The sequence below is a fragment of the Astatotilapia calliptera genome, chromosome 3, assembly GCF_964374335.1.
Source record: "Astatotilapia calliptera chromosome 3, fAstCal68.1, whole genome shotgun sequence".
Classification (NCBI taxonomy): Eukaryota; Metazoa; Chordata; class Actinopteri; order Cichliformes; family Cichlidae; genus Astatotilapia; species Astatotilapia calliptera.
The window spans coordinates 44,948,769-45,019,280 of NC_137424.1; the positions used below are offsets into that span (position 1 = coordinate 44,948,769).

The 70,512-nt window shown below is 41.8% G+C and overlaps 4 protein-coding genes, 1 long non-coding RNA gene and 1 other non-coding gene across 7 annotated transcripts; 2 read left to right on the top strand and 4 right to left on the bottom strand.

Annotated features, from left to right (window-relative positions):
- Nucleotides 1-28,143: 28,143 nt before the first annotated feature.
- Nucleotides 28,144-31,416, top strand: cxcl19 (chemokine (C-X-C motif) ligand 19). The gene is made up of 3 exons (XM_026162324.2): nt 28,144-28,376; nt 29,499-29,634; nt 30,880-31,416. Exons 1-3 carry the CDS (start codon nt 28,325-28,327, stop codon nt 30,998-31,000), a joined length of 309 nt encoding a protein of 102 aa, XP_026018109.2. The 5' UTR covers nt 28,144-28,324; the 3' UTR covers nt 31,001-31,416.
- Nucleotides 31,417-33,030: 1,614 nt separating this feature from the next.
- trmt10b (tRNA methyltransferase 10B) lies at nt 33,031-37,471 on the bottom strand. 2 transcript variants are annotated; one of them, XM_026162313.2, is made up of 9 exons: nt 37,338-37,471; nt 36,903-37,049; nt 35,714-35,822; nt 35,484-35,614; nt 35,221-35,373; nt 34,922-35,000; nt 33,904-33,971; nt 33,689-33,812; nt 33,031-33,603 (listed from the first exon to the last, which is right to left on the bottom strand). In XM_026162313.2, exons 2-9 carry the CDS (start codon nt 37,044-37,046, stop codon nt 33,479-33,481), a joined length of 933 nt encoding a protein of 310 aa, XP_026018098.2. In that variant the 5' UTR covers nt 37,047-37,049; nt 37,338-37,471; the 3' UTR covers nt 33,031-33,478. The 2 variants fall into 2 exon arrangements, with proteins under 2 accessions (XP_026018098.2, XP_080147387.1); XM_080291261.1 differs by having other exon boundaries at nt 37,285-37,351.
- An 814-nt stretch (nt 37,472-38,285) lies between these two features.
- Nucleotides 38,286-38,501, top strand: LOC113019795 (small nucleolar RNA U3). The gene has a single exon (XR_003272102.2). It is a non-coding gene; the product is annotated as a small nucleolar RNA U3 (small nucleolar RNA).
- A 2,837-nt stretch (nt 38,502-41,338) lies between these two features.
- LOC113013603 (Fc receptor-like protein 5) lies at nt 41,339-52,250 on the bottom strand. Its single transcript, XM_080295359.1, has 12 exons — nt 52,244-52,250; nt 49,811-50,059; nt 48,681-48,951; nt 45,200-45,459; nt 44,477-44,776; nt 44,062-44,322; nt 43,581-43,833; nt 43,303-43,400; nt 43,140-43,202; nt 42,930-42,980; nt 42,792-42,857; nt 41,339-42,661 (listed from the first exon to the last, which is right to left on the bottom strand). The coding sequence occupies exons 1-12, from the start codon at nt 52,248-52,250 to the stop codon at nt 42,612-42,614; spliced, it is 1,929 nt and encodes a 642-aa protein (XP_080151485.1). The 3' UTR covers nt 41,339-42,611.
- A 2,216-nt stretch (nt 52,251-54,466) lies between these two features.
- LOC145421245 (uncharacterized) lies at nt 54,467-58,227 on the bottom strand. The gene is made up of 5 exons (XR_013902573.1): nt 58,124-58,227; nt 57,958-58,023; nt 57,748-57,798; nt 57,610-57,675; nt 54,467-54,860 (listed from the first exon to the last, which is right to left on the bottom strand). It is a non-coding gene; the product is annotated as an uncharacterized LOC145421245 (long non-coding RNA).
- A 155-nt stretch (nt 58,228-58,382) lies between these two features.
- LOC113018902 (low affinity immunoglobulin gamma Fc region receptor II-like) lies at nt 58,383-60,224 on the bottom strand. The gene is made up of 4 exons (XM_080295363.1): nt 60,203-60,224; nt 59,959-60,123; nt 58,909-59,166; nt 58,383-58,654 (listed from the first exon to the last, which is right to left on the bottom strand). The coding sequence occupies exons 1-4, from the start codon at nt 60,222-60,224 to the stop codon at nt 58,383-58,385; spliced, it is 717 nt and encodes a 238-aa protein (XP_080151489.1).
- Nucleotides 60,225-70,512: the final 10,288 nt, after the last annotated feature.

Consider the following 70,512-nt stretch of genomic DNA (forward strand, 5'->3'; position numbering starts at 1 on the left):
AAAACTATACTGGGAGCAACTAAAGCTGAGGCGCTGGGAAGACACGGTAAATGCACACAACCTAGAGGGACGACGCAACACAGAACAAAGGGACACTCTGACATAAATACACAGAAGGTAACGAGGGAAGTGGGAACACACGGGGAACACAGCTGAAGACAATTACTCATGACCGGGCAGGGAGGACACGAAACTGAAAATACTGACACCAAGATGTGGACCTTAAACACAACACAGTACATAGAGAAGAGCACAGAGAGAGAGGCAGAGAACAAGGATGAATACACGAGGGGATGAGGAGAACACAGAACACAAAGGACGGGAACACGGTACCAGAACAAACACCAAAATAACAGCATGGATAAAGGGGGGATCCAAATACCAAACCAAACAATCCAATGAACATAAGGAACGAAATACAAAACCACAGGAAAACTAAGAACACTGGGTCAAAATGACCCAGGACCATGACACACAGCTGCGCTTCAAAAAGAAAAGGTTTCTTTCCAGTGTTTTATAAAAATCATTGTCAGCCCACATTTGTACAAATTACAGATCAAGATCAGCTTTATGTAGGACAGCGGTCCCCAACCCCCGGACCTCGGACCGGTACTGGTCCGTGAGTCGTTTGGTACCGGGCCGCGAGAATTGAGGCTCAGGTGTGAAATGTATGGTTTTCAGGGTTTTTATCGGTTTTCAGCGTTATTTTGTTATCGTTTTTATCGTTAACTCTGTTTTCCTTTTTCACGTGTGTTATGAATAAATCTTCTTTTTTTCGGTACCGGTACTAGTTTTATTTTTGTTGTATTTATCCGCGACACCTTAAAGGCCGGTCCGTGAAAATATTGTCGGGCATAAAGCGGTCCGTGGCGCAAAAAAGGTTGGAGACCGCTTATGTAGGACACTCACTGGCCATTTTATTAGGTACACCTCTCTAATACTGAGCTGCGCCCACTCTTGCTTTGGACTTCCTGTTTCCTTCATATCAGCTTGTAGCACTCTGGTCGTTTTCTGGCATCAGAACTCCCGCTCACTGGAAATGTATTATTTTTCTGACCATTCCCTGTTAACCATAGAGGTGGTTGCGCGGGAAAATCCCAGTAAATAAATGGTTTCTAAAATTCTCAGACCAGTCTGGGACCAACAACCATCCCACATTCAAAGTAACTTAAATCATATTTTCGTCTCTATTCTGATCCTTATTATGATGATAATTCTTTTCATTTCTGCAGTAACGTTTTCTTTCTCTTCTTTTCTCTTTCCATTAAAGTCAGTTTCTTGTTTTGCACCACACTCAGTTTTCTCTTGTCAACACAAATCTGTAAATAGGTTTATAAAGAAATCCTTCCCCACCTCTCTGGTGGGGAAGGAGCCTGAGTTAGTGCGTGAGGTTGAGAGGTACCGGCTAGATATAGTCGGGCTCACCTCCACACATGGCTTGGGCTCTGGAACCAGTCTCCTGGAGAGGGGCTGGACTCTGTCTCAGTCTGGAGTTGCCCCTGGTGAGAGGCGGCGGGCTGGGGTGGGTATTCTAATATCCCCTCGGCTTGCTGCCGGTACGTTGGGGTTTTTCCCAGTGGACGAGAGGGTTTGTTCCCTGCGCCTTAGGGTCGGGGAACGGGTCCTGACTGTCATCTGCGCTTATGCGCCGAGTGGCAGTTCAGAGTACCCAGCCTTCTTAGAGTCCCTGGGGGGGGGGGGGTGCTGGAGGGTGCTCCACCTGGAGACTCTGTTGTCCTGCTGGGAGACTTCAATGCTCACGTGGGTAACGACAGCGAGACCTGGAGGGGCGTGATTGGGAGGAACGGCCTCCCTGATCTGAACCCGAGCAGTGCTTTGTTATTGGACTTCTGTGCTAATCACAGTTTGGCCATAACGAACACCCTGTTCGAACATAAGAGTGTCCATAAGTGCACGTGGCACCAGGACGCTCTAGGCCGTAGGTCGATGATCGATTTTGTAATCGTATCAGCAGACCTGCAACCATATGTTCTGGACACTCGGGTAAAGAGAGGGGCTGAGCTGTCAACTGATCACCACCTGGTGGTGAGTTGGATCAGGTGGCGGGGGAGGACGCTGGACAGACCTGGTGCACCTAAACGCGTAGTGAGGGTGTGCTGGGAACGTCTAGCAGAGGCCCCAGTCCGCGAGATCTTCAACGCACACCTCCGGCAGAGCTTCAACAGCATTCCGAGGGAGACTGGGGACATTGAGTCCGAATGGACCATGTTCAGCGTCTCCATTGCCGAAGCTGCTGCATTGAGCTGCGGCCGCAAGGTGGTTGGTGCCTGCCGTGGTGGTAATCCCCGAACCAAATGGTGGACACCAGAGGTGAAGGGAGCCACCAGGCTGAAGAAGGAGTCCTATCGGGCTTGGTTAGCCTGTGGGACTCCGGAGGCAGTGGACAGGTATCGACAGGCCAAGCGGAATGCGGCTCGGGCAGTGGCTGAAGCAAAAACTCGGGTGTGGGAGGAGTTCGGAGAGGCCATGGAAAAAGACTTTCGGACTGCCTCGAAGAGATTCTGGCAAACCGTCAGGCGTCTCAGGAGGGGAAAGCGGTGCTCTACCTGCACTGTGTATAGTGCTGGTGGAGCGCTGCTGACGTCGACTGAGAAAATTGTCAGGCGGTGGAAGGAATACTTCGAGGACCTCCTTAATCCTACTGACACGTCTTCCGAGGAGGAAGCAGAGTCTGGGGATGAGGGGAATGACTCGCCAATTTCCGGGGGCGAGGTCACTGAGGCAGTTAAACAACTCCTTGGTGGCAGAGCCCCTGGTGTTGATGAGGTCCGCCCCGAGTTCCTGAAGGCTCTGGACGTTGTAGGGCTGTCCTGGTTGACACGCCTCTGCAATGTTGCGTGGAGATCAGGGGCAGTACCTGTGGACTGGCAGACCGGGGTGGTGGTCCCCATCTTTAAGAAGGGGGACCGGAGGGTGTGTTCCAACTACAGGGGGATCACACTCCTCAGCCTCCCTGGGAAAGTCTATGCCAGGGTGCTGGAAAGGAGAGTTCGTCCGCTAGTCGAACCTCGGATACAGGAGGAACAATGCGGTTTTCGTCCTGGTCGCGGAACACTGGACCAGCTCTTTATCCTCTCCAGGATACTTGAGGGTGCATGGGAGTTTGCCCAACCAGTCTACATGTGTTTTGTGGACTTGGAGAAGGCATTCGACCGTGTCCCTCGGGGTGTCCTGTGGGAGGTGTTGCGGGAGTATGGGGTGTTTGGCCCATTGCTACGGGCCATTCGATCCCTATACAACCGTTGCAAGAGCTTGGTTCGCATTGCCGGCAATAAGTCGGACTCGTTCCCGGTGGGTGATGGGCTTCGCCAGGGCTGCCCTTTGTCTCCGGTTCTGTTCATAATTTTTATGGACAGGATTTCTAGGCGCAGCCAAGTGCCGGAGGGCTTTCGCTTCGGTGGCCTCAGAATCTCATCTCTGATTTTTGCAGATGATGTGGTTCTGTTGGCTTCATCGGGTGAGGGCCTCCAGCTCGCACTGGAACGGTTCGCAGCCGAGTGTGAAGCAGCGGGAATGAGGATCAGCACCTCCAAATCTGAGGCCATGGTTCTCAGCCGGAAAAGGGTGGAGTGCCCACTCCGGGTCGGGGATGAGTTCCTGCCCCAAGTGGAGGAGTTCAAGTATCTCGGGGTCTTGTTCGCAAGTGATGGGAGAAGGGAGCCGGAGATCGACAGACGGATTGGGGCTGCGGCTGCAGTAATGCGGACGCTGCACCGGTCCGTCGTGGTGAAGAGGGAGCTGAGTGTAAAAGCGAAGCTCTCAATTTACCAGTCGATCTACGTCCCTACCCTCACCTATGGCCACGAGCTGTGGGTAGTGACCAAAAGAACGAGATCGCGGATACAAGCGGCGGAAATGAGCTTCCTCCGAAGGGTGGCTGGCCTCTCCCTTAGAGATAGGGTGAGAAGTTCGGCCATCCGGTAGGGGCTCAGAGTAGAGCAGCTGCTGCTCCACATCGAAAGGAGCCAGCTGAGGTGGTTCGGGCATCTGACAAGGATGCCCCCTGGGCGCCTCCTGGGTGAGGTGTTCCAGGCATGTCCCACCGGGAGGAGGCCCCGGGGCAGACCCAGGACACGCTGGAGAGATTATATCTCTCGGCTGGCCTGGGAACGCCTTGGTGTTCCCCCGGATGAGCTGGAGGAGGTGGCTGGGGAGAGGGAGGTCTGGGCCTCTTTGCTTAGGCTGCTGCCCCCGCGACCCGGCTCCGGATAAAGCGGATGAAGATGGATGGATGGAAGAAATCCTACTTTACTGTAACTGGACTGCAACTAAAAAGATGATAAACATGCAACATATAATTCATGCAACTAATGCAACCATTTCACAGACTTTATTTTTTTATACGCTTTTTATAGTCAGCTGCATATTTCAGCTTCATTAGTAGATTTTAGGCAATTCATTGACAAAAGAAAAACTAAAACCTGAGATGAGACTTTATTAATGTTAGAAGGTGCTATAACAATCGCACCTTCTAACATCAGGGACTTTTAATGTGAAAGGTAAAGACAAGAAGGTGTTTTATTTACACACTTTGCGCAAATAAAATATGATCACGTTTAAATTGTGTAATTTCATTTGCAGTGAAGCATTTCCAGGACAGGCTCCAGCCACCCCACCCCAACTGCGACCCCGACAACATTAAGTGGAAGACACAGAATGGATGGCATTTCTGAGTGAAGTGTATTCAATTTGCTTACACATCTATTCATTAGCAGCCAACCTGTTCTGATTAAACATGCAACTCCAGAGCCAACAAACTGACAGCGATTCATCTTCTGCAGAGCATGTGTGCAAAATTTCAGTTGGCAGCAAATGTTTCAAACAATCACAAGCTTGATTTATCTTGAGAGACGAGGATTAGCGGATAAGCGACGTCGAGCATTTCTGGTGCTCAGTTTGCTTGTTCGGAGGTGCATTTTTCTTCCCTGTCCCTGCTGGATTTTGCAAGACCTGGACTTATGAGATCGTGTTACCTTAGGAGTGTTCATCCAGACTCTCCGGTTATTCGGCCCTCTGCCCCAGCAGCAAGTGGTATCTATTATCGTCACAGATCGAACCCGCAGTTTCTACATCCCCTAAAACGGGTCAGTTTCGGTAATGGTTTGACTTATTCCTCATTGAGCATGGCGCTTCTCAATGCCCGATCTATGACAAATAAAATGTTCTTGTTGAACGATCTTATTCTTTCCAAAAAGCTGGATTTTTTATTTTTAACTGAAACCTGGCAGCGTGATGGTGACTATTCTTCCCTTATCGAACTTTGCACAGGCGGGTACTCCTTCATCAGTCGGCCGCGGCATTTTGGTCGTGGAGGAGGTCTGGCTGTGGTGTGTCGAAACTGGTTTCACTGTCGCTCATTAATGGTTGAAAAATTTTCATCGTTTGAACTACAGCTGGTTAAAATTGGAATTAAAGATCCATGTTACTGTGCTGTAGTGTATCATCCACCTGGACCTAACAGTCCATTTTTAAGGGAGTTCAGTGACTTTTTGTCTTCCATCTTGAAGTTGTCCAGATTGTTAATAATTGGGGATTTTAATATACACATTGATGATGACCTCTGACCTCTTTGCCAGAAGTTTTCTTAGCATCATGGACTCGTTTTATTTCACACAGCATGTGTCTGGCCCCAGTCACACCTAGATAGATAGATAGATAGATAGATAGATAGATAGATAGATAGATAGATAGATAGATAGATAGATAGATAGATAGATAGATAGATAGATAGATAGATAGATAGATAGATAGATAGATAGATAGATAGATAGATAGATAGATAATGGATTGCATTTATATAGCGCTTTTCGAGACCCTCAAAGCGCTTTTACAATTCCACTATTCATTCACTCTCACATTCACACACTGGTGGAGACAAGTTATCGACAGACAGACGGACGGATATTTTGACCAATTTCCCTGCACTACTGCCTGCTTGGAGTCAACAGTACTACTCTGGAGTTCATGTGAGTAATATGAGTAACACCGGCAACTGGCTCAAAACCAGCATTGTGACAGTATTGGCCTGTGTTATCTCATGAGCAGAGTGAGCCGTATCCCTGCTGGCAGACACCCAGCACATTCCTCTATATTTCCCTGGCAAACCATGCAGATAGAGTCTTTATACAGTCAGCGTTTGGCAGAGGTAAGTGAAAAATATTTAAACAAAATAATAATTTTTTTCTTAATTTGGCCCTAATACTCCTTCCTAGATAATAAACAAAAACTATTCAGTCAGAAAGAAAAAAATGTACATTGCTCTTGTCGGCAGAAAACGCTGACACTCTTTTACACTTTAGTTTAAAAATATTACTTCCTTTTAGTAGGAATGGATTGTTCTGAAGACGTGTGGTGAAAGTGTTTCATCATATGCAAAGTAAACAATGACTTACAAGAGCGCCTGGAAAAGTTACCACAGAAATCAAAAATGAATACAAAATATGGTGTCACGGTGGTTAGCACTGTTGCCTCACAGCAAGAAGATCCTGAGTTCAGTTCTACCATCAGGCCGGGGTCTTTCTGTGTGGAGTTTGGATGCTTGCGTGGGTTCATTTCAGGTTCCTCCAAAAGTCCAAAGACATGCAGTTAGTGGGGCTAGGTTAATTGGAAACTCTAAATTGCCCATACGGTTGTCTATGTCGTGTGGATTTTTTTTGGTGGTGTTTTTTTTACACTTCTCCCATTCCTGGTGAACATTCGATGGATTCACAGCATCATCCAAGAAATGTACAGCTAGGATTTTGGAGCACTGCACAGGAGCGTGATTGTGAATACTGTCAAAAACAGTGGTGCCAGTGGTGGCTCCATAAGTTAAGCATACATGCTGGAAAATGATTCTTATAAACACCAGCACAAACTCCCTGACAAACCCCACTCTTTGAAACAATAAAAACAAAAGCAAATAAGAGTAAAACACTGGTGATGATGGTGAACTGACAAAGTCTCTTGTAGACTGGAAAGAACAAAGTCAGCTTTCCTGATTAACTAATGTTTAATAAGGTGAGATAAATCCCACTATGCTAGAACTTCACCAACAGACCAACAACAAAATGAGTCAGAGAAGCACACAGACCGGATGATCCATGCAGGACTGACACTGCCTCCATCTAACAACAGCCGCTCACTGCAGGTAAACAGGCTGTCTGAAGTGGCCCATGAGCTGAAAGTGCATAATCAGAATTTCCCTTTATACTATTAGCTGTCAGGTTCACTACTTATTATACTGTGGCCTGTAAGCAACAGCAGCAAGTCTGGTAATGGACGTGCAATAAAGGGGATGTATGCTGTCTAACAAGACGGCTGATCAGTTAGTTTCACTAACTTATCTACACAAGGCAAGAGATTTAATTTTGTTTTCACACATAACTAAATCTGTCTTTTAGCTAAAAATGATCATGATTCATCTTATAAGTGCTCATGGATCTAAATCAGTGGTCCCCAACCCCCGGGCCTCGGACCGGTACCAGTCCGTGAGTCGTTTGGTACCGGGCCGCGAGAGTTGAGGCTCTGGTGTGAAATGTATGGTTTTTAGGGTTTTTATCGGTTTTCAGCGTTATTTTGTTATCGTTTTTATCATTAACTCTGTTTTCCTGGGTCTTTTCACGTGTGGTATGAATAAATCTTCTTTTTTTCGGTAGTTTTATTTTGTTGTACTTATCCGCGACACCTTAAAGGCCGGTCCGTGAAAATATTGTCGGGCATAAACCGGTCCGTAGCGCAAAAAAGGTTGGAGACCGCTGATCTATATTAACTCATATTGTATTCTGTGTACTAAACTCTGTCATGGTTCAGCTGTGTGGCAGGCAGGATGTAGGACCCAAATGCAGGACTCCAAGATGGGAATTTTAACTGAAAGAGGGGCACAGAGGAAAAACACACAGCAGAGCGACCACATGAAGGTTAACAAAGCGACAACAAGCAGGGGAAGAGTGAGGATTAAAATACATAGACATAATGAGAAAAAAAAAGCTAATCTAGACATAATTCGCAGGACAGGGGCTATCAAAATAAAACTGGAAGCATGACATTCTTCAGCGCGCAGACTAGACACTAAGACTTGGAAATACAGCCCAGACCGTGACATACTCACCTGCATTTCACTTTCTCCTTATCATCTAATGGAAAATCACTTACATCTGCCAAATACTGACTGTATAAAGACTCTGCCTGCATTGTTAGCTGGATGACTGCAGAGGAATGTGCTGGGTGTCTGCCAGCAAGGAAATGACTCACTCTGCTTGCGAAAAATCACAGAGGCCAATGCTGTCAGCATAGCTGGTTTTGAGCCAGTTGCCGGTTACTCGTCATTACTCACATTAATTCCAGAGTAGTAGTGTTGGCTCCAAGCCAGCAGTAGTGTTAGGAAATTGGTCAAAATATCCAGACCTTTTATTTCAATCCCACAATCCCCCTCCAGCAGGTAATTCAGGTCCCACATATGAACCCATCAGAACCTCAGCACTGACAGGAATGAGTCTAGACGCAGGTGGTGGTGAAGGTGGAGGCTTGGATGGAGCTCTGAGTGACCAGCATGAAGTGAGAGATGGGAAGTAGGTGGGCTGAGTGAATGAGAGTCAGAAAGGCAGAATAACACAAGAGAGCTGAGATATAAAGTACGCTGAACGGGGGCTGACTGGCTCGAAGAAGTTGGTCAAGAAGATGATTGTACTAGAGCTGTGATGTCAGCAGTGTGGTAAAGTGGAAGTGTTGTAGATAGGGTTGCCAACCGTCCCTTAAAATACGGAATCGTCCCGTATTTCGAAACAAAAGTACACGTCCCGTATTGAGCTAATAAGGGACGCACTTTGTCCCATAATACAGTGAGAATCAAAAGTAGTCTATAAATGTTAATGGAATTAACGCTTTGTTTGAAAACATAATTCCCAGCCCCTCTCCTGCTTTGTGACCAATGAGCTGACAGCACACTTATGACAATTCGAGTATGACAATTCAGATTACCGCTCATCTCATTGGTCGAGGAAAGGTCGCTTGCGGAGAAAATACCGGAAGACAACAGATGACCACAACAAGAAGCATGGCCAACAGGGAAACAAACGCCGACACTGCGGTGCAAGTCTCGGACGACAGTACACCTAAAGCTGGGCAAACACTGTGCGATTTTTTCAGTCACGTTATTCAGCTCCTGCTCAAACTGCACGATTGACTCGCAGGGGTTAGAAGTTGGTAGGTCACGATGCAGGTCTCACACTATACCGCCCGATGCTCTGATGCGACCTGAGTGCTCACACTGTGCCTCCATAAAATGAAGGTTATAACAGAAAATCTGTCGCTCGCTCTCTCTGTCTTTCACTCACACAGACACACCACCACCATCAACTTTGCTAAATTGCTAATGAAAAACATTGATCAGGCAGCTGTGAATGAGCAGCAGTGTAAATCCAACTATTTTCACGGTTGTTGTGGTCGTGATCATTTTGTGATGCCACATCGAAAAGGCTCGGATGAGCTTTCCAAAGTTCTACAAGTTGTGCCTCCATCGCTTGTGTCCAGATCACACGCTGCACAGCCGTGCTGCAACGTCTTTTTCACCGACGTTTACGTGTTTGCGCGTGAGCAGTGTGAGCGGCTGTGGTGAGACCCTCACGAGCGATTGATGATCGGGAGCTGGTCGTGAGGTGTTAATCGCTTCTCGTTACCCCACGTATACTACACGACGCACGATGAAGGCCAAAATCGGGCCGATCGCCAAAACCGTCGCACGACTCAAAAATCGTCTCAAAATGGGCCAAAAATCGCACAGTGTGAGCCCAGCGTTAGAGCAGCAATGTTTGTTCCCCTCAGAGAAAGGGAAGAATGGGAAAAGGAAAACACCTGGCTGGAAAAAGTTAATATGGGCATGTGCAGTGAATATCAGCGCTATGTGGCCAGAAGTGTGATAATATAATTTATTTTGTGTAATAAACAACTGCAAGGATAGATAGTCATCTATTTGTTGTAATCAATACATAAAAGTAATACATATTTTAATAATGATGATGAGTTATGATGCGTAATCATGGGAACAAGCGGGTTTACAAACAGGAGCAGCTGATTAGCATTAGAAAAGCTGAAATAATACCTCAACTGAAGCCAATTGTACTAAATGCACTAAATGTGCACAGTTACAAGAATATTTTTCTTTCTATTGTTTTCTATTATTTTAAGTTAAGCAGGACAGAGTGCTTTTAAAGAAAGATTTACTTATATTCTCAAAAGTTAAGCATGACAGGCTTCTGTTTAAGAAAGAGACCTGTTTTACTGTGTTAATGTTGTCATTTTGAGCTAAAAATAAATGGCTAAATGATCATTTGTTTCACATGTGTTCATATCACAAAGAATAGAATATGCATCTACTTAAATTAACTTCAAGTCAAATGGTTAAAAAAAATAATTTCACACACAAAAAAAGAGCTAGAAAATTCACCACACTGGGAATGGTGAAGACAACTGGGTCGCCCGGCCCTGGCCACGAGGTGTCCCTTATTTATTTTTCAGGGAGTTGGCAACCCTAGTTGTAGAGGACAGACTAGCAGCCGAACACCTACGAAAGCAGGCAGATCACTGATTACAGATCTCCCTTAGTGAACTTGCACATGATTGATTACAACTTGCAGCCTGAGAGACTGAACTTTAGATACAAGATAAGTGACTAAGGAGGACAGGTTTATGTGCATTACTTTAAAACTGGTTGCCGTGGCCGGAGATGCTCTGAAGCCGCTGTCTAATAAAGATGCCTCCAGGGAGAGAAAACATGAGTGTGAAGCATCTTTATTGGAGGCAGCAGTATTTTTTGTTGGTTTCTCATTGCTTTTTGTGAACTGTCAATTTCTCCACTAATACCAGGATGCAGTGTTGACAGTTTTATATAACCCGGGTATACAGCCATGTAATTATTCTGTCTTTCATAAAGAGGCTTCATAAGAAAAATACACTGTTTGGTCTTTTTGTAGACCAACTCTGCATGTGAAGTACAGATTGTCCCAGAGTCCCAGAGCCCAGGTACAAGAACATCTTGACTATCTGCCCCTCCAGCCTTCAAGGTCCACTGCAACACAGCTGTATGGTCTCGCTGAAAGTCAAAGTTGAACAACTTTCCTTGGATTTGGATATTTGTAAACTCAAATGTGATGCAATGAGGAGCTGCTAACAGGAATTGAAAGTACAACACAGCCACTGGATTTCTACTGTGAGAGGACAGGAAACAGATTTTTGCAGCCACTTCTTAGGAAGACATCCTTGGCCAGAGTCCACCCAGCTGTGAGTGTATATAAGGAGTTCAGAGATGATGAACCTCACAGTCCTGCACACTCAGGCAGCTCGAGAAGTGAAGGAGACGCACAGCAGCAGAGATCCTTCATATCTGAGAAGAACAAACCAGTTGAAGACTGAGCCTTCAGTAGATCCTCCACTCAATAATTTAAAAGCTTTAAGATGAAGACAAGTGTTGCCATCCAGTGCATCGTTCTCCTGGCCTGCATGGCCCTTTGCACTTCACATTGTAAGTGTGTTTTTATGGAAAACTTTGGTGTATCTGTGCATCTTGAGTGGAGCTGAATTATGAAAACAAATCAATTTAAATATAGTTATGTTTAAGTAAAATATGAAACTGCAGCAGTTTAACCTTATTTATCACTTTCTACCTTTTCCAGTTATTCCAAGGTGCCGGTGTTTGAACACCAGTAAGTCTGTAAAGATCGCTCTCATCACTCAACTCAAGCTGGATGAGCCTCGTCCATACTGCAACAGGAGAGAAGTCATGTAAGTGCCCACAGTGACAGGAGCACATTATTAATAAGAGCTCAGTCATTAATAAGGATTGTTTATAAAGTGGTTTTAAATCAAAGCTTTCTTTACATGTTACAGAGTCACACTGAAGAATGGGAGTGAACGGTGTCTCGATCCTCAGTCTAAATTCACCATAATGCTGCTAGAAAAACTGTAAGTCACACAGATGTTTTTTCTTTCATTCACTGGTGTTCAACTTAATGTGAGTTAAATGTTATAGAGGAAGTCAGTGAAGTTAAAACAGGAACATCAACAGTCACTTTGGAGCATCGTGCGAGGCTCTGCACATCAGTGATTAAAAATACTGATGGTTTTAGAGTAATAGTTCAAAGCTCAGGATGAAAACTGCTTCTGGGTCACAGGACAAATCTGATGGATGAACAATTAACAAGCTACAATAATTGAATGTCTTTATCGTGTTTTTGCTAGTAAAATTCAGGATCGTCATTCTCATAATTTAGAAGGTGAAGAAGTTAAGAGAGAAATCACTGCTTGAGTGTTATGAGTTATGAATCTGTTCACTATCACTGGAGCTTCAAGGTCTCACGTCTGTGATTTGCTGTCTTCACAGGAGGCAGAAGAAAAGTCAGCATAAGACGACCGTCAGCCCCCAAACAACCACATCATCAGCCACAGTGTCAAACTCATTATGATGCACTTTGCATGTTTATTACTGTTACACAAAAGAAACCAGACATCATTCAATGAGAAGAAGGAGCAGCCGAGATCCGGTGCAGATTTGTCCACCACATCCCACCGTGGTTGATGGGACTGAAATCTGGTGACTCTGGAGGTCATTTACATGCAGTCATCTCACTGTCATGTTCAGGACACCAGCTTGAGTTGTGAGATATGGTTCATTGGGCGACCGTGGCTCAGGGGGTTGGGACTTGCATCTGTAACCGGAAGGTCGCCGGTTCGATCCCTGGGCTCTCTGTCCTGGTCGTTGTGTCCTTGGGCAAGACACTTTACCCTACTTGCCTACTGGTGTTGGCCAGAGGGGCCGATGGCGCGATATGGCAGCCTCGCTTCTGTCAGTCTGCCCCAGGGCAGCTGTGGCTACAACTGTAGCTTGCCTCCACCAGTGTATGAATGTGAGAGTGAATGAATAGTGGTATTGTAAAGCGCTTTGGGTGCCTTGAAAAGCGCTATATAAATCCAATCCATTATTATTATTATACTGCAGGAAGTAGCCTTCAGAAGATGTGTACACTGTGGTCATAAAGGGATGGACATGGAAACAGTAAACAGTGAACATTGTTCAGCTGTTGGACTGGATACATGTTTAAGTATTTGGGATTTTTTATTCTTTTTTTAATGCACTTATCATCAAGAGTGGCTCCTCTGATTTTAAACCAAAGCTCTCCAAACCAGCTGATATGAGAGATCCACTTGAGCTCGCTTCATAGTTCACCCCTCTGTTTTCCTTCCCTCGAGTGCAGCCTTTGTGTTTTATTTCATTTCATCGTTGGTCTGTTCTGGATTATTTTTATAACGTGTATATTTTTGGATTCTCAGTGACTGAAATAAAGGTTGTTTTCTGTTTGCTTCACTTTCTTGCCTTTGAGTCCAGTATCTGGGTTCTTAACCTTGCACATTGTGACAGAATCTCCTCTTTCATATCTAAAACAACCAATTCTGAGATTTTAAGAACACTGAACATTTTGCTCTCTAAAAATGAGGCTTGATCGTCAGTGTTCAGTGTCAACACTGTGAACTGTTTACTATGATAATTTTGCAGTTTGCTTTAAAAATTTAGCTTAAACACGATGCAAGAACATGATACACATGTGTGACTCAAACAGCTTCATCATGAACTCGAGATCACTGAATCTGAATCCTGCATGAAAAGGTGTGTCGGGTTCTGAAGACATAACCATTAATCTTGTAAGAAGTGAGGGGATAAAACATCACTCTTCCACATTTAGCTGGTGAAAACTGTTTTGTGCCAAGACTAAATTTATTAGCCTTGATTTTGTGTTTAAGTCACTGCTTCCTGTAAGGAGTTGAACATGGGAATAATAATAATAACACATTTCCAAATTCCAGATGTGAAAAAGTTATCTGAGGTTTTGGGAACTGGGAGCTGAGCCTGTTGTGGGTTTCTGCCAGGAGTGAATGAGACCTTTACAGGGGGACCCTCGGTCAAGGTTTAAATCTAAAATACAAACTCTCCAATCAGTTATGTGTTGATACATTTTATTTAAGATTATATTTCACCCAACATATATTTTAGTTAGCAATAGACAGAACTCTAGTTAGTCACATGTACAGTAAAGACATCACCAAAAGCATTAAAAACGACCAGTTTGTGGTGAAAATCTCCTGAAGTAAATGTTGACATCTGGATATTTGGTTCTGAAAACGCACAGACGCTAAACTTTAACTGGAAGCTCCACTTGGATACTTTCCAGCACCATCCTCAGTGGTCACATGTGAATATTTTGGGCAATACAATCAGGTAAAAATCTGCATTTCTCAAATGCAGAGTTGCAATGAAGGATACATATTTAGGCTAGTTAGTGCCCAGTGACAGATTAATTAATAAAATACTAAAAAAATTCATTCAGTTCAATTTTATTTACCAGCACCAAATCACAACAACATTGGCAACAAAGTGCTTTATATTGTAAGGTAAAGACAAGAATATAGAGAAAACTCCAACGGATAATCACTTATGAGCAAGTACTTGGTGACAGTGGGAAGGAAAAACTCCCTTTTAACAGAAAGAAACCTCTGACAGAACCAGGCTCAGAGGAGGAAGACAGGACAAAGACATGCTGTGTGGAAGAGAGCCACAGATTAATAATAACTACACTGTTAGCCTTTGCAGTAATTTCCATAGCTTAGTACTGCAAAATCAACAGTAAAAAACTCTAAAGGATGTTTGCAGTTTGGTACTGTGATTTGCATGTAATTGTGGGAAAATTCCCTGAGATTACATTATTTTTACGGTAACTCACTGTACTCATGGAAACAGCTGTAAAATACAGCAAATGTAACAATTGGTGATGTTACTGAGATTATACTATTACACCATCTGGATATCTGTTGTTTTCTACTGTAGATCTAAGAGTAATTACTTAAATCCTCATTCAGAGTGTATTACTATAAAATGCGATTCACTGTGAAAGTAGTATAACATATAAACTACAATATACAGCATAGATTTTAACTTAAGGAGTAAGTTGCAGCCACACTAAAATTTAATTCCTTGAACTGAATGGAACCTCATATATTAATAAATGTATTTGTTTATTCAAACAATGTGAAACATTATTAATACTATTAATTAATAGTATACTTGTAAGGTTAGTATTGTGATAGAGTCGAGTATATTTAATTATACTCTTGTAGACATTATGACATTATGCTAGTACAATTATGGTGAACAAAAAGTACATCCAAAAGTTAATTTCAAGAATACTGTTATGTACTAAAACGGGGGCCAATATAGTCCCAAGAAGCATTATTAGTATACGTACTAGGTAAGGTATACTTAGGAAATATAATTGAAGTATACTTATTTTTGTATGGCCAGCAACAAAAACGAATGGCTACATTTAGAGTAATGTTTAAAAATGGCTTCATTTAGCAGGGTGTTCCTTTTTTCTCTTCTTATTCTTTCTTATACTGGACCTTCATTTGTTTTGTATAAGGTGGTACTTTTTAAGACGCCTCTGCCTAACTACAGTGAACTAACCTAATAATATGCTCTGGTCGTCATTTTACACAAGTTAAGGTGTCACATCCATGAAACCTACACCACTAACCAGCATCAGTTCTACAACTTCACTCTCAAAATTAATAAATCCTGGGACAAGCAGAAACTGTATTTTTAGCGGTGCATTTTGTTGCAGGCCAGACTGCTATTAAATGCTCTCCTAAAGAAATAATTCCTTTGTAGCACCACTTCGTCTTGGTTCAGAAGAGATGTCCTGGATATACGTGATAATGTAACACGGGTGTTTATGTTTGTTCATGTTTAGCACGTTGGGTTGTGTTTTTAAAGCGATTGTTACGTTTTTAAAGCTTTGTAATGCGACAGGTCCGATAGCCGACACCACACCTTCACCTGACGTACAACGTGACGTATGACGCACACGTCGGGTATGCACTTTCTAAACAACAATGGGGATAGAAAATATTGCTCGAGTGGTTAATGCTCCGTTCGCTGGTTGCCAACCACTATTAAATAACAACAAGAAGAAAATATTGATCTGCTTCTCTTAGTTTTGCACGTTTAAGACGCAATTCAGACTCAAACAAAGCTGCAAAGCAGGAGAACAACATGGCCATCAACTATTCTGTGCCACAGATCCAGTTTGCTGCAGCACAGAGTGATGATGAGATCGTTAACATGTGCAACTTAGAAGTAGTCAGAAGTAACTGGATGTTCAATCGGGTTAAATGCAAGGTTGAATGGATTATATCTGAAGATCATATGCTATTCGTGATAACTCTGCTAGACTCCAAATTGCTTCTCGTCCATGCGGGAGTATCTCAAAATTAAATGAAACCACTTTTTCCCTAAAACGGACTGACATGGGACACATTAAAGTTGGATTGACACCAGCTAATCAGTCTGAAGGTAAGTGTTTTTTTCACTTATTCGAGAGAAGTCCGAAATGCGTTCTTATTACTGTTTGTTTTGACTTTCAAGTTACCCTACCAGGATATTTTCATTCAAATGCTAAGACAAAATGTCAATATCTATGAATGTGGAGACTCAAAAGACTAGTTAGGTTATGAGACTTGATAGAAAACTTGGACGTTTGCAACAGGTGAATCGGTGAACTACCGAGGTTGCGCCCAAATGCTTAAAGCTGTTAGCTGGTCAGTGTTTTCAGGTGTGCTTGTACTACCTGTACGGTGCGGAGTGCTGACTAAGTCACGTTAAACCCATTAAAGAGTCGAGCTCAAATATCTTTTCATTTTTGTGCACTGCTCTCTTGTCGGCACACATTTTCTGCCTTTTGTGAATAATTTTGATCATGTAAAAACTGGGAATTGGTCCCTATTGACAAGACTCTTATTCTTTTATTTTTTGCATTGCATATGTCATTTAGGAAAGGTAATTGGTCACTGAACTTTTTGCAACTATGTGTATTTCTAAATTTTGTGGCTTCAGTGCACGCAAATTTATATTGTTCAGTTTGCATGTTAAAAGCCTGCCAAGCACCCCAAGGCTGATTATGCTTGGTCAGAAGTCATTTATGAAATAGAGCTGATTAGACCGTATTAAAATTTCTGTTTGGCACAGGAGCTTTTCTTTGACACAGGTATCCAGTCTCTGTTTTGTTAGCTCAAATTTCTGTAATTTCCTTTATAAAGCAAGGTTTTTGGACATGTGTCTCAGTGAATCCAGCAAAGTAACAATATCAAATTTCACATTACATATTACTGATCAACATGGTAGTCTAGCTACACCAACAGCAGAAATACTGAAGTCAATACTATAAAGTTTAACAGCAGCACAAACTATAAACTCCAAAATAACCATACAGTTGATTCATCTCCGGTAATTTAATTGGGCTGACTCTTTGTTAGGTGTGTTTCATGTGCAGAATAATTCCCAATTATGTACAATTATAATATGTTAAAATGGACTTATGTACATAAGGCCATTAATAATTAACTGTACATAGCTATTTGCTTTATGACTATCTAGACAGTGTGAAGAAGTGAAGTATTGAAATTATTTTATGTTGCATAATGACAACATGTTGCCCCTATACATTTAAGGACAAAGTTCAATGACCGCCACCTGCTGGATGGTGAGTGCAGAGGGGCGTGTAATCTTCTTTGGTTCATTCTATGTATTGAACCTGGAATACCAGGAGTCAGCGTGTGCAGGTTTTTTGTAAGGATAAACCCTGAAGAGGGAACAAAATGTACCTCCAAGTGTGGGACAAGCAGAAGGACTGGGACCACTGTGAAGCGAAAGGTTGTTCACATTAACCCTCATGTCACAACTTTCCTCCAGCGGCTTACTGAATTTGAGTGGAGAACTTCAAATTAGGTAACTGTTTTTGCCATTTTTAGTGAATTTCTTGTATAATTTAAGTGACCAATGTGTTGTTATCCATGTCTCCACAGATGATCCATGGCCCATGCTTTCTGGACATTTACACAAGACGAGCAACAATGAAGACAAGCTCTCTTGCCATCTTGCAAGACGCTGTCTCTGTCCAATAGGTTTTTTGAGTGCAACAGTTTTGGGTTTTTTTTCCTTCTTTTACCCGTTTGTTAAAAATTATTTCAGCTACTTACACTTTAATTGTCACATATATTGGCTCACCCTACAAATCAATGAACTCAGTCCACAAAACAAGATCAGGGTTCAGTGCAGGTCACTCAAGTTCCTTCACACCACACACGCTCATCCATGTCCTTGTGGACCCTGTTTTGTGCATTGATTTGGTGGTATGAACCAGTATTTTGGACAAAGTGTATATAAAGGCAGATGTGTGGGGCTTGATATTATATTCATTACAATTCAGTTTATTTGTATGGTGCCAACAAAATGAATGCCAAGGCACTTCACACTGTAGGTTTAAGACCCTACAAAATATAACTAAGAAAACCCAACACCTGAGCATATGTTGTCTGCCATGATATGGATATGACATAATATCGTTATTGTTTGTACAACCATCTGAGAAAATAATGGATTACATGGTTTAGTAAAAACAAGTGCTTCCTCAATGAAAATATGTTTTCAGTTCTTTTCAGTTTTTGATTATGGAAATGTGTATTTCAGCAGGGAAAAATCAGAATTGAAATAAAGTGGTGTAAAGCACATGAATTATATTTTGTGTGTGCGTGTCTATCTATCCATCCATCCAATTTCTTTGGAACCCTCCAGTCTCTTACAGTATGTTACTGTTAACTGAAATTACGGTCAATTCCGACCTGTTAAACAGTAAATGGCCGCCTGTTGGGACACAGTATCCTCTAGCAGAGATGAATATTTTTGGTACTGATGATGCGTGATAACGGTAAGTTACTGGTTAATATATTGCAGTTTATTACCTTGCAGCGGGCTTACAGTGACATACCGTGAATAAACGGTAGTATACCAATTTCTTAATCACAGTATGATGTTACTTTGTTGATGTAATTTATGACATAGCGACATAACGGTATCTCACTGGCGTCACTGTCGCCAGTGAGATACCGTAAAAAAGGCTACGGTGCGTTACCATAATTTGTCCAAGAGTATTATACCACACCAGCAAAAAACGGTATCATCCTGCAGAACGGTAAGCTACCGTAACACGGCGTCACGGTATGACGCTAGCAACAGTGACGCCAGTATGTTACCGTAAAGTGGCGATGAAAAGTCTAACAGTGTAGTGACTACATACAGAGAGGTGTGTAGAAACACAAAAACATAGAAAGCACCCAGCAGCCAGGACCTACTGCAGCATAACCAATTGGGCTGGGATTTCTAGAACCGATTCCATTCTGATTCAATTTTGATTCAGACAGAAATATTGTAATTCTTCATTTATCAGTACTGACAGTTGTGAGACTTCATCAGAGGTGTAAACATCACAGCAGATGCCATTCTGTCAAAGTAACTGAGGATAAAACACAGAAAAACATGAAGGAGATTTTCTTGGCTTGTCTTTTTATAGCAGATAACCTAAAAAATACTCTGCAGTAGATCAAAAACAGAAGAAAACCATGAACCAACATATGAACATTACCTGATGCTGCTGAAGTGAAGCAGAGCAAAGTTACAGAGGTTTTATTAGAGACACAGCTAAGGGTTTTGCAATTTCTCATAATTTTAAAAAGTTAAAATTTCTTCGGTATTGAACAGCAGAAATTAGACTTTCTTGTAGGAAGTCATTTAAAAAAAAACAGCAGCAGACTGTGCTGTAAACAACGGTAGACTGGTGCGTAATAAGCAAACAAATAATGCAGAAAAAAAGAGATTTGAGACGGGAAACTGTTCTTGAAGTTCACTGAGAGAGAGAGAGAGAGAGAGAGCTGTGCAGGAAGTGTGGCTTTTATCGTGGTGGGAGCAAAACAGCAAAGGTCAGAGGGAATAAATGGCAATTTTTATCAAATGTGAAGCGTAGTTTTGATCTTCTTTTGTTGCTGGTTCAGTGAATTTTGATCGGAGAGAGACAAAACCTGCAGCTTCAGAATCTGTGAGCTGTCGGCTTTCAGCGCCGACAGCATGTCTGTGTACGTGCCGTCGGGTGAAAGAGGCCAACATCTCATAGATCCTGATGCGTCGGGTCTGCGCTTAGTGTTTACGTCTTTGTGTGGAATCCGTTTATCTGCTGTCATTTACTGTTTTAGCTGGGTGTTGAAATAGTTTGTGAGGTTTAACCTGAGATTCTGGCAAAATATATTTACATTTACAAATTCATTCAGGATTTAATGAATTGATATCGCTTTATTCAAGCTAAAATCGATTTTAATCAGAAAATCGATTATTGAAACCCACTCTAGTAACCAAGCGGGGATTCAGGGTCACTTCCTTATTGCCTTCATTTTCCAGCTGAAGACATCGCCACCTTGCTCACTGAAGCTTAGAAACTTCAGTGAACATCAAAAATGTGTCACAGATGTCACAAGCAGTCACCACAAGGTTGGTGACACAGACAAACTACCTCTATGGCTCGCTTGGGAGACTAAAGAGGAATGCGGCAGATGTCTATCAATAGGGAAGGTAATTACAGTTGAAACCTCCAGCTTACAGTTTTCAATCTTACTGGAACCACAATATCTGACAGCAGTTCCACAGTAGCTACTGCTGACTCCAAGTCAGCAGTAGCTACAAGTCATAATTTAAGTATTATTAGAAGTGAAGGAGACATTTTTCTTGCATTCCCTTACAGATTTACTCATTGACAGATTTACTGCATTTACTAAGTGTAGTGATACACGTGCACATCTGCAAACAATGAATAGAAAATGACCTTTTCAGCTGTGTTTAAAGGAACTTCCCATTTTCTTTCTTTTTATCATTTTATTTATTGGAAAGTGTTCAAACAATTTTATCATAAAGAGAAGTGTAAGTAAACTTTAAGCAGAGTGCACCAGAAACAGTAAAATATTAGGCATATCATATCATATCATATCTGAAATTGAGATCTCTAAATTATTCATATTACACTGATCATATAAAGACTTATGTGGTACATAATGCTTAGCCTTCAAAATAAGATGCAGTTGGTAGAAGCTATTTGACTACAGAGGACACTTGTTTGTCCAATTTGAAAGAGCTGTCCAGCAGCACACCTAGTGGAAGGCACGAGAGCCAGAGATTAATAATAACTGCTCATGCACTGCTTCCTAGAGTGCATGAGAGAAGTCAAGGAATGGCTTTTGGGCAATTCTCTTATCTTAAATGAAAAGAAAACCGAAATTGTGGTATTTGACAGTCATTTCCCCCGGGGCCAGCTAGTTGATACCTTTGGATCCCTCACCACTTTTCTGTCTGACACTGTTAGTAATCTGCACGATCTGATATCGTCATGTTGGTGTTGTTCCAGCATCAACATTGCAAGTGACCAATCAGAATGTTGTAACGTCATACTTTTGCGACTTCGGGAAAAACCGCCGTAAAACCAAAAACTGCACTTAAGCTGCGAGAAACCGTGTGTCTTTTGTCCTGTCTTCCTCCCCTCGCCCCAAGGTTGAGGCAAATTGCCGCTCCTCCCTGAGCCTGGTTCTGCGGAATAAATCTGTGATTTTCAAAGACTTTTTTTTTTCTTGCATTCTCAATGATTCATGCTTTCGTTTCCCTCTAACTGTGGTGAATTTTAAAAAACAGTTTAATGAGTCACAGGTATGCAGCTGTGAAAAGTGCCCTGTCTTTTACCTCCTTGGCCTGATCATGTTAAAAGATTATGGCATTTCACTTCTCTGGAAGTAGATCAGCAATGCAAAAGATCCTTTATCAATGAGTGAACTGTGACGTCAATTTCAACAGATACAAATGACACCTGAAGTCAGGCATGTCTCAACATAAACCAGTCGCACAGGAAATCCTTATGAGTAAATGAAGGTAGAAAGTTTAAATGCCAAAGGACTGCAACAGCAGGATTTCCACTGTGGGAGGACGGGAATAACGAAAAAAAAAATTCAGCCACTTCTTACATCCTTGACCAGGGTCAATCTAAATATATTTATGTTTAAGTAAAATATGAAACTGCAGCAGTTTAACATTAATTATATTTTTCTACCTTTTCCAGTTATTCCAAGGTGCCAGTGTTTGAAGACCAGTAAGTCAATAAGGATCGCTCTCATCGCTTAACTCAAGGTGGACAAGCCTCGTCCATACTGCGACAGGAGAGAAGTCATGTAAATAGCCACAGTGACAGGAGAACATTATTAATAAGAGCTCAGTCATTAATAGGGATTGTTCATAAAGTGGTTTTAAATTGTTAAATATAAATTTAAAGTCATATATTATAGTGCCATACTGAAGAATGGGAGTGAACGGTGCCTCGCAGGCTCCAAAGTGACTGCAGTGCGAGGCTCTGCACATCAGTAATTACACCTGCATGGAAGAAATATATTTAATGTAAATCTCCATCCAAACAAACAGCAGGTTTTAAGCTACACTCTGAGAAAATTTTTATTTCTTACAAAAATACTGATGGTTTTAGAGCAGTGGTTCAAAGCTGAGGGTGAAAACATATGACTTGTTCACTACCACTGGAGCTTTAAGGTCTCATCTCTCTGATATGTTGTTTTTACAGGAATTGGAGAGAAAATATGATCATCAGCCCCCAAACAACCACAGCATCAGGCACAGTGACAGAATCATTATGATCCACTTTGCATGTTTAGCACTGTACACTAGGGCTGCCACAAAAGATTATTTTGATAGTTGACTAGTCAGATCATGCATCCATTGGGCGTAAAACGTGCAGCTTATTGCACCAGCAGCATCTGCTCTTATATAACTATCATTAGCTTACAGCTTGAAGTGTTTAAGGTATGTGATAACTAAAAATAAAGACAAGATGATAGTTTTTTAAACTTTTAATGAAATTTGCAGATTGTTTTGGTGAAGTTTAATAAACTCAGCCGTCTGCTCCTTGCTACCTAAAATATAACAGGACACCGGAGTAAATTCTCGACGAGCTCACACTTCTGTTCAATCAGTTTTCTGTTTGACGTTTATTCAGCTGTGTGAAAACTGTAACTTTAATCTCAGCCAAACCGATTTACTCAGAAACAAATAAAACACAAAAAAAAGGCCAAACAATAACAGTTTTAAGTTATCTAAGTGACTTATATATATTTACCCTGAGTAGTGAAAGACGGCGGTGGGTTTGAAAACGATTTGCCGGGAGTCCAGTCTTCACACCGGCTCTAGTGAGCCTTGCCCCCGGCTAGCTATCGAGCTAGTGGAGCGCTTTTGAATATATGTGGTGTCTTGATAAACTGAGCAGATATTTGAGGTTTACACAGCTACAATCTCGCCTGAAAATATGTTAAATGTTTATTTTGTGACCCAGAAAGAATAATAAGAGTAATATTAAAACTAAGTAGCTGCCGCCATTGTTGGAAACTGGAATTGGCTGGGCCGCGCTATGAATTCTGGGATAGGTTGGGCCACGAAGGATACACCCGACCTGTCCTCCAAATCTGGGGAAATGAAGAACGCATTTTTCAGACGCGTTTCAGGGAGTCTTCGAATTTGTATGTCGCTTTAATGTAATCGGCCTACAAATGCGGCCTCTGAAGGATGCAGCCCCTGAATTTTTGTTCACAGCTACGATACCGGACACAGCTTCATCTTTTTCGGGGTTTAACGGCAGCTGGCATCCTTGTTCATGCAGTGCTGCCGTCTTCCGTTTCAGTCCGTTATTACACTCTTAAATCCTACTACTTATTCCTGCGTCTTTTGGGATCTTGCAAAGCTTCAAACGACACGACGATTTTGATAGTCGACATAATCGTGACTAGTCGACCAATCGTGGCAGCCCTAGTTACAACATGTGTCAATCAAGAAGAAGGAGCAGCACAGCTCTGGTTCTCATCACAAAACATAAATGCAAAGTAGACAGTGGCAGCTACAACTGACAGCAAGATCTAAACAGATTAATGTCAGATGTAAAATATTTATTATCCAAGTTCTCAGTCAGAACTGAGTGTTTTTTTTTCTCTTTCAAAGCTGTCACTTTGAATGAGACTGATTAATGAGATTTGATGACTTACATCTGTCACCATTTTTCATTGTGGGTCAGCTGTTTCACAGTAGAGATCTGCTGCAAGCATGTGATTGCCTGTCACCACTACACTTAAAATGAAACTTTTTTGCCAGTATTTTTGTAAATTCTTGTCACATCACACCTATAGGTTGTGTTCAGCTCGGTAGCAGTGTTATGTAAAAGTGCAGGTTATATACTCACCAACCACTTTGTTAGTTACACCTTGTTATCAAAGGTTTGGACCCTCTTTTGTCTTCAGGTCAGTCTTACTGCAATTCTTTGTGGCACAGTTTCAACAAGGTGTAATGTTGCTCCCACATCTATTCATTGGTAGCCAACTTGTTCTGATTAAACATGCAACTCCAGACAGCAATTCATCTTCAGCAGAGCATGTGTGCCAAATTTCAGTTAGCAACAAGTGTCCTTCAAATAAAAGTCAAACAATCAGTAGAACCAGCATAATTTATAATCATTTATAATCATGCTCCACCTATACTCCAGATACCCACGGTGTGCCTCAAGGTTCTGTGCTCGGACCCCTACTCTTCACCATCTACACGCTCCACCTTGGTGATGCTCACTGTTGTCTCTGCTTTCCTCAGTACAAAACACTCTACACAGCTAACCACACAATCCTGAGTGAAATCAAACATGGATGTCATCTAACCTACTCAAGCTCAACAATAAGAGCTCTTGGTTGTGGCCCCCAAAGCTGTGCTCTAGAAGATCTGAGATCTGCTCATTAACGTAGACGATTGCCCCATCTCACCATCTTCAGAGGTTTACAGTTTACTCCACACTTTCATTGCAGGTTCATATCATATCTGTCACCAAAGCAGCTTTTTTTTCCTGTTAATGAATGTCTCTTGACTTTGTCCATCACTCACCGGGTCATGTTAAGGATTTCCTGCAAAGCCCCGGAGAGGCTCCAGTATGCCCAGACCTCAGCTTACCTTCAAATCCCCCAATGCCCTGGCCCCTCAGTACCTGTCTAACCTGCTGCACCCATACACACAGTCCTGGACACTATGATCCTCGGCCTTGGGTCTGTTGTCTGTCCCTCACATCAGCCCCCAGACCTCCAAGCCTTCAATGTGCTTTTTGTTCATTTATATACTTTTGTAAAGTATCCCTGGGTTTCTTGAAAGGCACTATACAAATCTAAGTTATTATTATTAGTGTTAGTACTAGAATCTTCCCACGTGGGCCAAGTAGGTGAGCAAACACATGCTTTCATCTGCAGAGCTCTGCCATTAATAATCAGCCTGTCTTTTTCATCACTGTGTCATTTAAGATAAATGAAACAGAAGATTAGCTAAAATAATAACTCACCACATATTCTCTCTGTTTGCATGCTGATTAAAACAAATGATCTTAAACTCGTTTTTATACAACACTCAGAGTTTTCATCATCTTTATTTACTGTAGTCACTGTAAGCCACAGCAATAAGTCCCATTCTAACAATATGCCCACAGAGAAAGAGAAAAAATTCCCACTGACTTTGTTTTTAAATGATGGCAAGTTTACCAAGTCATCCCGTAATGCATCATTTAATATGTTGAAGTCATGTGACTTGTGCTTGACCTATTATCATCCCACATTTACAATATTACCCAAACCTCTGCACGCAATTAATCATAAGGGAGACATATTTCATAACACAAACAAAAAAGACAGTGTCAGCTTTTTCTAATGACATGATGAATGTGGTTTAATTCTGACTAAATATTTCATATATGTATTATCCTTGTGTCAAAGCTACATGATGTCATGAACATTCATTTTTATATGGGTTAATCAGTCGAATAATTATTGCCTGTATGACATTTGAGATTTCAATTTAAAATGTTCTTTTAAATTATATATTGTTATAATTACACAAAATGTGTTCTAAACCCCAAACTGTTCCTGGTATACCTGACCTTTAGGACCCCCAGGCCTGTAGTTTTCTTCATTATCAGTTAGAGCCACTCCTCATCCTTTTCTTCTTCTTTTTTGGTGCAGCCCTATAAAATTGGGGTGCTACTGTGGCCTCTCCCCTTTGATATCGACTTTTCCCCAGTGGGAAAAGTCGATATCATTTCCTTTCCAACACTAATTATATCTTTATCCACCCTGATGTTTCTGATTGTGTGTTTTAGTTCATTATTGTCATTATTACGCCTGTCTTTACTAGATGCTGTGAATATGTGGTACATGTTTGCCACATATGTGTATAGGCACTGCTAATGCTAGCATGAACTCATAATTCTTGCTAGCTTAGAAGTTGTAGTGGGTTGAGTTAACCCTCGTCCCACCTATTGATTTTTGGCTATAGGAGCTGGAGTGGGCAAGTTATTTAGGTCTTTCTTTTTACCTTTCATTGTCAGACAAAATGCACAAACACACCAGTTACACAAATACAACAACAAAAAGTAGTTGTCAAAATTGAAAAAAAGAAAAAAAATGCGAGTGAAACACAAAAGAATTACAGCTCCTCAACAAGCTGAACATAATCAACACATTACACACTCTTAGCATTCTTAAGTTATTCTTACCACATCCTGTAATATTAGCAGAGTTGTATTAATAGCAGCCTGACAAACAACAAAATATAAACTTTTCTGTTAGCTCTGGTTTTGGTCGCCACCAGACGTAGAATGGAGTTTTATCTGTTTGCAGTGAGACTGAACCAAATCACACGCACAAAAACAGCCCCTTGTATCAAAACAAAGAGCTGAAGGAGGCTAGAATATTACATTAAACCCATCTGACTGCTAAATTGGTCATAATAATGTGTTAGATTAATGCTATGCTCTTAGACTCTGCACTGTCTAAAGTACTGCTGCTTTTTTTGTACCTTATAGATAGCGAGCTTAAATTTCTGGTGTCCATGTAATTTTGCACCTTAATGTACAGGTGCATTAATGGCCTGTTAAAAAGAGATGCTAGATAGACTTACACTTGATACACTTGATATTTTATGTATTACAGCTGCATCTGACCCAGCTGAGGTCTACCAGTTAGCCTGCACTGTTTTTACAAAGGTTTCCATTAATGGTCAAATACTTTGTTTAGTTATAGTGAAAAAGCTGTGAAATGCTTAATTTTAAAACAGTACATTGTGGTGCAATGTGAAACCAGAGCACAGGGTATAAAAATGGAAGAAAATTGGTACTTTTAACTTAAATAAACTTTAAAACTTTACATTTTAAACCTATATGATCTCTCTTGGCCCTCAAAAATGACCACAGAGAGATCCCGAGGTCTAGCATCTGTGTAGCTACACCTGTATACATAGAAACTGACTTTTCCTGGAGTCACAGTTTCACTGTTTCAAGAATTATATGAGTTACGCCTTTCACACTGAAAACATACATATACATAAACAACATAGTGTCTACTGTGCACTGACTCAGCCGTACATCTGCTCCTAAAGGTCAAAGGTCACTCTTTTGAGTATTCCAGTGTTCACGTTTCGGACAGTGAGGAAAGATAGTTTCAGAGAGACGTGAAGGAGGCCATCTTTGTCTGCTCTACCTAAACAACAGTCTGCCACCTACAATCCAGTCTTGAGTTCCCTTCTCAGGCGTTTCGACCCGCGCTCACACCTCGCCTCAGGTGACCTCAGTAGGTCACATGTTAGGATCCGCAAGGTCTCACGGTTGTTTCAATGGTTGGCTCTGGCGACGGTGAGAACCTATGCCTTTTTTCACACTTGGGCACATGAGATGACTCACATGATCATTAGTGACTCAACCACCCATAGAACCAGGACAAATGGGGATGTTTGTGAAACTTGTATTTGTAGGACTAGACCTGCATCACAGTTTCAGTTGTACTACGGCTGCATAAACTACGATAAACTGAGATTGTTTACAAAACTGTGTCTGCTGATCTTTTTCCTCTTTCAGTGTGAGAAGGGGGATCACAGAGTTTACACAGAGTGTTGTGCTTCTGCAGAATTGTGACAAACAGAAGGGACTCGCAGCCTTTTCCTGGACACCCAGACATACATGTCCCAACTGTGTGGTTCATTTCTGGGACTGCTGACCGCAGCAAGCATGGTGTCTAACCTCAGTCGGGCCTCTGATCGTCCCCTGAACCCACCGTCCCATGACTGCCTTCTGCTGCACATGTGAATGCAACAAAATGAAACCAACGTGCACACTCACACATACCTCTCTGTGTGTGTTTTTCAAAATTAATTGCAGAAGTTCACAACAATCACATGATTAGATGTATGTATAAATATTAGAGTGCAGATGCAAGAAAACAGTTACAACAGCTGGAATACATCAGTCTGTGTTCAACAACAGAGCAAGCAGCCGCGTCAGCAAGAAACAAGATGAAACTCTGCGTACTGATTGTGTTTGGGACCCTGCTCGTCCTCAGCCACGGTAAGAACTGGATCACTACACAGTAAGAAGTTTCTGTGTGAATAAACATTTCTGTTCTCTGGAAAGCGTAACGTGACCTTAATGTTTAGAAATTAAATTTGCTGGTGGAAACAGAAATAGGGAGAATATTTTTCCACATCTCTGCACGAAAAGGGGAATTCATTTGCAAATACTGCATGACAAGAACAAAAAACAAACAAAAAAAGATTCATTGCTTACTAGAAATGTTCAAATCCACAAATACTTTTCTATAGTCATTTAAAATAAAATGCTAATTTAATGGATTTCACAGGTAGGATAGTTAAAAAGATTTAAAGTGCACAAAAATGTGTATATTTCCCTCTATTTGAAAGTGTGTTTTGGAATTATTATCATTTTTTATTGACTTAGAAAAAAGAATACAAATGGATTAAAACTTTAACTAATGGAAAACCTTACTGAGCGTTTTACGGGCCCTTTTTTGTCCATGTGACTTTTCTAAGTGGTGTCACATTTCAGCGTGATCGTGACCAGACTGTTTCACCATCTATTACGGTACGTCTTTCAGTTCTTCAGTAAGAATGGAGAACGTCTTTGTGCGAGTATTTTACAAACAGGAAGATGACTGGAAGAGCAAAAAAAAAGGGAAGAGCTTTTCTTAAGAATGTCAAAACACCAACTTGGGAGGAGATGACGAAACGTGCCGTTGGAAAGCTTTCCAGTCACTGAGTTGTAGTTGTGTGTGTGTGTGTGTGTGTGTGTGTGTGTGTGTGTGTGTGTGTGTGTGTGTGTGTGTGTGTGTGTGTGTGTGTGTGTGTGTGTGTGTGTGTGTGTGTTACACTGACTGCCAAGCGAACTTTGGCACAGGCTGGCTTTGCTTCTTCCCAGCATGACTTACTCCCCCGAGTTTCAATGAAACATCATTATGTAAAGCGCACGACTCATCTTGTTTAGAGCTGCTTTGGATTTTCTTTGACACTGGAGAATAATACAAGCTCTAAAACAAACATCACCCTGAAAACATTCACATGACCTTTGAAGTAAACGCAAGCTTGATTGATGTCTTCAAGTTTATATTCAAGTTCACGGGAGGTGAGAAAGGAAAGATAAAGCTGTTTGCTGTCAAATGTGTGCTGACGACAGGGATGCCGCCAATCAGCCGTGACTACAACACCCACTGCCGGTGCCTGCAGGTGGAGTCGAGGATCATCCCTCCAGACACCCTGAGGAGCATCAAGCTGTTCCCTGAGGGGCCTCACTGCCCGGACACAGAAGTCATGTAAGTCAGCCTGTCACAATCACCCTTTAAATAAAGGCTTATTATAAAAATAGGATTAGGTGTCTCACATAATCCAATTTAGATTTAGATGCTTTTAAAAAAGGAAATAATTTATAAAAAAAGTATTTTTTGGAACATTTGGTCCCCAGTATTTTAAACAATCTTGATTAAGTCTTGTATAAACACTGTAAACTGTATATAATTCATGGATTGATTTAAATAAATACAAATAAATACAAAAGGAAACTTATTTGAGCTCGATCTGGCAAATCTCTTACATTTTTGCTTAAAAGTTTAAAAAGATTTGTGCCAATTAAGATTTCTGTAAATTATAAATTATGTGCATTTTGATCTTCTGTCACTTTTAATCTCTTTCCCCGATTTAAGGGACATTATTTACATTTTTTCATGTTGCATCACTTTTTTAATCCAACTAGATCTTCCAGCCAAACTGGGAGTATCATCGCTCTTAAACACAATTCCAAATGTAACCTTAAAAATAATACCATAGCTTATTGTTTTTTAAGCCAAATTACTCAATTAATTAAATAATTAACTAGAAACTTATTTTATGGAAAACACTGAAGGCCTTTTTTTTAAAGCTGGCAGCAGTATTATTTGTTGAAACATGTTTAATGATGCTCAGAGCATTGATAACATCGTTAATCAAACTGCCTGACGGGTACTTGGCTGGAATTAAACTCTGGGATCTGCTTACACGGATCAGATTTTCTCTCCGTGAAGTTCCAGTAAGGCCTCTTGGAACTGTTTCCCAACACTTTTTACATTTTTGTATAACTTCACAGTGAGTTCACATGAAAACACTGAGGTTTGTCCACATCACAGTTTTGCAAATACCTGCAGAGATCAGCTCCACACAGAGTTTGTGTTTTCAGTCAACAGGTTCACTCTCATTTCTCTGATTGCACCATGTTGTCTTTAATCACCTGAGTGTTCAGTCTCAGTGACGATTTTATCGATAGCTGGTTTGATTACTGTAATCTGTGAACTGCACATGGATTTTCACTTGAAATTGTTATAATTCCCTCGACGTTTAATATGCTCTTTTTGGTTCTTTTAATTCCTGGTAACTGTCTTGTGATTGCAGTTTGACGATTTTGTGGGGGAAATAATTTAAATAAAGTGAATCAGATGCTGGCTGACAGATCCAAAGCATCACAGAGAGGTTTGCACTGAGCACTACTTACCTTTAAGCACTGACTGACTGTAATTCTCTTTAATCAGAGCTGGACTGGCAAACGGAGCAAAGGTTTGTCTGAACCCTCATTCTGCCTGGGTGAAGAAGCTGATCAACTTCTTTCTGGAGAAGCAGCAGATGGGAATGACCTCCAAGAAACGGGCATAAATCCTGCAGTTGTCAGCTGAGCCATGACTGAAGCCATTATTTAACCCACTTTGGCTTTTTCTTTTTCTTTTTCTTTTTTGCTACTTTATTTTATTTGTACTGATTGTTTATTTCTGAATATTTTACACCAATATATGGAACAACACTGATTTTAGAAAAAGAAAAGCTTCCTGTTTTCAGGGTGTTAAAGGAAAAAAACCCACCAGTCAAGTGATTGTATGAGCAGATCTTGCATGTAGCATTAAATATGTAGCACTGTAATACGTAACACTTCCTTTTTTCTACTTCCTTTGGTGAATCTTCTTGATCAGCAGCAACAAATGATTTAATGCTAAAGAAACACTCAGATCAATGCAGTTATTGCATAATGAAAATTAAGTTGCTGCAAAGAAAATAAAAATGTTTGAAAACTAAAATGTGTTTATTGTTTATTCCAGCAGCCAACTCATGTTTGGCCACATAAAACATCAATATTTTTAACATGTTTATTATGGTATTTTTTTTAACATGTCAGCATACTATCACTGAAAAACTTCAACTTTCCACATCAGCTCTTTTTCATGAATGCATCACTGTTTTAGCCGTTTGGCACTCTTAATATCAGATTTCAGTAAACTGCACTTTCAGGAGAAACATCTGAACAGCATTTAAGCATTAAAACTCTAAACATGCATTATTATGTACAGTATATCTGACCCATCGGGGTCATTAGCACCAAATAAAGTTTAGTTAAAGTAAAGGATTGTGTTGATCCACAAGAAGAGCAATGCACCAAAACCCACACACATTAACATTTACATAATATAAAAGCAAAACTTCAGATGTGAGACGACTGTTGCATCCTCAAAACTGATATTTTAAAAAAAAAAAAAGATTTTGAATGTGATTCAAGTCAGATCCTTCTTTCTTCACGATTCCTGCCTCCTTAATGAACAGTGGAATTGTAAAGCGCTTTGGGTGCCTTGAAAAGCGCTATATAAATGCACTCCATTACTATTATTATTATTAACAACATTCCCAGCTCCAGCCACACTGAAGTATTCCCACTTCCACCATCGTGCTTCACTGTGCAGACGGTCTTCTTTGTGTTGCATGCCTCTCACTTCTTCCAAACATAAGCAGTGTGGCCAGAGAGTCCCAGCTTTTACTCATCTGACCAAAGGACGCCTAATCTTTCTCCACGTTGTCCTTAGCACACTCCAGCCTGGCTTAAAAGCATCTCCTCTGTAAGCTCTCACTGCATTCCTGTGCAGTGATTGTCTTCTTTGAGGCTACACTTTGTAGCTTTGAAATCTTTGAAATCTATCGCTTCCTGCATCTATTATTTAGGCAGACAGAGGAGATACCCCTAACATAGTGCTGTGAGCACATTAGCCTCAGACCAGCTGTTAAAACCTGTCTGTTTGTTTGTTTGCTTGCAAGGGGAAGCCAATCAAAGAAAGTCTGTTTTATAAGAATAGATTAACTGAGAGTCTGCACCAAGGACCAGTATAAGGTGATTCAGGATATTTTGAACCGTGAATCATGCAAAGCTACCCTGGAGCTGGAGATTAGCAACAGAGGTCCATTTTAAATATGCATTATATAAAATTTGGGTATTTGTTTTTTTAATTAACTCATCCTATGTTAGCTAGAACGGAGTCCGGCCTATTTAACCACTAAAACTGTTTTTTCTTTTCATAAGTTCTGTTTGATAATAATGTGCTTTAGCGATCGTGGCTCAAGAGTTGCGAGTTCGCCTTGTAATCGGAAGGTTGCCGGTTCGAGCCCCAGCTCGGACAGTCTCGGTCGTTGTGTCCTTGGGCAAGACACTTCACCCGTTGCGGTGGCGCCAGTGTCCGGCAGCCTCGCCTCTGTCAGTGCACCCCAGGGCGGCTGTGGCTACAATGTAGCTTGTCATCACCTGTGTGTGAATGGGTGGATGACAGGTTGTGTAAAGCGCTTTGGCGTCCTTAGGGACTAGTAAAGCGCTACACAAATACAGGCCATTTTTTATGCTTTTTTGTAAAACTGCAAATTGAAAGTGCAAGTGTGTATTAACTCTGTTTATACACATGAAGTTTAAAAAATACAGTGTCTATAGAGACATTCATATAAAGCAAGATTTTCAGTGCAAAACACTTCACTCTTGGTCCATTTTAAGAAATGTAATCATCTTTCTATATACATATAAATTATACTCATAATGCTGCCGTTCACAGAAGCTGAAGTTGGAGAATAACAAATAAAGGCAGTATATGAAGACTCTAGAAAAACAGTAAAACAGTCAAAAATGCTCTTGCATGTGGTCCCTGCAGTCACTTTAAAGCTAATAAACATCTGTCAGTGTTAAAATGACTGAACAGCAGCGTGCTGTCCTCTTTAACCAGTCACAGCTCCCACCACCAGCATGAAGAGTCTTCCTCTAACAATGTCCTTTCACAGGAGTTTCAGTAGTTGATATGAAATTAAATGAAGTCCTTATTCTACAAGATGAGTCTATGTTGCAGGAGGAAGCGGCGAATCGCCTGCTGCAACCACGTAACCCTTCCCTGGAGGAAACCACGTCTGCAGGGCTTCCATCCAGCTGCCGGTGTCGCAGAAAGTCAACAAGATGTCAAACACTGCGGACACAGGAAAACTTTATTACCCAAAGCAGGTGGTAAAGACCTTTCAGTGTCCTCTGGACAAAACAAAATATTTGCTTGCCTTGATTAACAGCCAGGATCTTTGAGTGGAAATTCTTCACGTTGTCTTTTTTCACCATGTACTCGTCTATAGGCAGCCTCGCTGTGCGGACGCTCAGCTCTCCGGCTCTGGACAGGCTCAACTTCTGCAGAGGAGAAAATAAACCTACTGGATATAATACTTACAGTCCTACTCTGTGCAATGTCTGTGTTATGATCAGTTTTACAGAAAAATACCTTCTGGATGCTTTCATCCACCAGACCACCGAGGACGTAAATCTTGTCAGCATCCACGGATTCCAACGCTGAAAACAAAGGAGGAAAAAAAAAATACCTTAATGAATGTCAGCAAATTATATAACGTACATGAGCTCACTGGCCACTGCATTAGGTACATCTTCCTAGTACTGGGTCGAACCCTCTTTTCTTTCCTTTTAATTCTTCATGGCACAGATTCAACAAGGTGCTGATAACATTACTCAGAGGTTTTGGTCCATATTGACATGAGAGCATCGCACAGATGCTGCAGATTTGTCTGCTGCACATCAACAATCTGAATCTCCTGTTCCACCACATCCCAAAGATGCTCTACTGAGATGTGGGGACTGCAGGGGTCATTTAGGTTCAGCAAACTCGTGTTCAAGAAACCAGGTTGAGATGTTTTGAACTTTGTGGACGCGGCCATCAGAGGATGGCACACTGTGGTCATAAAGGGTTGGACGTGGATGGCATCAGTACTCAGGCAGGCTGTGGTGATTAAATGATGCTCAGTTTGTACTAAGGGGCTCAAAGTGTGCCAAGAAAATATTCCCCACATTATTACACCATTACTGCACTGCCTTGTATGAACAGTTTGCATTTCAGCAGGTCGTCTTCACCATGTCTGAATTAATAAATGCGCTGAGTTACAGCGATGTGATTGGGTGATTCGATATTTGTGTAAAAGAGCAGTTGAACAGGTGTGCCTAATAAAGCGGCCACTGAGTGTACATCTTGTGCAATATTTTTGTTTCTCTGTAAATATTTTATTTATCTATTGTTAGTGTTTTAATGCTGTTTTCTACTAATCTCATCTTATTAAAGTTCCACATAACGAGAAACTAATTTTGAAAATAATATTAATGAAATGCTAAACAGGAGCGGGACAAGCAGCAGCAAACATGACAGCCAAATGGCGCCACCTGCTGGACAAATGATGCATTTCAAGAGCAAAACAAAGACATAAATGAAATCTAATCTAATTTATTTTTCACACCTTCTTCAGCATCTGGAGTGAGGTAGACAACCGATGCTGGAGGAAACAGGTCCAGACAGCTTCCGTCTGTTATATCCATCTGAACAAAACAAACACAGGAGACATGAGCACATAAAATGCTCATAAAACACTGAGGCAATTTTGGTTAAAACATTTTGAGAAACCTAAACTCAAAAGTGTCCTTTAATGAGTGAATTACAGTCCTATAAATGCTTACATGCAAATTGTTTTAAAGATTTGCTGAAGGGTTTGTTCACTTAAAATCCTTTTAACTGTAAAAACAAACTTATATATATCACCGTGTAGTTGAGGAAGCCGTCATTCATTCGCACGCACTCTCTGTAGAGACGGCTGTCCTCTCTCAGCTCTGTCAGAAACAGGTGAAACGGTCGAGTCGCCTTCTTATTCGACCCGTAGAGCCGCCTCAGCTGGCCTGCCAGTCGGCTTATCTCCTGAAACACAAAACGTGCACTGCTGCAGTGAATAAACACCACCTTCTTAAATGAAAGGAGGTTTTTTTGGTAAGCTGAAAACGTTGTAAGGTTTTTCATTGTCCACCGACCTTATCAGACATGCAGTCTGTCATACTGAGGTCGACGCAGAGCTTGAGCCCCGTGGACCGAGCCTCAGCTAGACGCTCTTTAGTGATCGCCTTCATGACCCGCTTGGTAAACTGACGCTCTGTGCTAGCACCTGAATGTCAAAGAACACACAGGAAAGGGACAGATGCTGTGATGTCACCAGCTGGAGACTTTCAGTTCCTCCTTAAGCTTCTCTTTGTTTTCTCTTTACCGGACTCCAGCTCACGATTCATCTTCCTCCTCAGCTTCTCCTCCTTCCTCCTGCTCTTCTTCGCAGCCACTTGCTTCTCCCAGTGCCGCTGCTTCCTCAGGACATTCCTCTGTTCATTAACCAGACAAATAACTGTGAGCACAGCAATAATCCTCTCGAGCGTCAAGATATCAGAGGCACTGTTGGAAATCTCACCCTGTTCCTGTCATCCTCCTCTGTCACAGCAACCCTCTACATGTCCTCCTCCACTACATCCCTAAATCTTCTCTGAGGTCCTCCTCTTTTCTTCCTGCCTGGTAGCTTCATCTTCAACATCCCTTGTCCAATACATCAACCATTCCTGCTCTGCACATGTCTCTAACTTCACCTCTAAAATGCTCAACCTGAGTTGTCCCTCTGACGTCTCTTTATGTCAGTGCCACTGCCTCCAAACCATCATCGCTACCAGACCAGTAATCCACTTAAACTACAGGAAACCAGATTTACTTATAAATGTTGTCATTGTCTTTAATCCTGACATTAATCTGCAGTACATCATCAAATTAAGCGTACAAGCACGTGGTCCCACACCTGGGTGTACAAATTAAAGAGGATCATCAGGTCATCTCATATCATGTTGACCTCAAACCTTTATTTAGCAGTTTTCACACCCCTGGATAAAAAAGTGTAATTTAAAAATTAAGTAATTTAGTGATATCTGCAATTCAGATGATGAAGGAAGCCTCAACTGTTTCAAAATGTTAATAATAGCATATAAAGCTCTGCGTGGCCGAGCCGCAGACCCGCTGAGACCTTGATCCTCTGATCGGTGCTTCCTATGTGCTCCCTGCTCTCATTTTAAAACCAGAGGTGATCACGCTTTTCAAGCTGTAGCTCCTAAACACTGGAACAGCCGTCAGTTCAGCAGAATCTGTGGTTTGTTTTAACAAGATTGCTGAAAACTCATTTTTATAGGTTTGTTTTTCTTTAATCATTGTCCCATTATTTGGGGGTTTCTGTTCCTCTAGTGTGTGTGTGGAAGTGTGAATACAGGAACTGTAAGACCATATGTTTGATTATGTGTTTTTATTATGGGCCATGCTGACTGATCTTAATGTGTGCTTCCATCCAAACTGTGACGCACTGTGAGCCCTTTAAATGTGCTACACTAATAAAGTCACTATCATTAGTATTATCACTGTGCACTCACAGAACAGGGCAGGTCTTCTCTCCCGGGCTTGGGGTCCACAGCATCTGTCTCCACGTCGATGTGAAGCAGATCCATGAGCTCTGAAGTTCCATTCAGCTGCACTTCACTCGTTTCCGGTGTAGCATGAGCCATCCCAGCAGGCATGCCCTGCAAACACACACAAAAGAAACTTGACGCTCTTCTTTAAATGTCCACGCATTTCTCATGTTCTGTGGTTCATCTTGAGGTAGCTGCAGACTTTGAAACAGAGTCCGTGTGTGTGTGTGTGTGTGTGTGTGTGTGTGTGTGTGTGTGTGTGTGTGTGTGTGTGTGTGTGTGGAGACATTTCAGGAATTCCGTGTTTGTGTTGCTGTTTAAACCAAACTATAAACATAAACAGAACGACACATTAACAGCAACACTGCAGGTTCAACAGAGAGAGAGCAGCGAACATGCCTGAGCCGGGAGATGAGTCGCCTCACAGCCTCCAGTTACTGAACATGTGAGCGGCGCAGATGAATGACGTAAGCGTAAATAATATGGAAGAGGCGGGTCAACATGATAAAAAAAATAGGATTAATGCACTGTAACTCTTTATTGATCGGTCCAGAGCAACATAAACCCATTATTTGTTTTTTTTATGGTTTTATATTATATTTAAAAAACGTGGATAAGAACCAGGATTACTGTCAAATAGTTTGCTTTTACACTAAACAGCCAGTAGAGGGCGGTGTCACTTAATATAAAATGAATGCAGACAGATCCAAAGAGTCTAGAGACTTTCTGAAAGGATAATGAAGCTTTTGTTATGAAGAGTACATTTCCATATCTGTAATTACTGTTGTTCTGGCACAAAAAAAAAAGAAAATGCAAAACACTTGTCAAGATAGGAACAGGTTTACAGTCCTGTTTGTAGTCGGAAGACAAAAACAGGCGCACAGGTGACCTTTGCTAACAAATTGTTTTTATCATAAAAGTTTTTAACAAAAATATTTTTCTCATTTTATCTCTTTCTGTGTTACAACATGTATCGGCAGCATCCAGCCTTAGTGTGTGTTAAACAGATTGTTCCAAACCACGGCTCTAAATATGCGGATCAATCCTCTGTTATTGTTAGCATCCGAGGCTAACACGCGGCATGCGGCATCTCAGCAGCCAATGACAGACGTAGAGGAGGGGCATACCATCAGAGAGCATTGTGGGTACTCCAAAAGTAATTATTTATGTCACTTCAGAGCTCGCAGACGAGTACTGTTCGGTGTATTAACACCGAACAGTACTCGTTCGGTGTCACAACTACGATACGTGACCCAGTAAACATAAGCAGCACACACTGCTGTTAGCACCGTGACAGAGATGGACAGGGCCGTCATAGTAGTAGCTGGGTCGGGGCGCTTGTTCGTTAAGACTATACTTTCAGGGATCATTTCTATAGTGTCTAACTTGAGAAATGTGTTTCTAAAGTGTGTGGTCTCGCTAACCACGATGATGAGTTGGTGATACTCCTCCTTGAGCGCGAAGCGGGCCGAGAGACTTGATTTAATTCACATGCTCTTTGCTTTTGATGACCGTTCACTGTTTCTTCGGAATCAGCGATGGGAGGAGTATGATCAGAGTGGTTACGAAATGCTGTTAAAAAGAAGTTGTTAATTCTATTGGTTGCATAGTCAGCAAAAGCTATGTAAGTGTGTTGAACTACTCGATTTTGAGTCACACCAGAAACTAGTGATGGGCAGATGAAGCTTCATGAAGCACTGAAGCTTTTCATCCAATTGGTTCACCCCAACGCGAAGCTTCATGAAGCTTCATTTGCTCTAGCAGGACACCTACTGGACGTAAAAATAATAGCTGGCATGAATTTGAAGAGTGTGGCATTTTGCACACAGCCTGTAAATGTCAACAACAAAAGGAGTGTGTAAAACATGTATATTGTAGTGATGCAGTATACTGTGTATATTTATAGTGGCAGTATGGGAAATGATTATTTGGAAATGCTTGAAATGGAAATGATCATTTACTGTGAGGTGAGGTGTGGTTGGGGTGTGGACAGTGGTTGTGCTTTTGTAACGTTGAGGTATGGACAGCTACACACTGAGGCTTTGAGCCTCAGTCCTGCCTGTTCACATTTTATTCTGTAAAAACTAAATTTTCACTGCTTTTATGACCTTTTTAGTGGGGAGAACATAGCTAGGATTTAATGATTTAACAAGTCTTTTGAATCCTTTGTCCTCCACAATGCTAAATGGCTGGGAGTCCTCAATCACCATGCTAACCAGGTCTTCATCTATTGGAGATTGTTCTCCTGAGGAAAGACAATAAAGATAAAGCACAAATATAAATATCACACACGTAACTTATAACAGTTGTATAATATTGTTATATCATTTAGTAACATTACTGCATGCTATATTATCAGGACATTTGATGGCTCACCTGGTCTTGCTCCACAATCGGTGTTCCTCTTATTCTCATGCAAAGCTCTGTAGTGCCTAAGCATGGATGTTGTTGTTATATCCCAGCTCCCTGGCACATAGCAAACACTTCACCTTGTACAAAAGTCAAGACAGCTCAACATAAATTGTATTGCACCATCAGTATCATGAAAATACATCTTCTGTAGAAATTTACATACCTTGTTGGGAGGAATAAGATCAAAATGTTCCCACACAGGGGAGGACATCCTCCTCTTCTTAGCTGGCTCCATTCTCTCCTGACTTTCTCTCCTCACTCTCATAAACCTCCAAACGGTCTCCAAACTCTCACTAACCGCAACTCTCCATCAAACACCCACATTTTGAATGAAGTCTGAGGGGTTTATATCGCTGTCATATCTCGCGGCAAAGTTCGAACCACTTCATGAACCAGTCACGTGGTACAGCCGGGCAGCGAGGCTTCGGACGTCATCATTTTCAGCTCCTCCCATAAATGAAGCAAGCCTCGATACGCGCTTCGCGGAAACGCCCCCTCCATTACTCGACACACGCTCCGAAGCCTCGATACAGAACGTCCCATCACTACCAGAAACCTCAAAGCATGTCTGTTATGCGTAGGTGTTGTGCGTCCTAAAACGTTTTTAATACTGCTTGGATAAATCTTGATACCAAAGCCTTAATACTTTGAATTTACAAAAGCTAACAGTGAAGTAGATTTGTTATTTTAGATTGTTTTCATGTGTTTTTACTGTGATATATGTTATGTAATTTATATAGATATGTATATACTGTCCATATATTACTTTATGCTTTAATTTTATATTTTAATAATTGCACCTACTCAAAGATTTAGATTTATCTTAAAAAAAATGTATGTTATTTGGGGCCCCCTTCAGGTGGCATAAAGAGAGGAAATGATGTGCATTTCACTCCATGTTAGTCATTACTTAAATGTATGGAGTGTCAAGAGTGCCAACATTAATGAATAAATGCATCATTCAAAATGTTAATTAAATTTTCATTAAGTAATTAAAAATATCAGTTAATTTTATTAAAAATATATTTCAATATTTAATTAACTTGGTTTAGTTCCTGTGATGCATTGAAGCATGAAATAATTAGAAATGGTCTTTACAGCTCGGACTGTAACATTGATCGGTTACCCTGCACAGTGAGTCAAGACAGGTCGACATTAAAAAAAAAACGGATCAGTTCTCAGTGAGGTTTTTTTCTTTTTAATGATTTAATCAATTTTGGCATTTCTTCATAAAATCAGCATGATGGATCTAATAACTATCGTTTAGCTTGACTGAGTTGTGTAATAGCTGGTTTTCCTTCTTCATTATCTGACAGTTTATTTATTTACTCAGGTGATGTGAGTGAAGTATTCTCTGTGTACATCAAATGCAAGTTATTTGTGAAGTTTAAAGTAGGTTTGGAATACAAGTAGCAGCTCTGTTCTAATTCTTTATCATCTGCCTTGTAGTCCTGTGTCCTTCATTTTCACAGAATACATTGCGTTATTGTGAAAAATTCATCCTAAAAATATGCACGAAGAAAGAAAAAAGATAACAGTCAGCATGAAGCGAGCAGATCCTGATTTTACTAAACCAATAAAGGACGAAACTGAGATTTTGGGTTCATGATGGGACCACGCCTGAGGCGGCAGAGAAATCATTTCAGAGAGCCAGTGGTGAGCCGTTCTGTGACATGACAAGAATCAAATGTTCCACCATGCAGAATGAACATTTTGATTGCATCACCACTAGACAACATTGCAATTGGTCAGATGTGTTTAAAAGCATCCGAAACAACAGAAAAATTGAACTTGATCTGAAAAAATGAAAGCCCCTAAGTCGCTGGATGCAAAATAATTTTCTCTCTCTCTCTTTTTAACAATGTAAGAGTGTTGAGTTATTATACTGAATCACTCACAAACACTTAAAATAGAAACACTGACACAAGCTTTGCATTTAACGGTCATTAATAACTTTCACAAAGTGTAAAAACAAAGTTGCATCAAAGTTTGAATGAAATTGTTTCCATACTGTTTATTTGTATTTAAACATTACACTGAAAACAACAATAAACTAGCAGAGCCCCATTTTCAACAATATATTTTAGATGTTTAGCAGTAATGTGCTACCCCAGTACACGCTAGAAAGCCTTTTAGTCTGGATGTTATTAGTATGTATGCAATAAGAGAGGAAGGCCAAAAAATGCCTTCAGTTCACTGATAGTTTTACAAAAGCAGAAACACTTAAACAGATGTTAAGAGGTCGAGTCACAATCATTGTTTTGTATACAAAATCTTCTCCTTTTCACTCAAAGTGACTTTAAATACAAAAAATAAAAACAGCTAAAGAGCTGCTGTTAAAACTTCCATAAGGAGACATCATTTCAAGGAAATAAACGTATTGTATTGGTGATTAGACCCTGATGGCCCATCACAGCAGAACAGAACAGGACCTCCTGGAGTCTAGATGCTGGTGGCGGAGATGAAGATGGAGGCTTGGATGGAGCCTGAGTAACATGGGTAAGGCGGAGATGGAGCTGGGTTGCACGAGGGCAAATGTAAGGGAGAATAACACATGAGCAGTGAGGTTTAAAGACTGTGGAATGAAGGCTGATTGCCCTGAACAGACTGGCAGAAAGATGATTGGACAACACCAGTGATGTCACATTGAGCTTGACAACATGGGAAAGTGGAAGTGATGTAAAACAGACACTGTTTTGACTTCCCGTCATTGGCTTCCTGTTAAATCCAGAATTGAATTCAAAATGCTGCTCCTCACATACAAGGTCTTAAATAATCAGGCCCCATCTTATCTTAATGACCTTGTAGTACCATATCACCCTATTAGAGCACTTCGCTCTTGCTCTGCAGGCCTACTTGTTGTTCCTAGAATATTTAAAAGTAGAATGGGAGGGAGAGCCTTCAGTTTTCAGGCCCCTCTTCTGTGGAACCAGCTTCCAGTTTGGATTCAGGAGACAGACACTATCTCTACTTTTAAGATTAGGCTTAAAACTTTCCTTTTTGCTAAAGCATATAGTTAGGGCTGGACCAGGTGACCCTGAATCCTCCCTTAGTTATGCTGCAATAGACGTAGGCTGCCGGGGGATTCCCATGATGCATTGAGTTTTTCCTTTCCAGTCACCTTTCTCACTCACTATGTATTAATAGACCTCTCTGCATTGAATCATATCTGTTATTAACCTCTGTCTCTCTTCCACAGCATGTCTTTAATCCTGTCTTCCTTCTCTCACCCCAACCGGTCGCAGCAGATGGCCCCGCCCCTCAATGGATTGGATTGACATTATTGTAGTCAGAGGTCTGCTCTGCGTTGCCTTGTTGACGTGATCAAATGAAAGCATTTCAAAACAAACACCACCATATGTCCACAAATGCATTTATTATCAGTGAGAATAATTACCAATATATATTTTGCATTTCAAATCTCACATTTTGTACACTCACTTGTCTTGTTAATGACTCTGAGCTGAATCACTGATGTGACATTGATGTAATCACCTTCTGCTGGACCTGAAATAATAATTTTAATCACTTTCATGTATAATCATCCAGTTTCTATATTAATGAAAGTGTATACTTTACCATTTTCAGTGTTTTCACATCTTCTGACTGTCTCATAGACAGAACGAACACCTGCAGGTCAGAGAAAATCAGTCACCTCATGTCTGTGATACTAATTTAAACACAAATATTCTTGCAAATAACATTTATATGAAAAGCTGCAGCAGATGTAATAAGTACAGTCTTGTTGCAAATAGGATCAGAATATTTGGAACTACGTGAAAAACTAACCATGAAGAAGAGAGGATGGTTGCTGCTGACCATCCTGATTGAGCGTCTGCTCATTAGCAGTACCTTATTAAAAATGTAGGGGAAAAAAGACATTTGAACCTCATGATGCATTTGTGTCTTTGAATGATAAAGAGTTTGTAGTAAGTAAAGGAAAAGGTCTCACTGTTGGTTCTTCTGCAGCGATACAACAACAGCAGGAGAATAATAATGAGAGCGACTCCACAAACCAGTCCAACCATCAACCACACAGGAGATGAAGAGCTGTCAGCTCCTGACACAGTTACAATAAACAATAATTAATTATTGATCAATTATAATTATATAAATAAATACTTTTATGAAATGGAGCAAGGTGACTGCGAGACTTAAATCAGACAATCTAATGTTCATTCTCAGTCATCAGACGTGTTTATAAAACTCCATCACATGTTTTGATCCTGCTCACCTTTAACTGACATCCAGCTCTGTGCTGACTCTCTTCCTGAGTACTGACACTTGTAGAAACCTTCATCAGACTTTGACACTGCAGAGATCTTCAGCTCCCCTCGGGGATCATTTTCAATAAGTTTGTCATTGTGATAGAAAAACACATTGGAAAGTATTTGTTGTGTTCTCAAACTGCAGCTCAGACTAACAGAAGCTCCCTCAGTCACAGGATGAACAGGACTCACCAGGATAGGACCATTACCATCATCTGTGACACAATCACACACAATTGTTTCTGTCACATCAGCTGGTGCACACTTTGAGAAAGAGCTGACAAACAATAATAAGAACAGATTGTACAAATGCTTTTCATCATGAAGATCTGATCTTGTATTTTTCTCCAGATAAAATGACTTCACATACAGCAAAGCTGGGACAAATGTTCATGTGACGTCTAAATCATCCAAATCCAAGTAGTAAATGTATAATAACATACTCTGTACAGTGATGTTGACTGCACTGCTGAACTCTCCTGATCCAGACTCACACCAGTACACTGCAGTATCTGACTTTGATGTGTTGATGTCACATGTGGATCCAGTCATTCTCCTACAGTCAGAGTACAGTCGGCCGTCCTCAGAGAACTTCCTCACTCTCCACTCAGGGAAGTTTCCCTCACAGGTCAGTGAGACAGAGTCAGAGGTGAAGTGTTGCACTCTGTCAGGACTCACTGTGAGAGACGCTGCTGAATGAACATCTGGAAACAACATGCAGTGAAGAGACAAAACTCACAGATGTTAGGATTAAAATATGAAACAGATATTGATGAGCTCAGTCTTGTTGAAAACATCTTGAATAAAAGTTACAACATAATCTCACTTCATTGAAAGGACAGAGAGAAACAAACTGACCTGCAGACCAGACAAACTTTGGTCGACTGTGATCAGTGTGATACTCTGGGTCTCCTCTTCCAGCTCTGCACACATATCCTGCTGTGTGTGTCTGTCCATGAATGATGTAGGAGTCCTGTGCAGTCCCACTGCCATCAGGTAGCAGCTCATAACTGGAGGATTTCTCTGATAGATCAGGAACAGCTTTATACCAGTAGAAGCTCCATCCTGCAGACGGATGTTCAACCTCACAGTTCAGAGTTACTGAGGCTCCAGGACTCAGCCATGATGGAGACACAGTGAGGACAGGACGGGGTTCATCTGTTCAACAAAGATTTGCTCTCAATGTTTCGTCTCTTAACTCTGAATTCAATGTCACTAAAATGTTGACTCACAAATATTTATGATGAACTTTAAGAGTGAGACTATCTAAACATATCAAATATCTCAACATGTACTAATAAAAACACATTTTTATTCTAGAACATAAATTTGAATGAATCCAACAAATTTAAAGACCTGGGTGGAAAAAAGTGATTCATGTTCTAAAACCTCAATGGTGAAGCTCATTTGATCAACAATATAATATGTTATAAATTCTGTGATTACCTAGTTCAAATGCTGTAATTAATTTGAAGCATAACTGAGTTTATTGATCAGTGATCAAAATGTACTGGGTTTTTTTGTATTTATATTTTTTATGTATCAAATTTGTGTCAAAATAATCTGGATGAAAGATCTTACATGATACAGTCAGTGTGATGGTATCACTCCACTCTGAGAAGAAATAGTCCCTTCTGCCCCGGCAGCTGTATCCTCCACTGTCAGACTCAGTAGCTCTGATGATTCTGTATTCATTGGATGTTGGAGGTGTGTTTAACTTGGCTGCTCTCCATTCATACGTCCACTGAGCTCCTTCACCTCCCTGAATCTCACATCTGACAGTGACTGTCTCACCGCTGTATATCTGAGTCAAGGATGGCTGCAGGGTCACAGTGGGCTTACTGGGAACTGTTCACAGAAAAATATCCAGTTAGAGACAAATAGAAACATAAAAACTCTGCTGTTTATAACATGAAAGCAAAGTGAGAAAAAAATAGCGGATTCACAGACAAACAGTTTAAAGACTGAACAACAAAACAAAGTCATAACATTTCATAGCTTTCAAACTGTAACACAACATTTTTAGTAAAACGTACAAGTATTTACTTGTACAGTTATCATCTTTTATTGATATTCCTGAGTTGTATTGATATCCATTTCACAAAGACGTCAAAATCAGTGTGGTAAAAAAAAAAAACAAATATAAAACTTTTGATTGTTAAAGTTTTTTGTCTTCAATCTAGAAAAACACAAAGAAAGCCTGCAGCCACTGGCATAGGAATATCCTGTTGCTAATGTATTTTTTATAGTTGATAGTAAAAAATTTTATTTATAAAGATCCAATAAATTGATGAAAGGCTTGTAATGATTTTTTTCTCTGAGAACCAGATGGGCTCTTTCAGAGTGCACACTTTGTCACAATGAAACTGAAGTTCTTCTATTTTCTCATTTCCACCTCTCCAAGTCAGAAAACAAACCGAAGAACAGCACAGATCACATAACTTGATCTGTCTCAGTCTGGTAGAAATAAAATAATTAGACTCACGAGTTTCTGTAACTGTGACGTCACTGCTGTCCTCTGTGTAGTAAACTGGATCTCCTCTCCCTCCTCTGCAGTGGTACAGACCTCCTTGTGAGACACTAATAACTCTGTTTGCTTCATTTCCTCTCATGAGCTGAGCTTTAGAAGAGACTGAATCACGTCTGAACCAGTCAAACTTCCAGCCAGCAGAGCCCTCCACAGAGCAGCTCAGTGTCACACTGCCCCCTGCTGGTATGATTGAACTTTGTGCTGTCAGTGTGGCTCTGGGTTTACTTGCTGCTGATGTTACAGGAAAAAGTTAAACAGATTGTTACTTGATTAAAGAAGAAAAATGTTACAGTAATGAAAAAAATCACTAGATAATATAGTTACTAGAATCAAATATGAAACAATTATCCTGCAAATAATGAATACAGACTATTTGCCAACTGGAAAAATAAATACATAAAAAATTAAAATGAATAGGCCAGCATCCAATAAAATGAGGCTATATTGTAGTCTGCAGTTCATTAAAGTCATTAGGTGAAAAACATAATGTGTTTGTTGGTTGTGACTAGGGCTGGGTATCCTCACTGATTTCTAGAATCGATTCTATTCAATTCGATTTAAATCTGGGAAATTTTGCCTCAGACAGTCAGAAATATTATAATTCAGATCAGTGCATTTATATATTTTTGTATCTATAAAAAGGAAGCTGACACTTTCCAGACTTTATCAAAGGTGTGAGCATCACAGCAGATGCCTTTGTGTCAAAGTAGCTGAAGATAAAACACAGAAAAACATGAAGGTGATTTTATAAAAATATTCTGCAGTAGATCACAAACGAAAGAAAACCATTAATCAACTTATGAACATTACCTCTGAAGTTACAGCGGTTTTATTAGAGACACAGCTAAGCGTTTTGCATTTTGTATAATTTTAAAAAGTTTACATTTGTTCAGAAGCCTGTTGAACGGCAGAAATTAGGTTTTCTTTTCGGAAGTAAGTAAAAGGGGAATAAAAACATCGGCCGACGGCGCTGTAAATAACGGTAGACTTGTGCATAACAAACAAGCGAATAATGCAGAAAACAGATTTCGTGGATAGACGGGAAACTGTTCTTGAAGTACAGAGAAAGAGAGAGAGAGAGAGAGAGAGCTGTGCATGAAGTGTGATTTTATTGTGGTGGAAGCAAAACAGCAAAAGTCAGAGGGAGTCCATGATGACGTGAAGCTTAGTTTGGATCTTCTTTTGCTGCTGGTTCGGTCAGTTTTATTTTTATTGTTTGGAGAGAGATAAAACTAACAGCTTTAGAATCAGCGCAAAAAGGGCGTAAACACAAAGTGCGGACCCACCGAAACATCAGAATCAGCGAGCTGTCGGCTTTCAGCCCCGACCGTGTCCGTGCCGTCGGGTGAGAAAGGCGACATCTCACTGATTCTGATCCGCGGGTCCCGCTGTGTGTTTACGTCTTTGTGCAGAAGCCGTGTACCTGCTCTCATTTACTGTTTTAAATGTTTGGTGGTTGTCAAAATTTTGTGACGTTTCACCTGAGATTCTGGAATTTTGGGCAAAATACATTTATATTAAAAAAATCGATTCAGGGTTTTAATGAATCGATATCACGTTATCCAGGCCAGAATCAATTTTAATCGATGAATCGATTATTAAAACCCACCCCTAGTTGTGACATCAGACTCTTTGACTAAAACCTGAAACCTGTGAGGATTTAAAAAAACAGATAATATGAATGAAAGATCTTCAACTTACTTGAAACTGTCAGTGTGACTGAATCACTCCACTCTGTTGTTTCATGCTGTGAACTTTTCACTCTGCCCTTACAGCGATAGTTTCCACTGTTGGATGATGAAGCAGAAATAATCCTGTATTCATTTAGATTTGGAGGTTTTCTGATGCTGTTTGTTTCCCACTCATAATCCCACTCAGTGTCTCCTCCATGGATCTCACATCTGACAGTGATCGTCTCTCCTCTGTATATCTCAGACCAGTTTGGATGCAGAGTCACAACAGGCCTGTTTGAGGCTGTTACTGTTCAAGAAAGTACAATAAAAACACATGAATGTCAAAAGGTTCAGTTACCGTTAGATGTAGTGCTTTGTAGGAAGTTACATTTAAACTCATCAGTTGTGTCAATCCTGACTGGCTGGCTCCACTCTGTGTAGTAAGCTTCTCTTTCTCCTATGCACCTGTAGAGTCCTCTCTGTGAGATTCTGATTCGGTCATTTGATAGAAAAACTCCATCCTGTGGACTCAGAGGTTCACCAGAATCATCTCTGTACCAGTAGTATTTCCATCCAGATGATGATGATGGGCTCACAGAGCAGGTCAGGGTCACACTGCCCCCTACTGGAACAGCTGTGTTATCAGCTCTCAGTTTGGCCTTTGGTTTATCTGCAGTTCAGTTTAGAATGAGAACATAAAAGTAAATGGCTGAAATGTAATCTGCTCTATTTTCCATTTCAATGACTGTATAACAAGCAAACCTTTTGACATTTTTACTGAGCATCACAAAGGAGGGCTAAACTTTTGAAGTATTTTCACTTATTTAGCTAAAACTGATAATATAGATGAAGGTCCAACTTACTTAACACAGTCAGTGTGATGATATCACTCCACTCTGAGAAGAAATAGTCCCTTCTGCCCCGGCAGCTGTATCCTCCACTGTCAGACTCAGTAACTCTGATGATTCTGTATTCATTGGATGTTGGAAGTATGTTTGACTGGCCTCGTCTCCATTCATATGTCCACTGAGCTCCTTCACCTCCCTGAATCTCACATCTGACAGTGACTGTCTCACCGCTGTATATCTGAGTCCAGGATGGCTGCAGGGTCACAGTGGGCTTACTGGGAACTGTTCACAGAAAAATATCCAATTAGGAGACAGCCTACAAATTTTACTGTTTATAACATGAAAGTAAAGTGACTGGAACAGCTGATTCACAGACATGTCGCTTTATGCAATAATCTTTAAAACACAACTTAAATATTAATTTCAGGATTTATTTAGATTTATTTAGAGCTTCAACTGTTTGACCCGAGTAAGTAAAATATTTTGAAAAGCAAGTTAAATCAGTCGTAGCTCCCTGCAGGCTGATTGTTACTATAAAAGAAAAATGCTATTTACAAGTTTTAATGTTTCCCAGGTCTGACTTGTTTCTGATCTTTTTCAGGTTGAATTCTTTGTTTGTTCGTGTTTCTAGTTTTGTTTATTATTCTTCATTCTTTCTTGAGCATTTTTGGAACTTTTAGTTCTTTTTTACACTTTAGTTTTGGAGTTTAATTTGTTCCCTCCCATTGTGTTTCCTGTCTCACCCTCCTGTGTCAATTTCGTGTCTGTTTCACTGTTTAGTGATTAATTATCACTTCCTGTTTTATTTTGGTAGTGGTGCCACTGGTGTGTGTGTGTGTGTGTGTGTGTGTGTGTGTGTGTGTGTGTGTGTGTGTGTGTGTGTGTGTGTGTGTGTGTGTGTGTGTGTGTGTGTGTGTGTTCTTTTGGATTTTTAATCAGCCAAAATAAAAGTTTGACTTTTTCTAAATGAGTCTGTCTCAGAGTCTGCATTTACGCATGACGGGATGAAGAAGTTTGATGTTTTATTTTCTGTACAGCATTAAATTGTATATGATTAAATAAAATAATTCTCATTATGGAGAAAAGATCACGTCATTTACTTTTTTCACATTTACTATTGTTTCAAAATGAATTTCCTCACCAGTTTCATGAATAATGACCGGGTCACTGTCTTTAACACGTCCTCTGCAGGTGTAGAAGCCGGCTTCAGAGGTCACAAGTACTCTGTCTGATTCGCCAGCTACTGCGGTCTTCTTAGAGTTTTTAGAGGTTTGTCTGAACCAGTCATATTCTAAGTCAGCAAAGTGGTTCACATCGCAGGTCAGTGTCACACTGCCCCCTGCTGGCATGATTTCGGTGTTTGCTGTCACAGTAGCCTTCACTTTCTCTCCTGTAAGTCAAAGATCAAAAGTATAAAATTGCTGCTCTGAATGTTTGATGCAAACTTAAATAATGTGAATCATTCAATTCAACACACTGAAGCTCTACAGAGACTTTGGAGTGACGTGTTACACAGCTTCTAATCAAAGGGGTATGAAGGTATAAATACTCTATGCTGAGCTCAGAGCAGCATATTTCATATTGGTGTTTCCTTTAATCTTTCATTTGTCATCTATGTGTACAGGGACAGAGATTAATAATAACTGATTATTGAATTATTATTAAATTATTGAACAGGGAGCAGGAGAAATATACTCTCCTTTTGGTAAATACAAGTAAAGAGCAACACATATGGTATAAATGGTAAGAAGAAACAATTTCTCACCTGCAGCATTTCCACGGAGGATTGTGCTGAGCACTAAAACAATGAATTAAATGACATCAGATATTAGACAACTGACAATCAGAAGGTGCAAAACAATCTTTGATCTCACAGAAGAAGTTATAAATTCCAGGCACAGCAAGAAATCTTACTGGATCTGAAAAAAGCATTTCACACAATTAACCACGAAATATCATTACACATAATTACATTGGATTGGTACACTTCTTTTTTTTTTTTGAACATTTGTTTTATTTGCTGATGACACACATATCTTGTACCCGGTTGTAAATTGCAGAAACCTTTGAACCAGATCACTTCAGAAATTAACAAAATAAAACATTGTTTGATCCATCCATCTTCCACAGGGCTGAACCATTGGGGCAGCAACCTAAGCAGAGGCTAGCTAATTTGACGATTTAAGAATACACTGTATATAGATAAAATGTAATTGTCACCAGTGAGAAACATTTTCCTTCATCGCTGCCATTCAAACAGTAAAGGTGTGTATTGTACTCACAGAATAACCCCAGCAAACAGAGCAAAGAGTGCCCCATCCTCACGTCCAGCCCTGCACGCTGATCTGCATCTAATCTCAAAGGTTTCGACTTTGCCTTGATAAAGAGAAGCTGCACTTAATGTAGGTAAGACCAGAGTTTATATTCAGCTCCTCCTTCTATCACCTCTCTGTGCTTCCTTCCTTTTGCACCAACCTCAAACAGCTCCTGTAGCTTTGACCACAGCCGCTGCTAATTTGTAAATTAGTTGAAAAATAAATTTTTAAATAATTAAAAAAGAGCCAAATGTAACAAATGCAATACAACTTTAAAGTCATATATGGTATTTAAAATGTAATATTTTCTTTTAAACAAATCATTCAGAATGACTGAATCAGTAATGACTGATTGATCCTGCAGGTGTACTTCAAATAAGTTTTAGTTCTTCACAGATCTTCTCGTCTCTATTTCAGTGGTAAAGCTTTTCTAACTTATCAGAGCTCATAGGCATCTGATTTTCTCCTTTGGAGTCTGTATTCTCTTTAAACACTTTTTAATTAATTTGTTTTTCCTTTGGATTGTTTATCAGAGGAATTAGGTTGAAATTCTTCTTTCAGTCTGCATAAAAACATGTTTATGCATTTTATTTGAGTCACAGCTCAAATATTCCCATGCAGTTCTATAATTAAAAGGCTCCTCTGACCTCAGAATAGATCTGTGAATGTTCTCACCCTGTGGTGTGGTTATAGTTTTAAGTCTGGCCCCAGAAAAAGGAAATGACTCACTGTGCAGTTGAACTGAAGGTAAAGACCTGTATGTTTCACAAACTCAAATATGAAAGAGATTATTAAAATTTCATGTTAAATTTAATGTTGCGGCCTACACAACATTATGTGGGCATCGGGCACCATTATGACCACTTGCCTAATATTGGGTTGGTCCCTCTTTTGCAGCCAAAACAGCCCTAATATATCAAGGCATAAACTCCACTGGACCTCTGAAGGTGTGCTGTGGTTTCTGAAAACAAGATGTAATCAACAGATCCTTTAAGTCCTGTAACCTGGAATTTGGAGGCCAAGTCAAGTTTTCTTCTCTATTCCACCCACCAGGAGGTGCCATGATGAATAGTTATTCAGTGTTATTTACACAGCTGATTGGTATATAGCGCACACATATTTCAGTATAAATACATATTTTGAGCATATAAATGGTATGAATGAATAGGAATATGTTAAAATAATGTAGAGGAGGAAGCCTTTAATAGTCAGTTTGACGGGGCCTGCAGAATTTAGGTTAGGTGGCCTCAATGCCTCACCAGACATTACACCTTTGGTTCTATACTTTACATCTTTCATTGTCCTTATCTGGTCTTTAAGTCTAACGTTATTTACCGTTTCTGGGTCCAAACTCCACTTCAGGTCCCAAAGTCAACCCAACACTGGAAAATCTGTCCATTCTATCAGCTATCAGGGCTAAACTGCAAGGCATCACACATGTAGCTTCAATTGTTCTTCCTCGTTTTAGTTCTGAAGGCTGATGAAAGAAAAACATATGAGATCATTGTTATTTTAAAGTGCTGAGATGGTACAGATAAGCCCTAGTGCTCTAATCACTATCTGCTGTTGTTTTCACTGATTAGTTTTTATTAAACCAACTTAGGTGCAAATTCAGGTGTGACTTACAGATTCATTACATTATCATATTAATGTACTTCTACCTTAAATTATGTTTATGCTACATCATTGTGACGTTGGTTACATCTCTTCCACCAAAAAAACAACCACGATGTAGTTTTTTTCCTTTCAAATACAAATTCAAAATGAGAGTTCACTGTCTTGAAGGCCATCACTGCCCTGCCATAATGCTAGCTGAGCTACACTGGCGCAGCCTTTGACCAGCTGGTTGGACTCTACAAATTGACATTATCATCACAGGCAAAAAAAACATTTCTGTAACACGCAGACAAACGGATGCATTAGTATCAATAAGACATAAATGATTTAATGTGTTATCTGTCAAACATGCTTGAACATTTATAGCATTTCCATGCAGAGGCTCTTAAAGGAAGCTTATTTTCAGCATGACAAATAAGCTTTTCAAACCACAGGCTACATTTCCTCTTTTCTACGTGGCCCAGTTAGAAATCATGAGATCTCTCAGTGATAAAAATGAGCCTGCTGGAGAATAGATGATGAACACAACCAGAAGAACAAAGATATTATTCTGTATTGTCATCTTTGTACTTTGATATTTTACTATTACTTGAATAAAACATAATCACTGTATTTCTTTGCAGGTCTATATTTTTCTAAAATAGCCTCCTGTGAAGCGCAACAGATTAAAAAACATAATTTTTAGCGTGAATCTTTTTAGTAAAGCGACCTACTACCGATCATTCCCCACCAATCACTTTTACCTCTAAATTGGTTTTATTTGCATTTATTTATTAATTTATATGTAGACTTCATCAGATAGGTGCATCAGACACACAAAGAATGTGGGTAAAGAGGACGAAAGATTTGATGACATCAGATGAAATGAGCACTTCACTCATGAGAAGAGGCTGAGGGAAAGTTTAAAAACAGCCAACACTTGTGTCTTTTTCTGAAACAGCAAAGATCCTGCACAACATTTGCTTAACTGTATCCAACACACATGACACACACATTTTTAAAGGGGTAGGTTGAGGTACTAAAGAAAAACAGTGATGCATTTTTATTTTTTTTTTAAATGAGCTCATTAATTCAGCGCTCTCATAGTGTACAAAACTCAGCCTTAAGGCTGAAGGACAGGTCTCTGTACAGCACTGTCAAAGCCAACCTTAGGAGTGGCATCAAAAGCCCCTGTTCCTTTAGTACCTACTCGGATCAAATCTCCACAGCTTGGACTGTCCAGTTTTTCATTACAATCAGGTACTACCGAATGTGCATAGCCTTTGTCATACTAATGCATCATAGCATCCCATGATGTAATTAGTATGTGACATGAATGCTACAACAAAGGTTGATGTCGAGGCAAGGATATAGCTGCTGCTCTGTCTGTAGTGTTTTGTCAGACTCGGGGGCCACAGTGCTGTTTTTTTTGTCATAATTTCCCTCTTTGCCAGGTTTCAGAAATGGTGCTTTTGATTTTTGTGAATGAAACGCTTTCATCACTCATCCAGTGATGCCACTGAATAGCCAATCGGTGGCATGTAATCTGAGGACATCACATTTTAAGTACCTGCTCAGATAGCTTGGAACCCCAGCTGAAAAGGGATAAATAGGCCAAGGAAGCCTACAGGGGTGCATATTGACTCACTATGCACAAATCAGCATTACACAAAAGTACAGACTGGACCTCCCCAGTAAAAAAGCTGCTTAGCATAACGTCAGAGCAGTTGTCACTTCCCATTATGTCGATCGCTTTAGTTCATTTTGGAGGGTTGTAAGCTGTTTTAAATTACATGAGTGCCTTTAAATGATGCTTTTTCGGTGGATTCATGCGCAACACTGAACAGCTGAAACATGTACTCTCAGTCTGACACACAACAACACACTTTATTTATATCACACTTTTATTAACAGAGTTACAAAGTGCTTTACAGAAAGAATTTATATATATTAAACATCAAGTAAAATGGTTAAAAACATAAAAACAGATCTACAGTACATTAAATTCCATTAAAATCATTATATAATGGTAGTGAAACAAGCAAAACACACTGCGCGATCCTTTCTGAAGGAAATATAAACTCAGGCTATCAGGATCATTGCTTTGAATTCAAAATATTCTCCTTTTCACTCAAAGTGACTTTGAGTTTTTAAGAGACTTTAAAGAGGAAAAAAAGAAAAGAAAAACAGCTAAAGAGCTGTTGTTAAGATTTTAGAGCTGAGGCTGAACTTGTATTGACATATTGTAGTAAGAGGTCTCCTCTGGGTCACCACGTTGCCCTGTTGAGGTGATCAAATGAAAGCATTTCAAAACAAACACCATCTGTTTTGTCCACAAATGCCTTTATTATCAGTGAGAATAATTGCCAATGTATATTTTGCAGACCGTTGTGGGAACAGTTTACCCTGCCCGGTATAGGGCTACCGGGGTCCCGCCCTCGAGCCAGGCCCGGGGAGGGTGCACGAGGGCGAGCATCTGGTGACCCGGCCGGGCACAGCCCGAAAAAGGGACAAGGGCCCATCTTCCCACAGGCCAACTACCTACAGGGGGCACAGTAGGGGTCGGGTGCAATGTGAGCCGGGTGGCGATCATGAGCGGAGGTCGTGGCTGACCGATCCCCGGCTACGAAGAGTGGCAATTAGGACATGGAATGTCACCTCTCTGGTGGGGAAGGAGCCTGAGTTAGTGCGTGAGATTGAGAGGTATCGGCTAGATAAAGTCGGGCTTACCTCAACGCATGGCTTGGGCACTGGAACAAGCCTCCTGGAGAGGGGCTGGACTCTGTCTCAGTCTGGAGTTGCCCCTGGCGAGAGGCGGCAGGCTTGGGTGGGTATCTTGGTATCCCCACAGATTGCTGCTGGTATGTTGGGGTTTCTCCCAGTGGACAAGAGGGTTTGTTCCCTGCGCCTTAGGGTCAGGGAACAGGTCCTGACCGTCATCTGTGCTTATGCGCCGAGTGGCGGTTCAGAGTACCCAGCCTGTTGTCCTACTGGGAGACTTCAATGCTCATGTGGGCAATGACAGTGAGACCTGGAACTGGGAGGAACAGCCTCCCGCATCTGAACCCGAGCGGTGTTTTGTTATTGGACTTCTGTGCAAACCACAGTTTGGTTATAACGAACACCATGTTCGAACATAAGTGCACGTGGCACCAGGACTCTCTATGCCACAGGTCGATGATTGATTTTGTAATTGTATCACCAGACCTGAGACCATATGTTTACTTAGGTAAAGAGAGGGGCTGAGCTGTCATAACCACCTAGTGGTGAGTTGGATCAGGTGGCAGGGGAGGACGCTGGACAAACCTGGCGTGCCCAAACGTACAGTGAGGGTGTGCTGGGAACGTCTAGCAGAGGCCCCGGTCCGCGAGATCTTCAACTTACACCTCAGGCAGAGATTCAACAGCATTCCGAGGGAGACTGGGGACATTGAGTCCGAATGGACCACGTTCAGCACCTCTATTGCGGAAGCAGCTGCACTGAGCTGCGGCCGCAACGTAGTTGGTGCCTGTCGTGGTGGTAATCCCTGTCCAAATGGTGGACACAAGAGGTGAGGGGAGCCACCAAGCTGAAGTCCTAGTCCTTGGTTAGACTGTGGTACTCCGGAGGCAGCTGATAGGTACCGACAGGCCAAGCGGAACACGGTGCGGGCAGTGGCTGAAGCAAAAACTTGGGTGTGGGAGGAGTTCGGAGAGGCCATGGAAAAAGACTTTTGGACTGCCTCGAAGAGATTCTGGCAAACCGTCAGGCGACTCAGGAGGCGGTCCTCTACCTGCACTGTGTATAGTGCAGGTGGAGTGCTGCTGACTTCGACTAAAAAAATTGTCAGGCGGTGGAAGGAATACTTCGAGGACCTCCTCAATCCCACTGGCACGTCCTCTGAGGCGGAAGCACAGTCTGGGGGCAAAGGGGATGACCCGCCAATCTCTGGGGGCGAGGTCACTGAGGCAGTTAAACAACTGCTTGGTGGCAGAGCCTCCGGGGTGGACAAGGTCTGCCCCGAGTTCCTGAAGGCTCTGGATGTTGTAGGGCTGTCTTGGTAGACATGCCTCTACAATGTTGCCCTCAAGGATACTTGAAGGTGCATGGGAGTTTCCCCAACCAGTCTACATGTGTTTTGTGGACTTGGAGAAAGCATTCAACCGTGCCCTTCAGGGGGTCCTGTGGGGCGTGCTCCGGGAGTATGGGGTGTCTGGCCCATTTCTATGGGCCATTCAGTCCTTATACAACCGTTGCAAGAGCTTGGTCCGCATAGCCGGCAATAAGGCGGACTCGTTCCTGGTGGGTGATGGGCACCGCCAGGGCTGCCCTTTGTCACCGATTCTGTTCATAATTTTTATAGATAGAATTTCTAGGCGTAGCCAAGTGGCAGAAGGCTTTAACTTGGGTGGTCTCAGGATCTCATCTCTGATTTTTGCAGATGATGTGGTTTTGTTGGCTTCTTCGTGTGATGGCCTCCAGCTCGCCTTGGAACGGTTCACAGCCGAGTGTGAAGCGGTTGGAATGACAATCAGCACCTCCAAATCTGAGGCCATGGTCCTCAGCCAGAAAAGGGTGGAGTGCCCACTCCAGGTCGGGGACGAGTTCCTGCCCCTAGTGGAGGAGTTAAAGTATCTCGCCGCTGCACCTCCACATCGAAAGGATCCAGTTCAGGTGGTTTGGGCATCTGACAAGGATGCCTCCTGGGTGAGGTTTTCCGGGCATGTCCAACTGGGAGGAGGCCCAGAACATGCTCCTCCACATTGAAGGGAGCCAGTTCAGGTGGTTCGGGCATCTGACAAGGATGCCTCCTGGGTGAGGTTTTCTGGGCATGTCCCACTGGGAGGAGGCCTAGGACACGCTGGAGAGATTATATCTCTCGGCTGGCCTCGGAACACCTTGGTGTTCGCCCGAACAAGGTGGCTGGAGAGAGGGAGGTCTGGGCTTCTCTGTTTGGGCTGCTGTCCCCGCGACCCGACCACGGATAAGCGGAAGAAATTGGATGGATGGATACAATTTGTATTTCAAATCTCACATTTTGTACACTCACTTTTCTTGTTAATGACTTTGAGCTGAATCACTGATGTGACATTGGTGTAATCCCCTTCTGCTGGACCTGAAATAATAATTTTAATCACTTTCATGTTAAACACAGCTATTGTATAATCATCCAGCTTGTATACTTTACCATTTTCAGTGTTTTCACATCTTCTGACTGCCTCATAGAGAGAACGAACACCTGCAGGTCAGAGAAAATCAGTCACCTCATGTCTGTGACACTAATTTAAACACAAATATTCTTGCAAATAACATTTATATTAAAAGCTGCAGACGGTGTAATAAGTACAGTCTTGTTGCAAATAGCGTCACAATATTTGAAACTACGTGAAAAACTAACCATGAAGAAGAGAGGAGGATGGTTGCTGCTGACCATCCTGATTGAGCGTCTGCTCATTAGCAGTACCTTATTAAAAATGTAGGGGAAAAAAGACATTTGAACCTCATGATGCATTTGTGTCTTTGAATGATAAAGAGTTTGTAGTAAGTAAAGGAAAAGGTCTCACTGTTGGTCATTCTGCAGCGATACAACAAGAGCAGGAGAATAATAATGAGAGCGACTCCACAAACCAGTCCAACAATCAACCACACAGGAGATGAAGAGCTGTCAGCTCCTGACACAGTTACAATAAACAATAATTAATTATTGATAAATTATAATTATATAAATAAATACTTTTATGAAATGGAGCCAGGTGACTGCGAGACTTAAATCAGACAATCTAATGTTCATTCTCAGTCATCAAACTCATTTATAAAAATCCATCAAATGTTTTGATCCTGCTCACCTTTAACTGACATCCAGCTCTGTGCTGACTCTCTTCCTGAGTACTGACACTTGTAGAAACCTTCATCAGACTTTGACACTGCAGAGATCTTCAGCTCCCCTCGGGGATCATTTTGAATAAGTTTGTCATTGTGATAGAAAAACACATTGGAAAGTATTTTTTGTGTTCTCAAACTGCAGGTCAGACTAACAGAAGCTCCCTCAGTCACAGGATGAACAGGACTCACCAGGATTGGACCATTACCATCATCTGTGAAACAATCACACATATTGTTCCAGTCACATCAGCTGGTGCACACTTTGAGAAAAAGCTGACAAACAATAATAAGAACAGATTGTACAAATGCTTTTCATCATGAAGATCTGATCTTGGATATTTAAAATCTACGGTATGTGTCATATTTGTTTTACCACATAATTACTCCACATACAGCAAAGCTGGGACAAATGTTCATTTGATGTCTAAATCATTCAGATCCAAGAAGTAAATGTATAATAACATACTCTGTACAGTGATGTTGACTGCACTGCTGAACTCTCCTGATCCAGACTCACACCAGTACACTGCAGTATCTGACTTTGATGTGTTGATGTCACATGTGGATCCAGTCATTCTCCTACAGTCAGAGAGTCGGCCGTCCTCAGAGAACTTCCTCACTCTCCACTCAGTGAAGTTTCCCTCACAGGTCAGTGAGACAGAGTCAGAGGTGAAGTGTTGCACTCTGTCAGGACTCACTGTGAGAGACGCTGCTGAATGAACATCTGGAAACAACATGCAGTGAAGAGACAAAGCTCACAGATGTTAGCATTCAAAATATCACAGTAAAAATACTACTTTATCTTCTGAAGATCAGTGAAAATATTTTAATTAAGGTATTTGGTCAGTCAATCAGTGTTTACACATTAAAAAATCTCATAGTTGTTAAAGCAACAATAACTTTATACATACAATAATACAACATTAAATGAAGTCACTTGCACTGAACCATCTGGGTCTCTCAGTAATAATCTCGGGCATCATTAGAAGCTACTTGAAGTTTTTGTAAACCTGCTTTCCTGTAGTTTGTCCACAGTGTGCAGTACACAGAGGTGTACAGTATGCGCTACACAAATCTTCACACTATCCGAATGCACTAAATCTGTGTAAGAGAGTGTTTGCTTGTGTTTACATCATTCAGCCAACAAATGTCTTCATCATCTGTCATGTGATCTGTACTAAGATGTCCAACATATGTAAATGGACTGATTCTTATATAGCGCTTTTCGACTCTCATGGAGTACTCAAAGCGCTCTATACAACATGCCTCATTCACCCAATCACACCCATTCTCACAAGCACTTTATCTATACATAGTGCTTTCTAAGTACATTCACACTCCGATGGATGCATTGGAGAGCAAGTTGGGGTTAGTATCTTGCCCAAAGATACTTGACATGCAGACTGGAGGAGCCAGGGATCGAACCACCAACCTTCCAATCAGTAGGTGTCCAGCTCTACCTCCTGAGCTACAGCCACCCTGTGACGTTATTACAGATCAAAGATTACAAACTGACCTGCAGACCAGACAAACTTTGGTTGACTGTGATCAGTGTGATACTCTGGGTCTCCTCTTCCAGCTCTGCACACATATCCTGCTGTGTGTGTCTGTCCATGAATGATGTAGGAGTCCTGTGCAGTCCCACTGCCATCAGGTAGCAGCTCATAACTGGAGGATTTCTCTGATAGATCAGGAACAGCTTTATACCAGTAGAAGCTCCATCCTGCAGACGGATGTTCAACCTCACAGTTCAGAGTTACCGAGGCTCCAGGACTCAGCCATGATGGAGACACAGTGAGGACAGGATCTGTTCAACAAAGATTTTCTCTCAATGTTTCGTCTCTTAACTCTGAATTCAATGTCACAAAAAATATTGACTCACAATTGGAGATTGAGTATCAGAATTTCAGGAGTGAAACCATGCCTCCAAACAGGCTCCTTCCAGCTCTCATCTATATAGGTTCCCCCAGTTCCACAAGCGGTTCATTCTCATTTACGTTCCCCACACTCCCTCCCCTTTTCAATTCAACTCCTTTGCTTCTATTTAGTACATGGGGATCTGTCATGCCCGGGAAATGCCGGGACTGGCATTTATTCATTTGTTCGGCAACATAATACCCTATAAATTCTATGAATGCATAGTTCAAATGCTATAATAAGACCATTTGAATTTTGAAGCATAATTTGAAGCAAAACAAATTTTTTTGATCAGTAATAAGAATGTAACCCAGTTAATTCTGTATTGATGTTTTTGGGGGGGGGGGGGGGGGGGGGGGGTATATTTATATTTTTATGATTTTTTTATTTAAATGTATTATAACTATACTTTATTTTTATAAGAAGGATACAATTAGGACTGTATATCAAAACAAAGTCACAATATATTAATTTATAACTTTCAAACTGTAACTGTAAGAGTTTTAGTAAAATGTGCGGTATTTACTTTTACATAACAGTGTCCAAAAAAAGAAGGCCATATTGTCGATTGCAGTTCATCCATCCATCCATCTTCATCCGCTTTATCCGAGGCCGGGTCGCGGGGGCAGCAGCAAAAGCAAAGAGGCCCAGACCTCCCTCTCCCCAGCCACCTCCTCCAGCTTATCCGGGGGAATACCAAGGCGTTCCCAGGCCAGCCGAGAGATATAATCTCTCCAGCGTGTCCTGGGTCTGCCCCGGGGCCTCCTCCCGGTGGGACATGCCCAGAACACCTCACCCAGGAGGCGCCCAGGGGGCATCCTTGTCAGATGCCCGAACCACCTCAGCTGGTTCCTTTCGATGTGGAGCAGCAGCTGCTCTACTCTGAGCCCCTCCCGGATGGCCGAACTTCTCACCCTATCTCTAAGGGAGAGGCCAGCCACCCTTCGGAGGAAGCTCATTTCTGCCGCTTGTATCCGCGATCTCGTTCTTTCGGTCACTACCCACAGCTCGTGGCCATAGGTGAGGGTAGGGACGTAGATCGACCGGTAAATTGAGAGCTTCGCTTTTACACTCAGCTCCCTCTTCACCACGACGGACCGGTGCAGCGTCCGCATTACTGCAGCTGCAGCCCCAATCCGTCTGTCGATCTCCGGCTCCCTTCTCCCATCACTCGCGAACAAGACCCCGAGATACTTTAACTCCTCCACTTGGGGCAGGAACTCGTCCCCGACCCGGAGTGGGCACTCCACCCTTTTCCAGCTGAGAACCATGGCCTCAGATTTGGAGGTGCTGATCCTCATTCCCGCTGCTTCACACTTGGCTGTGAACCGTTCCAGTGCGAGCTGGAGGCCCTCACCCGATGAAGCCAACAGAACCACATCATCTGCAAAAATCAGAGATGAGATTCTGAGGCCACCAAAGCGAAAGCCCTCCGCCACTTGGCTGCGCCTAGAAATCCTGTCCATAAAAATTATGAACAGAACCGGAGACAAAGGGCAGCCCTGGCGGAGCCCATCACCCACCGGGAACGAGTCCGCCTTATTGCCGGCAATGCGAACCAAGCTCTTGCAACGGTTGTATAGGGATCGAATGGCCCGTAGCAATGGGCCAAACACCCCATACTCCCGCAACACCTCCCACAGGACACCCCGAGGGACACGGTCGAATGCCTTCTCCAAGTCCACAAAACACATGTAGACTGGTTGGGCAAACTCCCATGCACCCTCAAGTATCCTCGAGAGAATAAAGAGCTGGTCCAGTGTTCCGCGACCAGGACAAAAACCGCATTGTTCCTCCTGTATCCGAGGTTCGACTAGCGGACGAACTCTCCTTTCCAGCACCCTGGCATAGACTTTCCCCGGGAGGCTGAGGAGTGTGATCCCCCTGTAGTTGGAACACACCCTCCGATCCCCCTTCTTAAAGATGGGGACCACCACCCCGGTCTGCCAGTCCACAGGTACTGCCCCTGATCTCCACGCAACATTGCAGAGGCGTGTCAAACAGGACAGCCCTACAACGTCCAGAGCCTTCAGGAACTCGGGGCGGACCTCATCAACACCAGGGGCTCTGCCACCAAGGAGTTGTTTAACTGCCTCAGTGACCTCGCCCCCGGAAATTGGCGGGTCATTCCCCTCATCCCCAGACTCTGCTTCCTCCTCGGAAGACGTGTCAGTGGGATTAAGGAGGTCCTCGAAGTATTCCTTCCACCGCCTGACAATTTTCTCAGTCGACGTCAGCAGCGCTCCGCCAGCACTATACACAGTGCAGGTAGAGCACCGCTTTCCCCTCCTGAGACGCCTGACGGTTTGCCAGAATCTCTTCGAGGCAGTCCGAAAGTCTTTTTCCATGGCCTCTCCGAACTCCTCCCACACCCGAGTTTTTGCTTCAGCCACTGCCCGAGCTGCATTCCGCTTGGCCTGTCGATACCTGTCGGCTGCCTCCGGAGTCCCACAGGCTAACCAAGCCCGATAGGACTCCTTCTTCAGCCTGGTGGCTCCCTTCACCTCTGGTGTCCACCATTTGGTTCGGGGATTACCACCACGGCAGGCACCAACCACCTTGTGGCCGCAGCTCAATGCAGCAGCTTCGGCAATGGAGACACTGAACATGGTCCATTCGGACTCAATGTCCCCAGTCTCCCTCGGAATGCTGTTGAAGCTCTGCCGGAGGTGTGCGTTGAAGATCTCGTGGACTGGGGCCTCTGCTAGACATTCCCAGCACACCCTCACTACGTGTTTAGGTGCACCAGGTCTGTCCAGCGTCCTCCCCCGCCACCTGATCCAACTCACCACCAGGTGGTGATCAGTTGACAGCTTAGCCCCTATCTTTACCCGAGTGTCCAGAACATACGGTCGCAGGTCTTTGATACGATTACAAAATCGATCATCGACCTACGGCCTAGAGCGTCCTGGTGCCACGTGCACTTATGGACACTCTTATGTTCGAACAGGGTGTTCGTTATGGCCAAACTGTGATTAGCACAGAAGTCCAATAACAAAGCACCGCTCAGGTTCAGATCAGGGAGGCCGTTCCTCCCAATCACGCCCCTGCCACTCGGCACATAAGCGCAGATGACAGTCAGGACCCATTCCCCGACCCTAAGGCGCAGGGAACAAACCCTCTCGTCCACCGGGAAAAACCCCAACGTACCGGCAGCAAGCCGAGGGGATATTAGAATACCCACCCAAGCCCGCTGCCTCTCACCAGGGGCAACTCCAGACTGAGACAGAGTCCAGCCCCTCTCCAGGAGACTGGTTCCAGAGCCCAAGCCATGCGTAGAGGTGAGCCCGACTATATCTAGCCGGTACCTCTCAACCTCACGCACTAACTCAGGCTCCTTCCCCACCAGAGAGGTGACATTCCATGTCCCTATTGCCAGTCTTGGCAGCCGGGGGTCAGTCCGCCAGGGCCTCCGCTCCTGGCCGCCACCTGGCACACAATGCACCCGACCCCTATGGCGCCTCCTGCGGGTGGTGGGCCTGCGGGAGGATGGGCCCATGTCTCCTCTTCGGGCTGTGCCACCAGACGCTCGCCCTCGGGCACCCTTCCCGGGTCTGGCTCCAGGGCGGGGCCCCGGTAACCCTATCCCGGGCAGGGTAAACTGTTCCCTCGATATACTTTTCATAAGGGTCTTCTTTGTCTGGTCCCTCACCCAGGACCAATTTGCCATGGGAGACCCTACCAGGGGGCAAAAGCCCCCAGACAACATAGCCCCTGGGATCCCTGGGACACACAAACCCCTCCACCACGATAAGGTAGCGATTCAAGGATTGCAGTTCAGACTTCATTAAAGCCCCTTTTCCATTAGTACCTACTTGGATGTTAGTACATAACCACTAGGGGTGCAACGATACTCGTATCGACCCGTTCGATACAGTGCTTTCGTTTCAGTACCCATATGTATCGAACAATACAACATTTTTTATTTATTTATTTTATTTATTCTTTTCTTCTGACGATGTTGTCTGTGTTGAGAGCTCAGTGGATCTGCATTCGACTACTCCGCCTAGGCTGCACTGTCGAGTGCAGATCCACTGAGCGCAGCACAAACTAGCAAGACAGAAGCTAAGCTCGTTGCAACATGGCAACTGCCTCAATGCTACCCGAAACTGAACCTCCCCCACCCTCATTCAGATCTGGCGTTTGGAACTATCATGGTTTTCATGTGAAGCATGACCCTGATGGTAAGCGAGTCATGGACAAAAGTAAAACAGTATGTCGGATATGCCACGCAATGCTCAATTTGTGGGAACTAGTGCGTTAGCGCAGTTAGCTTGTTAACATGTTGACGCCGTCCAGCCCCATGCACGGGGCGATCCGTGGTAGCTTGTTAACGGAGATTTGCCGCGTTATGGTGTTAATGTCATTTTAACAAGATTAACGCTGACAGCACTACTGGGAACACAACGAATATGACTGCACATTTACGCCGACAGCATCCTAGTGCAAAGACAAGTGGAAGCAGACAAAAACAACAAGCACGCATGCTGCAAACTTTACCCAAGTCATTTAGACAGCCGTTAGCACATGATTCTCCTTATGGGGACCTGATATATTTAATATGCTGCTGAGAGTATAGCCCAGAAGAAGTGTATAGTATAGCTTTTATTTTGGAAAGAGCCATTTCTCTGTAATAAACTCTCTTTTCCAAAGATGAGTGATTTCTTGATCAGATAGATTTTTTTTTATTTTGTTGTTTCAGCAACATTCAATTTAAAAACTGTACTTTTGAGTTAAAATATATATTTATAATTTTAATAAATTATAAATTAAAAAGGCATGAACATTTTTTGTATCGAAAAAATATCGAACCGTGACACCAAAGTATTGAACCGAACTGTGAATTTTGTGTATCGTTGCACCCCTAATAACCACGCAAGTTAGGTAGTACTAGATCGTAGTGGAAAACCAGTCGATCCGAGTTGAGTCGTGGCAATCCATGGCAAGTCAATCTGAGAAGGTACTAATGGAAAAGGGGCTTAAGTGAAAAAGCAGTGTGTGTTGCTCATGAGACCAGACTCTTTAAGCCAGACCTGAAACCTCTAAGATTCATTTCAAAAACAGATAACATGCTAAAAGAAACTGAAGCAACTGCATCATATGTTGGTGCAACAACTAGTACTGCACATGTGCAATAAAAATAATAAAAAAATAAAGAAGAGCTGTCAATGGATTTAGCTTTTGATGAAACATCTCCAACTTACATGATACAGTCAGTGTGATGATTTTACTCCACTGTGTTAAGAAATATCCCATTCTGCCCCGGCAGCTGTATTCTCCACCATCAGACTCAGTAACTGTGATGATTCTGTATTCATTGGATGTTGGAGGTGTGTTTAACTTGTTTTGTCTCCATTCATACGTCCACTGAGCTCCTTCACCTCCCTGAATCTCACATCTGACAGTGACTGTCTCACCGCTGTATATCTGAGGCCAGGATGGCTGCAGGGTCACAGTGGGCTTACTGGGAACTGTTCACATAAGAATGATCCAGTTAGGAGACAAACAGAAACATAAAAACTCTGCCATTATTAACATAAGATTAGAGTGACTGCAAAACAGTTGATTCACAGACAAAATGTTTAAACATGAAAACAAAGTCACAACATTACAATTTCTGTAACTGTAACACAACATTTTTTGTAAAATGTACAAGTATATACTTTGTACATGCGAGGGCTATCAGGCCCGCTATGTAGGGGTGTAGGAATGTACAAGTTGACGACTGAGAGATGGATCTGGGTCCATGACACCCCCAGTGCAATTAACCCTGGCACCAACAACTATAAAAATGTCTTCACCTGTCTGGCTGATGCAGGTATGGAAGAGGGGCTCCAGGGTTCCAGTTCAAGAAACGGTGGCTGCCTCGAGCACACTGTGCTGTCAGACATTAACACAGCCTAGCACAATTTCCCTCTAATTGTCTATACCCAACCAGATAGTCAGGGTGCCCCTAACACAGAGTAACGTGGGTTATAAACATCAAACAGTTATTTTTTAAAGAACGTGAAACTTTAATTTGTTCTGCTGGCCCCTTTAAATCTCAACCATCCATCAGTCACCATGGGCTCTGAAGATCATGACAGGCACGAAACAAAAATACAAAAAAAAAAGACATCATGACAGTTAAAAGAAAAGATAGGTTCAATAAATTGGACAGGCGATGGTGTTCCCACTGTTGTAAAACCCTTGCTTATGCTAGTTCAGAGGAAGAGAGTTCCACAACCTGCTCTGTTTCCCTTACTCAGCCTTGCATGCTGTATAACAAGTAGGCCCTGATCCCGTGACCTCAGGGACCTGCTAGAGACATAGGGCTGTTACCACAAGGTTCCTGATAGATGATTTAACAAATGTCGAAAGGGACCAAGAGCATTCATGATCTTACAGAGAAATCTGTCAGATACGGCTACAAAGCACAACGGCAGTGGTCCCCGAGTCTGACGGAAAGCCATAGACCGAGCAGCAGGTATATTCTTGCCTCAATGTCCACCTTTCTTGTAGCATCCATGTTGCAGCATGCTTGGACACGTTGCTTTTTTTTTTTTTTTTTTTTTCCGCCTGTCCCATTTGGTTCTTTAGCCATCAGAATTGTTGTCTGAAGACCAACAAGGATACCCAATGGATTTACTTTGCCAAATGGATCATCGTGGTATTGCCGTATTGGTCCATTTGGTCGATCTTTGTTTTTATTATTTATTATTGGACACGTTGCTATGACGACAACCACAACCAGGTTAGGGAGTACTAGATTTTTATGGAAAACCAATCAGTCGAGTTGTGGCGTTCCATGGTGATTCGATCCGAGTAGGTACTAATGGAAAAGGGGCTTTTGTCTCTGGGTGACAGAGGTTATGAAAAGGCGGCACGTTCACATACAGCTGAATGAAGTAGGGTGTTGTTCACTTTGTTCTCTGCGTCAGGTTCGTAGAATGTGCCCAAACTCAGGCCAGCAACGGGCAACACAAAGGTACGTTTTTAGATTTCGCCTGCCTTACCCAGACAGGACACTTGAGGCAATATATAGCAGACTCGACACGTTGCACACACGCGCCCATATATACAGTTAACATCTTTTATTGATATTCTTGTGTTGGAATAAGTCTGCTTTGCATAATATGAACTTGGAGGTTAACAAGCAAATCAGTGTGGGTAAACTGAACGTTAATGAGTTTAATAAAAATGAACATATAAAACTTTAGATTGTCAGTCTAGAAACATACATGAAGAGAGCCTGCAGCCATGTGAATATTATGCTGCTCATTTATTTTCTTAATAGTTGATGCTAAAATGATTCAAATAAACTGAAGGCTTGTAATGATTTTTTTCTCTGAGAACCACAAGGGCTCTTTCAGAGTGCACACTTTGTCACAATGACACTGAAGTTCTTCTATTTTCTCATTTCCACCTCTCCAAGTCGGAAAAAGAAACAGACAAACAGCAGAGATCACATAACTTGATCTGTCTCAGTTTGGCAGAAATAAAATAATTAAACTCACTGTTTTGCATAACTGTGTCGTCACTGCTGTCCTCTGTGTAGTAAACTGGATCTCCTCTCCCTCCTCTGCAGTGGTACAGACCTCCTTGTGAGACACTAATAACTCTGTTTGCTTCATTTCCTCTCATGAGCTGAGCTTTAGAAGAGACTGAATCACGTCTGAACCAGTCAAACTTCCAGCCAGCAGAGCCCTCCACAAAGCAGCTCAGTGTCACACTGCCCCCTGCTGGTATGACTGAACTTTGTGCTGTCAGTGTGGCTCTGGGTTTACTTGCTGTTGATGTTACAGGAAAAGAAAAACATTGTCACATGATTCAAGAAGAAAAGTGTTACAATAATGATCAAGCTTATAAAAACCTCACTAGATAATTTAGCTACTAGCACCAAATACGAAACAATTATCCTGCAAGTGATGAAGGAAAATTATTTGTCAAATGGTAAAAACTAAACAAATAAATAAATACAAAATTAAATAAAAGTCATCAGGTGAAAAGAATGAAGTGTGTGTTAGTTGTGACATCCATCTCTTTAACTAAAACCTGAAACCTCTGAGGATTTGATAAAACAGTTATTAAAAGATCTTCGACTCACTTGAAACTGTCAGTGTGACTGAATCACTCCACTCTGTGGTTTCATGCTGTGAACCTTTCATTCTGCCCTTACAGCGATAGTTTCCACTGTTGGATGATGAAGCAGATCTAATCCTGTATTCATTTTGATTTGGAGCTTTTATCATGCTGTTTGCTTCCCACTCATAATCCCACTCAGTGTCTCCTCCATGGATCTCACATCTGACAGTGATCGTCTCTCCTCTGTATATCTCAGACCAGTTTGGATACAGAGCCACAACAGGTCTGATTGGGACTGTTAATGTTCAAGAAAGTACAATGAAAACACATTATTATGAAAAAGTTTAGCCATCATCTTATGTAGTGCTTTGTAGGAAGTTAAATTTAAATTTACCAATAGTGTCAATCCTGACGAACTGGCTATACTCTGAGGAGTATCTTCTACTTTTCCCTCTGCACCAGTAGAGTCCTCCCTCTGAGACGCTGATTTGGTCATTTGACAGAACAATTGCATCCCGTAGTCTTACAGGTACACCATACTTCTCTTTGTACCAGTAGTATTTCCATCCAGATGATGATGATGGGTTCACAGAGCAGGTCAGGGTCACACTGCCCCCTACTGGAACAGCTGTGTTATCAGCTCTCAGTTTGGCCTTTGGTTTATCTGCAGTTCAGTTTAGAAAAAAAATATAAAAGTAAATGGCTGAATCCAGACAATTTAAAGAGGTCCTGTGCTGGCCCATGTGTGGATTACCTCTGCCAAACCTGATCCGGGCCACCAAAGGGCCGTCATTCTTTGCACCAGTCAATCAGAAGTGCCAGCTTGATGCTGGATCAGGGGAAGACCTGTTTTCTATGGGCCTGGGCCACATAAACCAAACCACAATTGGGCCAGATATGGCATGCCATCACATAGACCAGGGGTCGGCAACCTGAGGCTCCGGAGCCGCTATAGTCCATATAGTCCATATAGTGCGGCTCCGCGTGGTTTGGGAAAATAAATTAGAAGTATTTAGCAGAAGTGTATTTTTTTATGTTAGTTCTTTTTTTTTCTCTTTTTTTTTAAACTTGTAGTTCTTAATTGTAAGATTATTGTGATATTGAAATATAAAAATAAAATTATATTTTATTATTTTTTCATCGCTCAAAATAAGCGTCACACAAACACCGCTCACCCCTCACAGATGACAGCTTACAGTCCTGCGTAAAGATGAAAGCCCCGATTTGCAGACGCTGTGCGCAGAGGTTCAGGAGCAGAAGTCCCATTGTAAACATACCACGGCAGACCCTGCGATGTTTCCATGAACATGCTTTTCAGCTTCTCTTTATTGACCACTTTTCACACACGGTTACTGTACGCATACAGCCGGCTGTAGCTTTTCAGCTCACAGCCCGACACACACCAACAACAGCATAGAGAGCACAGACGTTAAGGCGGCGAGGCGTGATTGCGGGTGCCGCTCAGGTGCGTCCGCCTCCCCTGCAGCAGCGCTTCAGACGACGCCCCGCCACACACATTAACCAGGTAAAATACATATTTTGCAAATATCTATTTTCATTTTTTTTTAGCAGCATAGTGCTTTTTTTTCAATTATTTTTTAAAAGTCAGGTCAAGGCTCCAAAAGCCCAAAGGTGATATAAGGCTGGCGGCTCACCACAGTTTCTGTTTGCTACATGGATCATTTTAGTTCAGCTGGGTGTCTTTCCTTTTGTTATATTTCTTTAAGAGTTCAAAATGTGTTCATTACATAAATAACATGTAAGTTTCTCTGTAGCACTTCATGGATTTCATAAGCAATACACCTTAGTTGTTCACACAAAGCATAAAAGTAAAAAACAATATATACAGTGTTATCTTCATTTTAGATGCCAACAAGTATTTGCGGCTCCCACTGTTTTCGTTTACGTGGAAACCGGGTCCAAATGGCTCTTTGGGTCTTAAAGGTTGCTGACCCCTTACATGGCCTGGCCCATATCTGGATGACATACATCTTATCATGCCAGAAGTCAACCAGCAGTGCCGGCTTGATACCAGATCCGGGCCAGACCTGCCTGCTATGTGGGTATGCTTTATTAAAAAGGAAAGTTT

Excerpts from the sequence above, each read along its gene's own strand:
- cxcl19 (XM_026162324.2), top strand. The coding sequence starts at position 28,325 with ATGAAACTCTGCGTACTGATTGTGTTTGGGACCCTGCTCGTCCTCAGC. Across the intron at positions 28,377-29,498 it reads CCTGCTCGTCCTCAGCCACG|GGATGCCGCCAATCAGCCGT; the intron begins GTAAGAACTGGA and ends TGCTGACGACAG. Across the intron at positions 29,635-30,879 it reads TGCCCGGACACAGAAGTCAT|AGCTGGACTGGCAAACGGAG; the intron begins GTAAGTCAGCCT and ends CTCTTTAATCAG.
- trmt10b (XM_026162313.2), bottom strand. The coding sequence starts at position 37,046 with ATGCCTGCTGGGATGGCTCATGCTACACCGGAAACGAGTGAAGTGCAG. Across the intron at positions 35,615-35,713 it reads GAATCGTGAGCTGGAGTCCG|GTGCTAGCACAGAGCGTCAG; the intron begins GTAAAGAGAAAA and ends TTTGACATTCAG. Across the intron at positions 33,604-33,688 it reads GATCCTGGCTGTTAATCAAG|TGTTTGACATCTTGTTGACT; the intron begins GCAAGCAAATAT and ends CTGTGTCCGCAG.
- LOC113013603 (XM_080295359.1), bottom strand. Across the intron at positions 43,834-44,061 it reads AGTCAACATCACTGTACAGA|ATGATGGTAATGGTCCTATC; the intron begins GTATGTTATTAT and ends ATTGTGTCACAG. Across the intron at positions 42,662-42,791 it reads CAGAGTCATTAACAAGACAA|GCAACGCAGAGCAGACCTCT; the intron begins GTGAGTGTACAA and ends CACGTCAACAAG.
- LOC113018902 (XM_080295363.1), bottom strand. The coding sequence starts at position 60,224 with ATGGCTGAGTCCTGGAGCCTCG. Across the intron at positions 59,167-59,958 it reads AAAGTTTGTCTGGTCTGCAG|ATGTTCATTCAGCAGCGTCT; the intron begins GTCAGTTTGTAA and ends TGTTGTTTCCAG. Across the intron at positions 58,655-58,908 it reads AGTCAACATCACTGTACAGA|ATGATGGTAATGGTCCAATC; the intron begins GTATGTTATTAT and ends ATTGTTTCACAG.